Source organism: Onychomys torridus, chromosome 1, assembly GCF_903995425.1.
Source record: "Onychomys torridus chromosome 1, mOncTor1.1, whole genome shotgun sequence".
NCBI lineage: Eukaryota > Metazoa > Chordata > Mammalia > Rodentia > Cricetidae > Onychomys > Onychomys torridus.
In genome coordinates, this window is record NC_050443.1 from 97,689,553 (window position 1) to 97,761,641 (window position 72,089).

Below are 72,089 nucleotides of genomic sequence, written 5' to 3' on the forward strand. Positions count from 1 at the left end.
CTATGAAGAGACAAGAAGCTTAGAGAATGCCAAATAAACTATATCCCCCAAAAAAGTCCCCTTGCCATATAATAAATAAACAACTAAACATACAGAATAAAGAAAGAATATTAAGATCAGCAGAGGAAAAAGGCCAAGTGACTTATAAAGGCAGACCCATCAGAATAACACCAGACTTCTCAATGGAGACTTGGAAAGCCAGAAGGTCCTGGATAGATGTAATACAGATACTAAGAGACCATGGATACCAACCTAGACTAATATACCCAGCAAAACTTTCAGTCACTATAGATGGAGTGAATAAGACAGTCTGAGACAAAACCAGATTTAAACAATACCTATCCACAAATCCAGCCATGAAGAAATCACTAGAAGGAAAATTCCAACCTAAGGAAGTCAGATACACCCATGAAAACACAGGTAATAGATAACCACACAGCAATAAATCCCAAAGAAGGAAAATACTCACACACTACCACCAAAAGATAACAGAAATTAACAATCACTGGTCATTAATATCCCTTAATATCAATGGACTCAGTTCACCTATAAAAAGACACAGGATAACAGAATGGATATGAAATCAGGATCCATTGTTATGCTGCATACAAGAAACACACCTCATCTTCAAAGACAGACACTACCTCAGAGTAAAAGGCTGGGAAAAGACTTTCCAATCAAATGGACTTAAGAAGCAAGCTGGTGTAGCTATCCTAATATCTATAAAAATAGACTTCAATGAAAAGAGATCAGGAAAGACATTACATACTCATCACATGAAAGATCCACCAAGGTGGAGTTTTAATTCTAGACATTTATGCCCCAAATACAAGGGCACCCACATATGTAAGAAACATTACTAAAGCTTAAATCACACATCAAACCCCACACATTAATACTGGGAGACTTCAACAGCCCACTCTTACCACTGGACAGATCTGCTGGATCGAAACTTAACAGAGAAATAAGGGACCTAACAGATGTAATAACTCAAATGGACTTTATAGATATCTACAGAACATCCCACCTTAACAAAAAAAAAATATACCTTCTTCTTGGCACCCCATGGAACCTTTTCTAAAATTGACCACATACTTGGTCACAAAGCAAATCTCAACAGATACAAAAAAAAAAAAAAAATGGAATAACTCCTGTATTCTATCAGACCACCATGGCTTAAATTTAGATCTCAACAACAACAAAAATTACAGAAAGCTTACAATCTTGTAGAAACTGAATAATGCTCAACTGTATTGCCAGTAGGTCAAGGAAGAAATAAAAAAAAATTAAAGACTTTCTAGAATTCAATGAAAATAAATGTACTACATACCCAAACTTATGGGATACTATGAAAGCAATGCTAAGAGGAAAATTCATAGCACTAAATGCCCACATAAAGAAGTTGGAGAAATCTCACACTAGTGAATTATAAGCATACATAAAAGCTCTAGAACAAAAAGAAGCCAAGTCACCCAGGAGGAATAGACACCTGGAAATAATCAAATTGATAGCTGAAATCAATAAAATAGAAACAAAGAGAACAATACAAAGAATCAATGAAACAAAGAGTTGGTTCTTTGAGAAAATCAACAAGATAGACAATCCCTTATCCAAACTAACCAAAAGGCAGAGAGAGAGCATCCACATTAACAAAATCATAAATGAAAAAGGACACATAACAACAGAAAATGAGAAATCCAGAGAATCATCAGGTCATACTTCAAAAACCTGTAGTCCACAATATTGGAAAATCTGAGAAAAATGGACATTTTTCTGAATAGGTACCACATACCAAAGTTAAATCAAGACCAGATAAACAATTTAAATATATCAATAACCCCTAAGGAAATAGAAACAGTCATTAAAAGTATCCCAACCAAAAAAAAAAAACAAAACCCCAGGAACAGATGGATTCAACACAGAATTCTACCAGACTTTCAAAGAAGAGATATTGTTAAAATTGTCCCAGACAATAAAAAGAGAAGGAACATTACCAAACTCCTTTTATGAGGCTACAGTTATTCTGATTCCCAAACCACAGAAAGATGCAACAAAGAAAGAGAATTACAGACCAATCTTCCTCATGAACATTGATGCAAACATACTCAATAAAATATTGGCAAACCGAATCTAAGAACACATCAAAAAATTATCCACCATAATCAAGTAGGCTTCATCCTAGAGATGCAAGGATAGTTCTTCATAAGAAAATCTGTCAATGTAATACACTATATAAACAAATTGAAAGAATAAAAATACATAATCATCTCATTAGATACTGAAAAAAGCCTTTGACAAAATCCAACACCCCTTCATGATAAAGGTCTTGCAGAGATCAGCAATACAAGGAACATACCTAAACATAATAAAGGCAATTTACAGCAAGCAAACAGCCACACATCAAAGTGATTGCACTAAAATCAGGAACAAGACAAGGCTGTCCACTCTCCCCATAGTTATTCAATATAGTACTCAAAGTCCTACCTAGAGCAATAAGACAACAAAAGGAAATCAAGGGGATGCAAATTGGAAAGGAAGAAGTCAAACATTCACTATTTGCAGAGGATATGATAGTATACATAAGTGACCCCAAAAAATCTACCAGGGAACTCCTACAGCTGATAAAAACCTTAGGTAATATGGCAAGATACAAGATTAACTCAAATAAATCAGTAGCTTTCCTATATACAAATGATAAATGGGCTGAGAAAGAAATTAGAGAAACATCACCCTTTATAGTATCCACAAGTAATATAAGATACCTTGGGGTAACTCTAACTAAGCAAGTAAAAGGCCTGTATGACAAGAACTTTAAGTCTCTGAAGTAAGAAATTGAAGAAGAGATTAGAAAATGTAAAGATCTTCCATGCTCATGGATAGGTAGTATTAACACAGTAAAAATGGCAAGCTTACCAAAAGCAATCTACAGATGCAATGCAATCTCCATCAATATCCCAACATGATTCTTCACAGAACAATACTCAACCTCATATGGAAAAACAAAAAAACCCAGGATAGCAAAAACAATCCTGTACAATAAAGCCACCTTTGGAGGCATCACCATTCCTGACCTCAAGCTCTATTATAGAGCTATAGTAATAAAAACAGCTTAGTATTGGCATAAAAACTGACATGTAGACAAATGGAATCAAATTGAAGACCCTGACATTAACCCACACACCTATGAACACCTTCACTATTTTGACATCAAAATAATGAACAATACAATTAAAAAATGGGCTGCAGAGCTAAACAGAAAATTCTCAACAGAAGAATATCAAATGGCCTAAAGACATTCAAGGAATTGCTCAACATCTTTAGTCATCAGATAAATTCAAATCAAAATGACTCTGAGATACCATCTTACACCTGTCAGAATAGCTAAGTTCAAAAACACTAATAACAGCTTATGATGGAAAGGATGTGGAGCAAGGGGAACACACCCCTCCACTGTTGGTGAGAGTGCAAACTTGTACAGCCACTTTGGAAAACAGTATGGTGGTTTCTCAGAATTGGGAATCCATCTTCCTCAAGACCCAGCCATACCACTCTTGGGAATATACCCAAAGAATGCTCAATCATACCACAAGGACATGTTCAACTATGTTCATAGCAGCATTATGCACAATAGCCAGAACTTGAAAACAACCTAGATGCCCCTCAAATGATGAATGTATTAAGAAAATGTGGTACATATACACGATGGAGTACTACTCAGCCGTAAAAAACAATGACATCATGAAATTTACAGACAAATGGATGGAACTAGAAACTATCATCCTGAGTGAGGTAACCCAAACTCAGGACAAACATTGTATATACCCACTCATAAGTGGATACTAGATGTAAAGCAAAGAATAACCAGACTACAACCCACAGTTCCAGAGAAGCTAGCTAACAAGGAGGACACAAAGAGGGACACATGGATTACCCTGGGAAGGGGAAATAGATGAGATCTCCATGAGTAAACTAGGGATGAAGGGTGAACAATTGAGTGTAGGGGATGGGGGATGAGAACATAAGGGAACAGGATGGTCCAGCTGGGACAGGGATGGAGTGGGAAAGCAATGAAAGAGATATTATTATAGACAGAGACATCATGGGGATAAGGAGAAACCAGGTGCTAGGGAGTTCCCAGGAATTCACAAGGATGACCCAGCTTAGACTGCTAGCAATAGTGGAGAGGATGCCTGAACTAGCTTACTCCAATAATCAGATCAGTGAATACTCTGTCTTCATAGAGCCTTTCTATAGTAACTGGTGGAAGCGGATGCAGAGATCCACAGACAAACCCCAGGCCAAGCTCCAGGAGTCCAGTTGAAGAGAGAGATGAGGGATTCTATGAGCAAGGGGCATCAAGATCATGATGGGGAAACCTATAGAGACAACCAAACCAGACTAGTGGGAACTCATGAAATTCAGACCAACACCTGTGGAGCATCCATGGGCCTGGGTTAGCCCCCCTGCATAAGCAAGACAGTTGTGTAGCTTGATCTGCTTAAGGAGCCCCCTGGCAGTAGGATCAAGATCCATCCCTGGTGCATGAGCAGGCTTTTGGAGCCCAATACCTATGGTGGGACACCTAGCACAGCTTTGAGGCAGGGGGCGGGGCTTAGACCTGCCTCTACTGAATATACCAGGCTCTGCTCCCCATGGGAGGCCTTACCTTCTTGTAGGAGGAAATAGGGATGGGTTGAGGGGGGAGGCCGGAGGGGTGAGAGGAGGAAAAATGGGGATCTGTGATTGGTATATAAAATGAATAAAAAAATCCTTATTAAAAAAAAAGTAGCCATACTGGCAGAGATGGGGTTATGCATGGGCTCAACAATATGGATTTCTACTCACCCAAGCTTACCTGGCTAAAACTGCTACTGAATGCCAGATCTGCTGAAAGCAGAGACCAACACTAAGCCCTAGATATGGCACCATTCCCCAGGGTGACCAACCAGTGACCTGGTGGCCGGTTTACTACATGGGACCACTTCCTCCATGGAAAAGGACAACACTTTGTCCTTACTGTAGACCTGTGTTGATCTTGTCTGCTGGACCCGGGATCAGAATTTGAGAACCTAGAAGAATGGGGAAGACTATAGTCTAATGCTATAGACAGCCTTACTTCAGTTTCAGTGGAATTTTATACACAAAAATAACAAAGGAAGCAGTGATCCAAGGAAGGTTGTTTTAGTTCAGAAAAATACAATCTCAAAACATGTAAATAAAGTTCAGTAAGCACATGCTAAATATTAACAGAGTAGCCCTTTCCCAGAACTTTCTGGGGACAAACCAAATTAAACACAATTGCCCGGGCACTATAGATTATATCTGGGAAAGCCCAAAAGCAAGGCAGAAGGCCATATCCAGATTCAGGGTACACTGACCAGACCGGGTCCTCTAGCAGTGCTCTGACATACAACAAGAATAAACATGCCTTATAAGTTGAATGCAAATGTTTGTCACAGGAGACACAAAATCATGTCCAAGCACAACCCTGGGAACAAAATGCACCTGAGGTAAAAGGCCCTCTGCCTTATTTCCCTGGTGCATCTCTCAGAGTTCCCTAAGGCATTGTTCACCATGGGCCACTCTTTTGACCATGTTCTGACAATGACAGGAGTAAATTATGAATTTACTGTTCCTGCACATAATGCTTCTGCCACCATCCATGGACGTACAGAATGCCTTATCGACCATCATGGTATTCCACACAGTATTGCTTCCGACCAAGGAACTCATCTGACAGCTGGAGAAGTGTGACATGATCATAGAGTCCACTGTCTTACTATGTTCCCCACCATACTGAAACAGTTGGCCTGACAGAAAGAAGGAATGTCTTTCTGAAAACACAGGCACTGCCCCAATTAGGAGGCAGCAGCCAGGAAGGTAGAGCCAGGGTTCTCTAGAAGGTGGTATATGTTTTAAATCAGCATCTAATATATGGTACAGTTTCTCCCATAACCAGGATCCATGGATCCAGAATCAAGGGGTGAGAAAGGGAAAAGTTGCACTCATTATCACCGCTCATGATCCACTAGGAATTTTTTTTTTGCTTCCAGTTCCCATGACCTTCAGTTCTGCTAACCTAGAAGCTTTGGTTTCAGAGTGGGGATTGTTCCTGCCAAGAGCCTGAGGTGATATATTGTGTACCCTAATAAAGTTGCCTGAGGATCAGAGGACCGAGACAGCCAGTAAATTAGACATAGAGGTCAGGCAATGGTGGCACATACTTTTAATCCTATCACCTGGGCGGCAGAGATCCATTTGGATCTCTGTGAGTTCAAGGCCACACTGGGCTACATGAGATTGATCTAGTATAGGGGAGAAGCAGAGCCAGGCAGTGGAATCACACGTCTTTAACTCCAGGAAGTAATATGGCAGGGCAGAGAAAGCTATATAAGGCATGAGGAAACAAGAACTCACTCTGTTTAGGCTGAGGATTTCATAGAGGTAAGCTAGTGGCTGCTGCTCTGCTTAGAACAGCTCTCATCTTTCATCTTTCGCCCTGATATCTGGGTTTTTATTAAAAGACCATCCAAGACTCAAACAACAGTAGCCACAACAAACATTCCATTGAGCTATATGCTCAGGATTTCTCCTGGCCACTTTGGACTTCTAACGCCTTTAAGCCAACAGGCTAAGAAAGGAATAAGAGTGTCAGGAGAGGTGAGTGATCCAGATTATCAAGGGGAAGTTGGATTTCCTCTCCACAATGGAGGTAAGAAGGATTATGTCTTGAATGCAGGAGATCCTTTAAAGCGTCTCTTGGTGCTACCATGTCCTGTGGCTAAAGTCGATGGGAAACTACAACAATCTAATCCAGACAGGATGACAAAGGGCACAGACCCTTCAGGAATGAAGGTATGGGTCACTCCTCCAGGGAAAGAGCCAAGACCTGCTGAGGTGCTTGCTGAGGGTGGAGGTAGAAGGTGGGTAGTGGAAGAGGATAGTTACAAATACCAGCTAAGTCCCTGTGACCAGTTGCAGAAAATAAGATTATAATTGACATGAGCATTTCTGTTGTATTTTGTTAAGGATGTATTTATACAGATATTTGCATTTTATTTCCTCAATTTCTTTATCATGTGATATAATATCAGTTGTTAGAATATCATTTGGTTATCATATTTAAGTTTGAGATATTAAAAGAATGTCTCTCAGGAGATATTACCACATATTCTAAATTTAAAATGTGGTTGTGGTTGTACAAAGGACAGTCACATCATATTGGGAATGATATTTATAACCTGGTTAAATATATAATGCATTTGTGATTCAACATGGGGTAGTTATATCATGTTTGGGTCTAATTATGAACTGATTATTGTTTTCATTTGCAAATTAAATGTATGTGCTGAGTGAAAGGAGAGAACTTCATTTGAGAAAATGTCTCCATAAGTTAGGCTGTAGGGTATTTCTAAATTAGTGACTGGTAGGGGAAGCCCTAGCCTATTATGGGTAATGCCACCCTTGGGGTGGTGGTTCTGAGTTCTATAAGAAACAGGCTGAGCAAGCCACATTGAGCAAGCCAGTAAGCAGCACTCCTCTATGACCTCTAAATCAGCTCCTGATTCCAGATTCCTGCCCTGTTTTAATCCTGTCCTGACTTTCTTTGATGATGAACAGTGATATGGAAGTTCAAGCCAAATCATTTCCTTGCCAAAATGCTTTGATTATGGCATTTCATCACAGAAATAGTAATCCTCACAAAGACAGTATGATATAAGGATATATGATTGTGTGTCAAGTTGAAAAAGAGTGGACTTGTGATGGCTCTTCTTGCTTGTCAATTTGACTACATCTATAATTAACAAAAACTCAACTGACTGGGCACACCTGTGAGGTATTTTTTTCTTAATCAATTAAAGTGGGAAGATGAACCTCTAATCCAGATCTTTGAGGTGGGAAGAGCAACCTCTCAACAGGACCACACCTTCTGCTGGCAGTCTATATAAGGACACAGAAGAAGAAAACTCTCTCTCTCTCTTTGCCTGCTTGTTCTCACTCTCACTAGCAAATCCATTCCTCCACTGGCATTAGAGCCTACTTTATCAGGATTCCAGTGTATACTGAAGACCAGCTGAGGCTCCAGCTTTGTGGATTGAACGACTACTGGATTCTTGGAGATCCTTGGACTTTCCATTCATAGGCAGCCATTGTTGGACTAGGTGAATGACAACCTGTAAGTCACTCTACTATATTCCATCTCTCTTCTCTCTCTCTCTCTCTCTCTCTCTCTCTCTCTCTCTCTCTCTCTCTCTCTCCACACACACAAACACACACACACACACACACACACATAGATTGAGTCTATAAGTTCTGTTTGTAGTGGTGTGATCATGTGATAAATCTATTTCTAGCTTTTTGAGGAACCCACACTGATGTCAATAGTGGTTGTACCAGTTTGCACTTCTATCAGCAGTAAGTAAGTGTCCCCTTCCCCCTCAAACATGCCAGCATTTGTCTTCATTTTTGTAATATCAGTCATTCTGACTGGGGTAAGATGAAATCTCAAAGTACTTTATGTTTGCACTTTTCTGGTGGCTCTGAATGATAAACACTTCTTAAAATGTTTCTCATCCATTGTATTTCATCTTTTGAGACCTCTGGTTTCATGACAAAACATGTGTTTATGGTTGTTGTTGTTTTCCTGATGTTTAGTTTTTTGGATCTCCCTGTGGACGCTTACTCCCCAGCCAGTTTTCTCTCATGTGGCCTCAGCCCAGCTCAGTTCCCAAAGGAAAAGGAAAAAATTCCCAGCTACCATGTTGCCTTTAGAAGCCAGACTCCAGCACTCATGTGGCCACTCTTCCCCACCAGCCCTAGACATCCTCCACAGTGATGACCATTGCTATCCCCCGTCACTCCCTGAGAACTCACTCTGTGCCTGGCATCATTTACCTAGGTTTCTCCCAGCTTTCCTGATTTCTGCCTCATGGTTATGATTACAGGTCTAACTTTATACCATCTGTGCAATTCCTCAACCCACTTCAAAAAATAACTTCACGTTAGTTGATACAGTACTCCTGAAAGGACAAGTCTGGAATGATGTCATCTTCCTTTTAATGCACATCAAAATAACAATGAATGTGAGACCGCATGCCTAAAATAAAGTCAACTTGAGAGCTCACCATGTCCATACCCACAGTCTAACTCCATCCCAGTGCTCTGAGAGCAAAGCAACCTGAGGAAGGAGAAGAGAAAATGAAAAAAGGGAAAACCAACTTCAGAAGGAATGATTTGGGTTTGCTGATAGTTTGAGGGCCACAGTTCTTCATGGTGGGGAAAGCATGTAGCAGGAGCATATTGCAGCTGGTCCCAATGTGTGCAGTTGGGGAGCAGAGACAGATGAACCCTGGTGTTGATGCTGCCTCCTCTTTTTTTTTTTTTTGGTTTTTTTGGTTTTTTGAGACAGGGTTTCTCTATGTAGCTTTGCACCTTTCCTGGAACTCACTTGGTAGCCCAGGCTGGCCTCGAAATCACAGAGATCTGCCTGGCTCTGCCTCCTGAGTGCTGGGATTAAAGGCGCTGCCACCGCCGCCGCCGCCGCCGCCGCCGCCACCGCCACCACCACCACCACCACCACCACCTGGCTGCTGCTTCCTCTTTTATTGATGTGCTGGATCATACCTGGAGGTGTGTAGATAATTCCAAACCCTCTCTCTCTCTCTCTCTCTCTCTCTCTCTCTCTCTCTCCACACACACACACACACACACACACACACACACACACACACACAAATTCACATAAGCAATCACACATACACAGATATGTTCACTCATACACAGAACCAGACAGATATTCATAACAGTTGAGCATACAACCATACGAGGCAATTCATACATATGCAGAAGCAGTCACCTATGTAGCTATACACTTCAGCCAGTCACACTCAGTATAATATCAAAATGTTTTATTTTCTTCACAGTGCTGAGCTATATAACCAGGTTTACACTGAATTCTCTGACATAGATTCTATCTTAAGTTCTTTAGCTAACTCAACAAACAAGACAGACAAACATTTCTGTCTTAACAAAGCTTAAGTCCTAGGGGAAAGAGATAGAAGCAAAAACATGTTTAAAATTAACTTCTATAAAGTTAAAAGTGATTATGATTAAGGATCATAGAGTCTGGTAATAGAAAGGAGGGGAGGAAAGGAGAACCAGTCTGGAGCGGCTTGCAATCCTGAGTACCTAGGTGGTTAAGCTAAGCTTCCCTGAGAGGACTGAGGTGGTGACAATAAATCTGCCAAAGATCTGAAAGATCAGAGGAAGAGACTCGAGTAGAAATCTGGAGAAAAGCAGCCTAAGGAGAGAGTCCTTTGTGCAAAGGCTGGGCAGGGTGTGCCTTCAGGGATCAGGAAGGAAGCGGTGGTATGTATCACCGTGGAGAGAGTAAGGAGGGTATGAAGAGGGGGAATGCCAGAAACGAGTGTGATGCCATGTGATCCTGTGATTATCTGTTTTGTATTTTACTCTTTGCTCTTTGGGGCCCACCACCCAGCTCCCAAATAAACACAGAGACTTATTCTTACTTATGAATGCCTGGCCTTAGTGCGGCTTATTTCTAGCCAGCTTTACTTAACTTAAATGCCCTGTCTCTCTTTTGCCTTTGGGCTTTTATCTTTCTATATTCTATATACCTTTCTTTCCTTCTTACTTGCTGGTTGTGTGGCTGGGTGGCTGACCTCTGGTATCCTTCTCTCCTTCTCCTTTTCTAGATCACCCCCTCTTCTCTTTTTCTCCTTCTATTTATTCTCTCTGCCTGCAAGCCCCACCTATCCCTCTCCTGCCTCGCTATTGACCATTCAGCTCTTTATTAGACCAATTGGGTGTTTAGACAGGTAAAGTAACACAGCTTCACAGAGTTAAACAAATGCAACATAAAAGAATGCAACACTCCTTTGCATCATTAAACAAATATTCCACAGCATAAACAAATGTAACATATTTTAAAATAATATCCTACAACATGGCCCTTTTATGATGGCAAACCTTGGATGCCTATTTTATGTCAAGATTCACTGTTTGGTTTTCAATGGAAATGTGATGTGATCTGACTTCTGACTGGTGCTTAACAGTATCTAAAATTATCATTTATCAGTTATTATCTGTTCTTCTTCCAAATTTTAAGGAATGTGTTTTGGTCATGCCTGTGTCTTTTTCATAAATATTTTCTGACTAACTAATTGGGACAGATAGCCCTATGAGGACAGAGTTCCATGGCTTATCTACCTGGAAGCATCACAGCAAATACTTCTGCATGCCCTTTTGTTCCATTTCCTAGGAGGAAAAATAATTGTATGTATGTTTTCTTGACTGTATGCGATATTGACTGCTATTCCCTGGACTGTGCCCCTCTAATCTTCCCCATGCACAAGATCATCAGGCATTATCCCCAAACCCTGAACCCATAGAGGAGTTTGGATTTGATTCAAGATGTCCCTTCCAAATATCCTATTCCAAACTGTACTGGCTTCAGTTTATCAGATGATTACAGTGATTAATGGATTTTTATTGTTTAGATAAGTAAATAACTTGAACTTGAATAATTAAATTTAAAAGAAGAAACATTTTAACTTCAACCAAAATTCAAATATCTTACCTCACCAGAAGCAACTGAGTTAGGCTGTTTTGGTTTGTTTGCTTGTTTGTTTGTGTTATGCCCAGGATGTTATCCAAGGTACCACAAATGCTAGACACATCTTTCATACTTGAGTGCATGCCTAGCAGTATTGAAATGTACCACATAAGTGTTAGTCTCAACATCTTTGTGGCTGGGTTTCTGATACATGCCATTGAGGTCAATATTCTCATTTCCAGAGGTGTGGTAGGGTTACCCCTCTTTCTAGACAAAAATGCTGAAGTTCAGAGTGACTAATATCATGTGCCTATAGCTCAGGAGCAGGGGATTTGGATTCAAACAAGACAATCTAACATCAGATACTCAGAGCTTCATGGCATGTTTCTACTATAAAGTTGTGTGTAAGGAAGCTGACTACCAGAAATCTGATGGGAGCCTGAGAATGATGGGAGTGGTTTGCCCAGAAACAAGGAGGTATGAGCTGGTGCAGAAGAAAGCATAAACCTACCCTGCACGGGTGGTCCTAGAAGTCATGAATTATTAAATGAAAATCTCAGTACCAAGTGTGTGCTACCACTCCATGAACTGTTGGTCAGGTAGGCCTTAGAGGCTCTCAGTTGTATCGCTAATGTGGCCCTATCACTGAATACATCACATGCTGTGGTGCAAGTCACAGAGAAATCAAGCGAGAACTGAGATGGAAGCGTCTTCCTTGATGGCTAGTTTTCATAGTGCTAGGCGGTGCTTGTCAGATTGCAGGGAAGAAAAGACATCTTCATAAAATATCAACCTTTCAGGTAAACATGTCTACTGGTAAAATAGTGGCACAACATTAGAAGAAAAGCCAACTACCTTTTGGTTGGATTTGAGGCTCGGTCCATAAGAGGGAATGGTTGCCTGTTAGTGTAAACCTAATCAAAACACCACGGCTGGAGAGGTCTCTAGGAGGAAACAAACCTACCACAGTTGTTCTGCTAAACAGACATAACGTCAAGCTGTCTTGTAAATATTCACTTTTATAGCCATATATTTACTCCCTCCATGGCTCAAGGAACTTTGAAAAGAGGGCAGAAAAAAAGCCCTCTTTTAAGCTAGAGGATGGAGCAGGATTGCCATAAAGCAGTCTTCCAGACTGTGACGCACAACAGTGTGATTATCTTCAGATTTGATGACTCAACACTCCCTTGTGGACAGGGCTCACTCCCTGAGGGACTGGAGGTAGTCAAGGGTCGCTGAAGTAGGCAGAGTAATAGTCCTCAGTGGTGCAGCCCCTGTTAGACGATTTTCGCTCAAGTCAATAACTCCCCACCTACGCTTATGTAAGCAGCCCTAAGTAAACTCAAGGGGTCATAAAAACAGACATAAACGTACGAGGGAAATGTATTAGGGAGAAAGTGTTGTGGGAAGGGGATAAGAGGACAATGGTGAATATAGTCAAAGTGCATTTTGTATGTTACACACACACACACACACACACACACACACACACAAGTTTGAAAGAATAAATATATTATTTTTTAAAAACTAAAAGATATGAAGGCATATGGGGGAATGGGGCACATGAGGCTTTGAAATCATCGTTGATCAGGGAAGGTGGGTGATTCCACACCTGCCTCCCGTCTAGGAAAAGGCTCAGTCCAGCAGAGGTGAACAGTTTTGATGTCTCTGACAAGCCCCTAAGATGGGGCAACTGCACCTATAAAGGAGAAGAGGCAACAGGAAGAGCAGCCTGTCACTGTGGAGTCCCAACGGACACAGCAAACCTCAGGGGACCTCTAAGCAATGACCAGGAAGTAAATCTCAAATTCCTTCACAAGGCATCTTCCTCCTGTCTAAGCAAAGCCTACTATTTATCAAAATCCCAACATAGATCAGTATGAGAGGACAGCAGCTGGGGCTTAGGTTTCCACCCCAGACACAGGGGAAGAGCTCAGTATGAAAAAGACAGAGGCATTCTTGATGTTCTGAAGGCTCACGGTTGGCAGATGGTGAGCGACCCTGAGAAACAGTGACAAAAGGGATTACAAGACAATATAGAGGACTTCCCAGAAGAACACGTAGCTGCTAGTGGCTGCATGATTCTGAGGCAATTGGAATATCTGTTATGGAAGTCTAGAAGAAGGAAGTTGGACACCTTTAGGGCTGGCTGGTACCCACATACCACAGGATGGGAATGGAGGTCAGAGGACAGCTTGCAGGCATCGGGTCTTTTTGGGCAGGGCCTCTCTTGTTTCTGCTGCTATGCAGCATACTCGAGGCTGGCTTGTCCTGCAAGCTTCCAGGCGATTCTCCTGTCTCTGCCTCACATTGTCTTAGGAATGCTGGGATTGCATATGCATGCTATCACATCTCAGGCATGTGTGCTTTCCCCCGGCACTGAGCTATCCCCCAACTCCACCTTTGTGTTTCTGACCTTATAAATGAGTCAAACAGTAGTGATGGAGCTTCCAGCTATTTTCTTCACTGTGCTCAGTAAGAATCATTCCAACATGACTTCGCACCAACTTGGAGATGTTACTGTTAACCTAGCCAACAGATGGAGAAACTGAGCCTTGAATGGTTAGTGGTCCTCAAAGGCTTGAAAGCACGTCCAGGGGTTTTGGTCACTCTGAACTTCTCGTGGTCACTGGAAACAGGATGGCACAAGAATGAACTCCAGATAACTGAAAATTGCAGGAGACCTCTGAAGAGCAAAGTGGGGTAAATAGGGGTTCTTTTTATCTCCTCTGGATAAACAAGAAGGTGAGTTTGAAGACATAAACCCTTGTCCCCCAAGGCATATGAAAGACAGAGCTAATACCTATGTGACCATCTCTCTAAGTTCTCCATCTATGCCCTGCTTTCTCCCTGTTTGATCTCTCCTCAATGCCTACTGACATCTTATTTGCCTCTCCCTCACTCACAGGCAGTTGGCCACTTAACCAAGGCTAAGGGCTGCCTGGCACCAATGACAGACCAAATTGCTGATAGGCTCTAAGTCAAGACTGATGAAACAAAGAGCATGTTAGGAGGGTTATTCAGAGGATGTGGGTAAGGATTTACAGGAGCATGAGTAACTCAAGGATACATGAAGCCCTGAGCACATATCACGGATGCTCCTTGAGAGGCTTGCAGGAAACTGCAGCACTAGCAACTGTTATTGCTTATATAACAACCTGGACAGGCTTCTAGAAGGTTCCATCTTTTATGCTGAAGCCCTTTTATACTCTGCTGAGTGGATGTCTTACTTACACTCTTTGGTGGCAGAGACACGTGGCCTAGCTTCTGAGAAACTGGTTCAATCTTGTTTCTGCTCCCTGAAGGCACGCCCTGCCCAGCCTTTGCACAAAGGACTCTCTCGTTAGGCTGCTTTTCTCCAGATTTCTACTCAAGTCTCTTCCTCTGATCTTTCAGATCTTTGGCAGATTTATTGTCACCACCTCAGTCCTCTCAGGGAAGCTTAGCTTAACCACCTAGGTACTCAGGATTGCAAGCCGCTCCAGACTGGTTCTCCTTCCCTCCCCTCCTCTCTATTACCAGACTCTATGATCCTTAATCATAATCACTTTTAACTTTATAGAAGTTAATTTTAAACATGTTTTTGCTTCTATCTCTTTCCCCTAGGACTTAAGCTTTGTTAAGACAGAAATGTTTGTCTGTCTTGTTTGTTGAGTTAGCTAAAGAACTTAAGATAGAATCTATGTCAGAGAATTCAGTGTAAACCTGGTTATATAGCTCAGCACTGTGAAGAAAATAAAACATTTTGATATTATACTGAGTGTGACTGGCTGAATGTCTGGTTCTGTGTATGAGTGAACATATCTCAATTTGTGTGTGTGTGTGTGTGTGTGTGTGAAGAAAGAGAGAAAGAGAGAGAGAGAGAGAGAGAGAGAGAGAGAGAGAGAGAGAGATCTTTATTTCCAACTTGAGAGGGTTTGGAATTAGCTACATACCTCCAGGTATGATCCAGCACATCAATAAAAGAGGAGGCAGCATGAACACCAGCGTTCATCTGTCTCTGCTCCCTGACTGCACACATTGGGACCAGCTGCAATATGCTCCTGCTACATGCTTTCCCCACCATGAAGAACTGTGCCCCTCAAACCATCAGGAAACCCAAATCATTCCTTCTGAAGTTGGTTTTCCCTTTTTTCATTTTCTCTTCTCCTTCCTCAGGTTGCTTTGCTCTCAGAGCCCTGGGATGGAGTTAGACTGTGGGTATGGACATGGTGAGCTCTCAAGTTGACTTTATTTTAGACATGCGGTCTCACATTCATTGTTATTTTGATGTGCATTAAAAGGAAGATGACATCGTTCCAGACTTGTCCTTTCAGGAGTACTGTATCAACTAACGTGAAGTTATTTTTTGAAGTGGGTTGAGGAATTGCACAGATGGTATAAAGTTAGACCTGTAATCATAACCATGAGGCAGAAATCAGGAAAGCTGGGAGAAACCTAGGTAAATGATGCCAGGCACAGAGTGAGTTCTCAGGGAGTGACGGGGGATAGCAATGGTCATCACTGTGGAGGACGTCTAGGGCTGGTGGGGAAGAGTGGCCACATGAGTGCTGGAGTCTGGCTGCTAAAGCTAGGTGTCATTTTCTTCAGCAGTGAGGCATTGGTGAGTTGCTCCTGCTCCAGTACATACTGCCCTGTCCATGCTCATATAAGAAACCCTAATTAAATCGAGTGAGTCAAAACAAAGCCCCTACCCCCTCCAAAAAAAAAAAAAAGATGTGAAAGTAGTGGATTTGTAGGGAAGAAGGCAGTCAGCAGCTGTAGGGGCCACCGAGAGGGCAAGGGGTGAGTATGATCACAACATGGTGTATGTACTTATAAACTGTCAGAAAGGATGTAAGGATGTTGAAGTGTGTGTGTGTACATACATATAAACAAAAACAAAAGCGTGGATGTTGTAACTTTCTTTCTATTGCTGTGATGAACACTATGACCAAAAGAAGCTGAAGGAGGAGAAGATTCGTTTCATCGCACAATTTACAGTCCATCGTGCAGGGAAGCCAGTTCAGGAACGTATAGAAAGGAACCGGGCCGGGCGTGGTGGCACAGGCCTGTAATCCCAGCACTCAGGAGGCAGAGGCAGGTGGATCTCTGTGAGTTCGAGGCTAGCCTGGTCTACAAAGCAAGTTCCAGGACAGCCTCCAAAGCTACAGAGAAACCCTGTCTCGAAAACCACACAAGAAAGAAAGAAAGAAAGAAAGAAAGAAAGAAAGAAAGAAAGAAAGAAAGAAAGAAAGAAAGAAGGGAGGGAGGGAGGGAGGGAGGGAGGGAGGGAGGGAGGGAGGGAGGGAGGGAGGAAGGAAGGAAGGAAGGAAGGAAGAAAGGAAGGAAGGAAGGAAGGAAAGAAAGAAAGAAAGAAAGAAAGAAAGGAAGAAAGATCGGACCCAGAAGCTGAGACCGAAGCAGAGACCATAGAAGACCACTGCTCACTGGCTCAGTCCCATGACTTGCTCAGGAAATTGTGAAATTTGTTCGTGTGTGTGTGTGTGTGTGTGTGTGTGTGTGTGTGTGTGTGTGTGTGTAGTTATAAGGTGTATATTTATTTATATATTTATACATAGTATATGTTTGTATAAGTAATATATACAACCCAGAACTACCCACCCTATGGTAGCACCCCATACAGTGGGTTGGGCCCTCCTAAATCAATCATTAATCAAGAGAATGCTGCACAAACTTGCCTACAGGCCAATCTGATGGATGTATTTTTTTTTCAACTAAGGTCACCTCTTCCCAGATTAATCTAACTTGTGTCAAATTGGCAAAAAACTAACCAGCACAGATGACTTTCAGCAAGAATATGATGCTAGCAGACAAACTGGTCATCTGAATGTCAGGGAGTGTATCTGGCATGGGGACAGGATGACAAAGAGGCCCTTTGACTAGACTGGGGAAGCAGGAGATAGTGATGACCTTGTAGACAACAGCAAGCAAAGACCTGGTATTTTACTCAGGAAACTGCATGATCTGATTGAGTTAAGTCAGGCTCATTCTGAGAATGGACTTCAAGGGTCCATTGCAGAGGCAATATGAAACGAGGGAAAACCTCAAAAATGCTCCTATGGATAGTACACTGGCTAGTTTTATGCCAACTTGACCCAAACTAGATTAACTGAAAGGATGAAACCTCAAATGAGACCATGACTCCATAATATCCACCTATAAGGCGTTTTCTTAATTAGTGATTGATGGGAAAGGGCCCAGCTCATTGTGGGTGGTATCATCCCTTGGCTGGTGGTACTGAGTTTTATAAGAAAGCAGGCTGAGCAAGCCATGTGAGCAAGTCAGTAAACAGCATTCCTCTGTGGCCTCTGTCTCAGCTCCTGCTTCCAGGTTCCTGCCCTGTTTGAGTTCCTGTCCTGCTTTCTTTGATGATGGACAACAATGTGGACATGTAAGCCAAATAAGCCCTTTCCTCCCCAACTTCCATTTGGTGATGGTGTTTCCTCACAGTAATGGTGGTAACCCTAGAGCAGATGGAAAATGGTGGTTTGGAACACTGAAGAGAGTGAGACAGATTGCAGTCACAGCTGGAGGGCAGAACTAATATGTTCACCAGATCTAGGCATAAAGGGTTGGAAGCCTGAGATTTCATGCAGGGAAAGTGGGAACAATAGGGTGACCATCTTCGGGTAAAGGCCGTAGAGGCATTGGATGGTTTACAGCTAGAAGGCCTGGCACTGTCTGAATCCACTCTTCAAAACCTGTTAGATATCCAAGTAGAGACATCAAACAGAAGAACGTCCAGGAGAGAGATCTAGCCAAGAGACACACTTGTGGGGTCATTGGCAAGAGGCCTGGATCCAAGCTGTGATGCTGAGTGAGCAAGTGTCACTGACAGAACAGGAAAAGAGGCCCTCGGTGGAAGCCGAACAAATGAGAAGATGAAAGGCCGTGAGACAGTGTCTAGAGCCTCTGAAACTCCATTCTCTCCCCCTGGTCAGAGAAAAAGCTTGCTGTCAATTGTAGGAATAAACCCCATTTTGATCCCTTGGGTTAATGAGCCAGTCCAGGTGAACCCCGTCCACAGATTCAAAGACTGTGCTGCACATGAACTTGACTAGGAGGAGTAGCATTGCCCCAGAGTTATGCACCATTAATGATTAGCTGAACCCTCAGAGGCTACTTGGTTTTGATCTGGGAATCATCCGCTTCAGTGCTGTCTTCTTCTCCAGGGCTACAGGAGCTCTGGAACTACCTCCCAAGAGGGAAGTAGACCAAGCTACCTCCAGAGAGAGTTCCAGAAGAGGCTTGGCAGGTGAGTGTTCATGCAAGATACAGAAGGGGTGGGGGCATACATCATGATGACACTCACCAGTCATAAGGAATAATAGCTAGCAAGGAGAGTGAAAACTCCCAATGGAAGTCATCTTAAAACTCCTAGGAGCCACAAAGGAAATGTCACAGGGTCTTACTGGGGGGGACCACATTGGATAGAGGAAGGGGGACTTCAGCCAATTAAAAGTGGAGGACTAGAGAGCTGGCCAGAGGTGTAGACAGAAGCTGTGAGTAACTGGAGTTGAAGGATTATATACTTATTTGAAGAGGTGAGGCCAGAAGATAAGAAGGAGTCAGCCACTGAAAGGGAGACAACAGCAAGCATGAAGGCACTAGGCATTGCTGGCCAGGGCTGGGAAGGAAATTCTCATCTCTTCTTTGAAGAAAGTAGGAAAGAGCATGTAAGTGCCATAGACAAGTGTACTAATGGCCTCTGCCTAGACCAAGGGGCTGGGAATCCAGCCAAGAGGATAGATTGTTGGCTGGATTATCTGACTCAAAGGTCATTAGGCTTAAAATTCTGCAGTCTCATCCAAGAGCACATGACAGAATTCAAAGACCAGTGTATATAGCCTTGGAACATCTTTCCCTGGAGCTACTAAAGCTGAAAGCAGTAATATCAACACTATAATTCTGTCAGTTGCTGTTTACCTTAGATCCTCCACTGTTCATGCAGTTTTTCAGATATGTCACTCCAAACTAACTCCAATGAACAAGTGTATTAGTCAACAGTTGATGCACTAGCAAGTATCCCAAGCATTTCATAGCTTTCAAACATACATATTCCCTTCTAAATACAGATCTAGTATGTGCCTACAAAACTTAGTTGAGAAATAACTGAAGGTTGGAAGTGGCCACACTGGGCTTAGCTTAGTTCCTTATGTCATCATTCTAGGACCCAGGAAGAAGGTTGGTGCTCATCTGAGGCATATAGTTCTCATGAAAAGCCCCAGAAATGGTGGTAGGGAGATGGCACAGTGGGTAAGAACACATACAGCAATATCATGAGAACATGAGCTCAGAAGCCCAGTATGTATGTAAAAAAACTGCATGTGTCTGTGTGAGCTTGGTGCTGGGGTGGGGGGAGGACAAAAAGATCACTGGGGCTCTCTGGCCAGCAAACCTACTCAAAAAATAGCAGGTTCTAGAGCCACTTAGATGCCCTGTCACAGGGGAATAAGACGTAGAGAAAGTTACTCATTGTCGTCCTCTGGCCTCCACATGCACTCACATTCATACAGTGCACGAGCATGCACACATACTCACACACACACACACACACACACACACACACACACACACACACACACACAGTGTGGGTAGGAATGCAAATCTGACCAACCCATACTCACCCTATTAACCAGAGCATATCTCACTAGCCAGTCAAAGTCAACAAGAGAGGAATATGGGTTCTCCCTCTACACTGCACTGAGAAGTCATGTGGCAATGAGTAGAGTGATATAATCCTACTACAGGAAGAAAACAGATTAATGGGGGCCACCAAACAATTCCCCACTCATACTTTAAGCTAAAATGGTATGTCACCTGGCATTAGAAATTCACAGAACTGCTTCAGGAGCTGGAGGGGGTGCTTTAGGAGAATGGTGCACAGGAGACTGAACCAGGGACTCAGTGTCAATTAGATCTGCTCACAAATGCAACCAATCAACCCCAGAGGATGGAAACAACTCTCTTCACTAGCTGATGGTGAGTATCACAATCTAGTAGGAAAGAGCTCACCTACATCACCCCCTTTCTTCACAGCTCTGATCATGCATTGGCTGTGGAAAATTCCAAGATATTGTGCCCTCTGGGGTACTGAAATGTTCAGCCGTACATTCCATATTAATATCAAGAAACGAATGTCCATACAATGGGGCCACCAGGAAGTACCTGCCAAGTCCAACTTCGCTAGTGATGTGATAGATCACTGGGCCAACATGGAGAAGGTAACTGGAGAGAGAATGGCACAATTTGATTGACTTCATTCATTTATTTATCGATTCATTTGGTTGAGATTTACAGGATGCTTGTTATGTCTCAGACACTATAAGGAGCTGTGAGCAGGATGTTCATCTTCCTTGAAGTGGCATAGTGTGACTTGGGAGAAAGAAAGGCAGAAGGGATTCTGTCAGAGAAGCACTGTATGCAGTTGTCAGTGGTAATTGCAGAGACTCACAGATGGTCAATGTGCTTAGAATTAGTGGTTGTCAAATGCTCCATAAATAGGATATTACTATCACCTCCTCAGAGGTTCAGGAAATGTTATGAAACATAAGAGGTGGGGTGCGGAATGTAATTTCTGGGTATGAGATGGCCGTTGCACTCTTGAACTCACAGTAACTAGTAATTAATTACCTGGACTAGATTTCATGGAATGGGGAGGAGCTCAAGAGGTCCCACCTCTGCCAGAGGATTTATATGCAGTTAAAGGTTAATGAGGGACCAAGAGACATTTTGTTCATTAGTGTTGCCACTAGTCTTGTGCCCATGCTCCTATAACAAACATTTCCCCATGCTCCTAGAAGTAATTCTAATAAAACTTACTGGACACACACACACGCACACACACACACACACACACACACACACACACACACCATAAAAGTCTAAGAAGAACCAGTTAGGAGGAAGAAAGATATCAAGAGAAGTGAGAAGAGATGAAAGGGAACAGAAGAATATAGGAGGGTGGAGATAATTGAAATGTATGTGCACATGTATGCAAATGTAATAAAGCTTTTGATTGTATATAATAATACATGTTCCTACAAATAATTTAAAGGTCAGAGGCAATGGGACACTGTAGAGAACCCAGTAATCCCAAACAAACTCTATTGTGATTCCCAGCATGAACTAAAGAGCAGTGGGCTGGCGCGTGGGTGAGCTTGTTGCGGACTGAGCAAGTAGTGCCCATGAGGCTCAGTGTAAACACTTGGCCTCCAGCTGGTGATAATGGCTGGGGGGTGATGGAGACTTGAAATGGTGCCACTAGAGGAAACAGCTCACTGGAAACGTAACTCTGTGGTCTCTGCTTCTCTCTTTGCTTCCTATCTGTCACGAAGTGAGTAGCCTCAGCCACACACTCCTACTGTCATGATGCCCTGCCTCACCACATGCTCAGAGTCAATGGATCCAAGGAATATTTATTGAAGCCTCTGAACCCAGGAGCTAAGAGAAATATTAAGATGTATATCGTAGTGAGGGCCAGTCTGATTAACACAGATCATAGGAAGGCATCAACAACAACTCAAGATTGAACCAGATTCTGAGAAAGCTAGGCCACATGCCTCTGTCACTAAAGAGTGCAAGTAAGATGTCCATTCATCAGAGTATAAAAGGGCTTCAAGCATAAGAGATGGAGAGGAGGTGGAAACTTCCAAGTTTCCCATCCATCTATGAGTTTATTTGCTACCAGCTCACCACTGCCTTCACCCAAAATCCATTTCTAGAGAATGGACCAGATCATCTAGGCTAAGGCAAGAGAAAGGCTGGACTTGACCAGCAGGGGCATCAAACAGGACTATCTAAAGGGAGCTGTGACAAACAGCTGAGGTCCTGGCACTGTGACACTACCTTAGCATGGAGATTGCAGCATTCTGTGTTGAAGATGGAACAAGGTACAAGGTTGTTGTGGGAATCTTCTTGGGTGACTACAGCAGTATGTAGTTCATCCCAGACAGACAGTGCAATGACAGACCAAAGAGCTGATAGGCTCTAAGTCAAGATTGATGAAACAAAGAGCATGTTAGGAGGGTTATTCAGAGGATGTGGGTAAGGATTTACAGGAGCATGAGTAACTCAAGGATACACGAAGCCCTGAGCACATATCACACATGCTCCTTGAGAGGCTTTCAGGCAACTGCAGCACTAGCAACTGTTACTGCTTATATAACAACCTGGATGGGCTTCTAGAAGATTCACAGGCCTTTGTGCATCTCATGGGCTTAGGCTTCATTCTTAAATGCTATATTCTGTAGATCTCTGAAGTGTTTGAAGATGACCTGTTTATCTAAAATATATTTCTTTCTATTTGACTTTGAAAACATACCTAACCTGACAAGTTCCATTGTAATAGGTGACTAAATACTACCTGCACTTCTTTATGTCCTAATTAGTTGTTAATAATAGCTTTCAGGGACTAGCAATTTACATTATATTGTTAAATAAGCTGTATATGTACAATACCTTGGACAAGATTAGAAATATATGTACAGTATTTCCTAACAAAATTAATCTTAAATTTGTATCAATATACAAAAATTCAATTCAATACAAAATATCTTAAATTAGTAGTTGCTTTCTAAAAGTAGATTTCTACCTTTTTAATCTTATCATATCCATATTCTATCTTTTTTCAGAGTAGATTCAATAATCTACCTTTTATCTTATATCTATATCATCTTTTGTTCTTTTTTTTCAAACAAGAATCCTAAATCTAATCTCCTTTGTTTAACCTTTTTCTTTCTTTTTTTTTTTTACCATTATCAATTAACAAATTGTAATCAATCTTCCAAAGCATTGACAATTATCCATAACCCATTGAATGAACAAAAACCACCCACCTCACCTCTTGGGAATGTGGGCATCTTGTTTTTAAAATTACTTCTGCTGTCTGAGGGCAATGGCATCTTTAGGGGATACTGAAAAGAAAAAAATTGGGTTAATTGTCAAGTCCTGGGAGAGGTAGCTGTACCAATTGTTGTCCAGTCTCTGCATAATGGGAAAATGCAGGACTTGTCTTAAGTCCCAGCTAGAGTAGTCTCTGAGGCTGGATCATCTCAACTAGCCACCTCAAGAAATTGTCCTGAGCAGTTTGTAGTCCAAAGCTGATCTTTGAGTGGTGTTTGTCAGCTTAGTGATATTATCATCATCCTAATAGAATCATCATTGTGGGGTCCCATCATCTTTTTGGAGACTTCAAAGTCACTGTTAGGCATGGTCATGGTTCACTGCAGAAAACTGATAAGTACTAAAACCCAAAATCATGTACAGAAAGCTAGATGAAGCCTTTTTTTCTAGAATTAGTTAGTACTCTATATAACCATTAATATCATGACAAAATTTTAATATATGTATATATTAATCTTATAAATTTTGACATAAATTTTATACCTTAAGAAAAATTTTAAAGAGTCAAAATAAAACCAAAGAATTATGTGATTAGTGGCAATAGAATAGTCCCTTAATTTTTGTTTTTCTTCTGTCCCATTATCAGTTGGCTCTTCTGACATGATACAGAGATTTTGCATTTTCTTTTAACAAGCATGCTTGGGTTTAGCGAAGGAGAGAGCCATGCTCCAACTCCAAAGCCAGCCTTAATTTTTAATTGAACTGGGCCTACATAAAGACCATTTGTGTTGTGTGTCTGTAGAGAACAGCAGAAACAAACATTTAGGAAGACTTATGAAATTTTATCCTGTTAGATATGTGATACATCAATAGGCCAATTTACTCTTTCTCTTGAGACTTTTTTTTCAGGATGATTTGTCCTTTTTCTTCAGATGTCTCATTTGTCCAGTGTTCTTTGGATTCCTTAATCTTCATTCTCCTGAAAAACAAAAACAAAACCCTTCCCCCACCCTTACTTTGGGGAGGTTCCAAATCTACTAATCTTTATCAATTCTGATTTATGGTTTCTCCTTAAATTTTTGTTCTCTTTTCTATAGCTGTTCTATCACCCTGTGCAGTATGGTTTTTTACAACAGGCATTAGGTTCCTTAATTGCTCTGGGAAGGAGCTTCTTCTATGATGGTAGGAAGGACTGAACCAAATTTGTCTTGAGGGCCTGCAAGAGGCCTTCCAGGGAGTTTCCCAATGGCAAAGGCAAAGGATTACCTTATCTGTCTCTTGTAGATCTACATTCATTAGTCCAATGTCTGCCTTTGCCATACCTTGTACACAGTCCAGAAGGGAGGGGCATTCTGTTGGGATTATTCCTTGAGAAAACATTATTTCTAGGAATTCCCTGTTTACAGTTCTTTTTTAGGTGACCTTGTTTACCACATTTGAAACATCTGACATTACCATTTTTCTTCCAACTTCTGGAAATCACCTCTCCTATCCAAATATCATCATGGTTATGAGATTCAATATTCATTGGATTCATTCTTCCAAAGGTGCTGAGCTTGCCTTTAACAGCCTAATTACCCTTTTGCATTGTGCATTAGCATTTTCAAAAGCCAGAGACTCAATTATTTTCTGTCTAGCTTCTGAATTTGGTATCATTCTATTTACTGCTGAAGTCAATCTTCATAAGAAATCAGTGAAAGTTTCTTTTGGGCCCTGCATAACTTTTGTAAATGACTCAATTTTCTTTCCCACATCTTCAATTCTGTCCCAAGCATTCAAGGCTGCCATTTAGCATAAAGCCATAGTGTGGTCATCATATAGAGATACCTTTATACATTAGCATAATCTCCCTCTCCAAAAAGTTGATCTTGGGAGATTTCCATACCTCTAGCCCTTCTTTGTTGTTCAATGGTCTTAGCTTATCCTTCCACCAGGTCCTCCATTGTAACTGGGGACCAACTTCTTAGACAGCTGTAACCAAGTCTCTCCAGTCTTGAGGGATAATTCTATTACAAGTTGACCATGAGTTTAACATCTGCTTCACAAAAGGCAAATGCATACCATATGACACTATAGCTTTTTTGAATCTCCTCAAATCTAACATTTGCATAAGAGTCCAGTCAACTCTTACACAGCCTTGAGCATTTGGCAGTTCTTGTAAGGTTACTGGATAGATTAAGGTTGGCTGTTTGAAAGCCTTAGGCTGTTTCTCTGTAACCATATAATGCAATGCTGAGATTGGTTCACCTTTAAATTCTTCTTTCTGGGTCTTGATATCTCTATGATCTGTTTTAACAAGTTTTTGTAAAACTAATTTTGGCAATCTTATTAACCAACTTTTTAATGATAAAACAAAAATGATCAAACAAATAATATTATAGTTGACATTACATCTATCTCATCAACATTAATTATCCTCTCATTTAATTGTTCCATTTTCAGATTGTTTAATGTATAGTTGAGACTAAATGCCTTTCATTGTAAAAATGTTTCCCATTTTTAATGTGGGAAAAAATTATCTTTTAACTAATCCCAATTGACTCACCAAGTCTGCTGACAGTGTTGATTCAGATGACAACATTGTGGCAGCAGCCCAAGGAGGGGTCCCATAGAAAGCCATGACCCACTGGGAGAGGGGAGAAGCCAAAGAGCCAACAGTCTGCATGGGGGGGGGCATGCAAAAGCAGATAATCCTGGCGTGTTTGGAGCCTGAGCCTGGGGAATACGCTGCAGATAGGCTGCAACAAAAACTTAGCCAGCAGGTTAGGGACTCTAGCCTACACAGGGTGGAGATTCCAACTGCTTGTAGCTCAGGCCTGATCTGGGGCCTGGAAGGCCACAAGCAAGTGGCTTTTTCATGAATTTGTGCCCCACAAGTTGGACTCTAGATGTTGTACAAATCTAGGTGGTATTTTAATTTAAAAAAAAAAAAAACAGTCAGATATCAGGGTGAAAGTTGAAAGATCAGAGAAGCAGAATAGCCAGCCACTAGCTCTTGACTCTATGAAATCATCAGCCTCAAGAGAGTGAGTTACTGTTTCCTCTCGCCTTATATACCTTTCTCTGCCCTGCCATATTACTTCCTGGGATGAAAGGTGTGTGTGTTTTCCCAAGCAAAGGCATGAGATCTCAAGTGCTGGGATTAAAGATGTATGCCACCACTGCCTGGCTTTGTGTCTAATCTAGTGGCTGGCTCTGTCCTCTGATCCTCAGGCAAGTTTATTAGGGTACACAATATATCACCACACTTCATTGTTTTATTAGTTTCATGAGCCCCTCAGCCTCACCTGTCCATCCACAAGAGACTGTTTCAACACAGAGGAAGGAACTGTGTGTCAAGAGTGATGACTAACAACAACAAAACGTATCCTTTTTCTGTGCGTGTACGAATAGACACACATATGTACATGTTTATATGCGCTAGTGCAAACTGAGGCCAGAGGTCACCCTTAGATGCCCTTCCTCAGTTCCATCACTTTGGTTTCTGAGACAGAGTGCAGTGACATTTTGTTTGTGATCTAACAAATAAAGCTGGCCTGAAGATCAGAGGGCAGAGCTAGCAACTAGTTAGCCATAGAGGCCAGACAGTGGTGCTCATACCTTTGATCCCAGCACTTGAGAGCTCACTCTTTTAACCTCAGCACTAGGGAAGTGGAGACAGGAAGTGATATGGCTGGGTGGAGAGAGAAGTGTACAGTGGGAAGAGACAGGAGCTCGGCCCCCTCTTGGTTCAAGGATTTGGATTTGGTAGAGGTAAGAAGTGGCTGTGGCCTGCTCCTTTGTCTGTCTGATCTTTCAGTTTTTACCCCTCTATCTGACTCCAGTTTTTTATTATTAAGGCTAATTAGAATTTGCACTACACCTGGTATCCAACTTTGGGGGCATAAGTTCACCAAAAAGTCACTTGCCTATGACTTTGCAGCTACCAGCACAGGCCAGAGCTGCATGTGGCCAGAGTCACTACACTCTCACCTAGGTTTCTCTTTCTTTTGGGATGTTTCTGTTGCGGCTTCTCTGTAGCAAACTCCACACACAGGCGTTTGGGCTCCAAATGCCACAGGAGTTAGCTGCTTTCACACATTCCCCCATGCAGACAGCTGGCTCTTTGGCTTCTTTTCTCCTGGCAGGTTGGGGGCTTTCACTGGACTCCCTCCTCAGGTTTCTGCCAAACTAGGTAGCTGCCTTGAAAACCTGCTCTGATTTCTACTGTTCTACCCAGAAGCAATCAGCCTTACATCTGAATCATCATCCTGCAGATTTGGTGAGACAATTGGGAATTCTTAAAGGAGGGAATTGGTTTACAAAATAGAGAGTTTTCCCACAGTAAAAGTGTGAAACATTATTACAATGAAGAGAGCTAAGTGTCTGTATGATTACATGATGCACAGTTTGAAAATGGAACAATTAGATGAGAGGATATTTAATGTTGAGGATAATGTTGATAGGGTTTACCTAATGTCAATTATAAATATTATATGTTTGATCATTTTTTGTTTTATCATTTAAAAAGCTGGTTAATATGAGTGCCAAGATTAAAGTTTTAGAAAAGCTTATTAAAATAGATCATAGAGATATTCAGATTCAGACAGAGGAATTTAAATGAGAACTAATCTCAGCATTGCATTATATGGTTACAGAGAAACAGCCTAAGGCTTTCAAACAGCCAACCTTAATCTATCCAGTAACCTTACAAGAACTGCCAAATGCTCAAGGCTGTGTAAGAGTTGACTGGACTCTTATGCAAATGTTAGATTTGAGGAGATTCAAAAAAGCTATAGTGTCATATGGTATGCATTTGCCTTTTGTGAAGCAGATGTTAAACTCATGGTCAACTTGTAATAGAATTATCCCTCAAGACTGGAGAGACTTGGTTACAGCTGTCTAAGAAGTTGGTCCCCAGTTACAATGGAGGACCTGGTGGAAGGATAAGCTAAGACCATTGAACAACAAAGAAGGGCTAGAGGTATGGAAATCTCCCAAGATCAACTTTTTGGAGAGGGAGATTATGCTAATGTATAAAGGTATCTCTATATGATGACCACACTATGGCTTTATGCTAAATGGCAGCCTTGAATGCTTGGGACAGAATTGAAGATGTGGGAAAGAAAATTGAGTCATTTACAAAAGTTATGCAGGGCCCAAAAGAAACTTTCACTGATTTCTTATGAAGATTGACTTCAGCAGTAAATAGAATGATACCAAATTCAGAAGCTAGACAGATCCCCATGCAAGTTTATTAGGGTACACAACATATCACTACAGAAATGTGGCAATATTTTGTTTGTGATCTAGCAAATAAAGCTTGCCTGAAGATCAGAGTGTGGAGCTAAGCCACTGGTTAGCCATATAAGCCAGGCAGTGTTGGCACACACTCAGCACTTGGGAGGCAAAGGCAGTGGGATCTCTGTAAGGTCAAAGCCAGCCTGGGCTACACAAGATTGATCTGGTCTAAAAGAGAAACAGAGCCAGGCAGTGGTGGCATATTCCTTTGATCCCAGCACTTGAGATCTCACACCTTTAATCTCAGAACTAGGGAGGTGGAGACAGGAAGTGATATGACTGGGTGGAGAGAGTAATTAAGATGGGAGGAGATAGGAGCTCAGTCCCTTTTTTGTCTGAGGATTCGGTAGAGGAAAGAAGTGGCTGTGGCCTGCTCCTTTTTCTGTCTGATCTTTAAGCATTTACCCCTCTATCTGACTCCAGGTTTTTATTATTAAGACCAATTAGGATTTGTGCTACAATGGGGTCTTTCACTGACCAGGAGCTCATCAAGTACATTGGACTGACTGGACAGCAAGCCTCAGGCATCTACCTGACTCTACCTCCCCAGTGCATGAATTACAACTGTGCCATCACCATGACTGACTTTTGGTTAATGTATGCTCTGGGGGTGAAACTCAGGTCCTAAAGTTTCTGTGGCAAGCACTTTATTGATTCATTGGTCTCCTCAGATAGCTTCTTGTGTGTGTGTGGGGGGGGGAGTTGTTATTGTTGTTGTTTTTTGTTTTTGTTTTTGTTTTTTTACTTATTCCTCCTTGGAATACTGTGGAAAGGTCTTACTACTACAGTTCTCCATGACAGAATCCATGACAGAAATAGTTAAATAAACCAGAAAAATGTAAAGTAATAATAATCAAGGAAGAAATAATGAAACTTATAACAGTAAAAAGGTCCAGGGAAAGATTCAACCCCAAGGATGTCTCCCAACTCACTTCCTCTTCCCAGGACCCACTTCTTGCTTTCTCCATCTCCCAATGCCATATATGAATCCATCAAGCCACTAGTTCATCGATTATGTCAGAGCCCACACTATCCAGTCATCTCTGGAAACACATCTCTTAAGCATCTTCAAGCCAATCCTGCTAGAAATCTAAATTATCTATCATGGTAATATAGAATATGTTTTAACTGTTATTTTTTGAAGGATGCATATTAAAAGCCTCTATTTTAATATATTATTGATAGATATAACCCTCAATTTTTATTTATTTATTTATTTTTTGGTTTTGTCAAGACAGGGTTTCTCTGTGTAGCTTTGCGCCTTTCCTGGAACTCACTCTGTAAACCAGACTGGCCTCGAACTCACAGAGATCTGCTTACCTCTGCCTCCCGAGTGCTGGGATTAAAGTCGTGGGCCACCAACGCCTGACCCTAACCCTCATTTAAAACAAATTTTTGAAGGTTTTTAAACACTTTTTATTAGTGTGTGGATGTCCTTGGATCAACAAGCCTATCCCTAGGCTTGCAATTTGTTTTATTTGCTGTGTCCCCATGGGTCTTCGATCACTAGGCCATCTCTTTTTTTCAGGCTGGCAAGAGACTTCCACGTCCAGCCCTGTGGTGGGTGAGTGGTAGTGGGCAAGAAGTAAAGTGGAACTTCAGAGAACTGAGTGACATCAGCCGACAGGCCGCCAATGTCCTCTCGGGGGCCTGTGGCCTGCAGCGTGGGGACCGTGTGGCAGTGGTACTTCCCCAAGTCCCAGAGTGGTGGCTCGTGACCCTGGGCTGCTTTCGGACTGGTTAGTAACTGCCCACACAGGCTGGGCACTTCCTCTTGTAAAGGAAACGTAGGGCAGAGAACTTCAGCCACCTCTCTCCACAGAACTCCCCACAGAACATGCTGTCCTTATCCCTATTGGTCCTCACATCCCACATGCCCTTCCCTGTTGGCCCCATGACTGTTCACAGCCCTTCTCTGGGGAAGAAGACAATTCCCTTCCTAGCTCTCTTTAAGCCATTTGTCTTTTCCAGGCCTTGTTTTCATGCCTGGAACCATCCAGATGAAATCCACAGACATACTCTACAGGCTGCAGTCATCCAAGGCCAGGGCCATTGTGGCTGGGGATGAAGTGGCCCAAGAAGTGGACACTGTGGCCCCTGAGTGCCCTTTTCTGAAAATCAAGTTGCTGGTGTCTGAAAAAAAGAGAGAAGGATGGCTCAACTTCAAGGCGTTGCTGAAGTGAGTATCTCTTGCTTTAGCCAGGTTTCCATCCAAAGTGGAAATCAAGGATAAGGAGAGTGAGACAGAAAAGAAAGAAAGGCAAATGTTCAACATGGACTCCTTCCAAAGGTAGGTGGGGCTCGGTATGCATAAACCTTCTGAGAAGCACACAGAATACCTCCAGGATTTTCTAACAAAGGAATAACAAATACTTTCATCTTCATTTGTTAATGGTTGTAAGGGGCGTTATCTACCACACACTTCTGGGCCTTTACACTTGCAGGCCCAGAGTCCCATGCCATAGTAGCATTAAAAAAAGGGAAAAAGCCTGGGAGACTGAGGGTCTGAGAACATGGCTCACCAGGTAAGAACACTTGCTGTACAAGTGTGAGGACCTGAGTTTAAATCCCAATCGCCCATGTAAAATGCCAGCAGGGCTTCACATGCCTTAAACTCTAGCATTAGGAGGTAAAGACAAGCAGAGCCCAAGAGTTCACAGGCCGGCCTAGCCTAGTCAAAAAGCTAAGATTCTGGTTCATTGAGAGACTCTGTCTCAAGGAAATATCACGAAAAGCAGTAAAGAGAGACACCTGACACCCTGCCTAGGTCTCTGAATGTTCACACACAGGTATGGGCTTATCACATACTCACATGAATACAACACATACACACCACACACATATACTACATGGCAATATACATAATATATACATGCATACACACATGACATAGACACACATGCATATATACAGACAGTCAGACACACATAAACACACACCACATAGACACATATAAATTCATACATACACAGCACCTACAAACACACACACACACACACACACACACACACACACACACACACACACACACGCGTGCGCGCACGCGTATCCTGGCATTAAGGTGAATCACTTGCACATGCTAGAAGTAATACCATGCTATTGATCTGAATGGGTCTGAAAGACATCCAGAACTATTCACCACAGCCATTGATGAAACATGAGGCAGCATCTAAGAGATGCCTGGTACACTGACTTCCAGGCTCTTCTTCCCACATTCTATATCCCCAGGATCCATTTCCTTCCAGAATAGTGGCCCTTCCAGAATTGCACAGCAAGACTGGCTGGATAAATGGGGTTCTTGCCTCCTGTTTTGAGAGGCATGTGCCTTAGGAAACATCTAGGGAGAACATAATATTTTGTTGTTTTTATTTTCTACTGCCATGATCTTTAAAATAATTCCCATAAAAATAAACAATAAAATACCAGCTTTGAGAGATTCAAATTCAAGACTATAAGAGATCTGTGGGCTATTCCAGAGAATAAAAATGGGTTTCAAGAAACCATGTGGGATGCTGGAGAGATTGGCTGCTCTTCCAGAGGACCTCAGTTTGACTCCCAGCACCTACATGGCAACTTACAACTGTCAATAACTCTAGTTCCAGGGGATCCAATGCCCTTGTCTGACCTCCACAGGAAACATATGCACATTGTGCATATACATACATGCAGACAAAACACTCATGCACACAAAATAAAAATTTTTTTTTTCATCACTTGGAAAACAAACTGCTCAACTTCTGTGTTCTTGGTATTGTTCTGGGGCCAACCACAACTGAATTAACATTCCGTCCTGAATAAGTATTTCTCTCTTTCTTTGTTGTAGAGTTAACTTTCTCACTAAACTCTGAGGTAGGTTTTTTTTGTTGTTCCTGTTCCCATTTCATAGATATGGAAAGTGAGACTCACAGAAGTTAAGTAACTTGTACAAACTTACATAGTTAATAAAATGCTAACCCTGACTCTCTCAGGAATGCATGAATTTTACCACTCAATAGCTGCCCTTCAGAAACAGATCATCTGACTTGCCCTCATCTACTTGAGGGCTAGTGAGGGAAAATGAGTCACAGAATCATCAGTTTCCAGGCTAGATCTGAGACATTGACTTTCTGGTCCTTGTAGGGATGCATCCACCACTCATCACTGTGTGGAAACTGGAAGCCATGAATCAGCTGCCATCTACTTCACTAGTGGGACCAGTGGCCCTCCCAAGATGGTAGAACACTCCCATTCCAGCCTGGGCATCAAGGCCAAGATGGATGCTGGGTAAGCTGAGCCTTTTCCCTCTATAGATTCATGACAACTGTCCTGAAGTCAGGTCTGATTTGCCCTGGAGACTTCCAGAAAGACAACTTGAGAAGGGAGGCTAAAAGGGCAAGGCTTCGCGTACTGAGAACTCTTCAGTGTGACCTCTCTATTTTAGACAACACAAGGTCTCAAGAGACCCCTTCTTTGTTTCAAGCCACACTAATAGACTGAAAAATAGTAGTGGGCGTAGATGCCCTATTCCCAGACACTCTCTGCCTTGTCTTTGGGTTCCTGGCAATTTGCTTTGAAAACACCTAAATTTCAGGAGGACATCATTTTGTCAATAGCTACTTTGCAAATTCATTTATGTGAGAAGTGTCATTAGAGGAATAGGGTGAACAGAGTTATCGGAGTTTCTAGAACACAGGTCTCAAGCTAGCACTGATTTCATTACTAGGTAACTATGATCTGTGGAATTAGAAGGTATCATACCAGGGTCTTCATGAGCTAATAACTGAAGATCTCTGTGCTCTTTTTCCATAGATCCTTCTTACAATAGTAATTTTATTACTAGAATGGGAATTTTTTTTTCAAGACAGGGTTTCTCTGTGTAGCTTTGCACCTTTTCCTGGAACTCACTTGGTAGCCCAGGCTAGCCTCGAATTCACAAAGATCCGCCTGGCTCTGCCTCCCTAGTGCTGGGATTAAAGGCGTGTGCCACCACCACCCGGCGGGAAATATTTTAATGTTAAAAAACTTTTTTAAAGCATAAATGCTCTACCTCTGAAGCTCATTGGCTAGCCAGTCTAGCCAATCAGTAAGCCCAAGGGTCAGTGACAGACCCTATCTAAAAACTAAGGTGGAGATTAATAGATAAATGCATCTGCACAGTCCATACATGTGTATGCTTGCACACACACACACACACACACACACACACACACACACACACACAAATGGTTGTTTACTTTGATGCCTTCTGTTAGTAAGCTTTTCCTGGATGGTTTCACTTGTCAGTCACTGTGCTAGTTCTGGGAATAAAGTGAGAGCCCAACCCAGTTATCCGCTAAATTGTGTCTTCTGGGGTCACACTTTCTAAAGCACTGCCACCTTTCCACACACATGCTGCATGCCCACACCTCACCCTTCCCCACACAGCTCCTCAAGCACCATGCCCATCAGTGTGCACTCAGCTCTGTGTGCCTATGTTCTGTGTTCTCAGCACCTGGACAGGCCTGGATGTCTCTGACACGATATGGACCATCTCAGACACAGGTTGGATAGTGAACATTTTAACCTCATTTCTGGAACCTTGGTCATTGGGAGCATGCACATTTATCCGTCTTTTGCCAAAGTTTGACCCACAGACTGTTCTAAAGGTAAGAGAGGACCGTCCACATTGGTTGGTCAGAGTAAGCTCAGGGTTTGCACACTCCAGGTCATAGCAGTTGGTTTCAATTCATAAAACTTCTGCTAAATCCCAGCCACATGGATGAGCAGTGGACAGCAGGAAGAAAGATGGAAGTTTGCACCCATCTAACAAAGCTCATGGTCTAGGGAGAGAGGTGGACCCAGGCATTGATGAATGGCATATGTCCAAGAGATGGGACTAGGTGGTTCTTCTCTCAACTAAGAGGCACTTCTTTTGCTGTGAGACCTTAGATAAAGGGATGAGAGGTGATACTATCTCCCTCACACACATGTTAGACAATGGTTAAAATGTATGAAAGGCCACACCATTCTAGTGTACAGTCTGAAAAGCAATCACTTGGGGCAGACACTGCCTCAGTCACCTCCCAGAAATACAACAGACTGGGGGGCTCAAACAGCAGATGTTTCCCATGCTTCTGAAGGATGGACTTGAAGATGATCAAGGTGCTGGAGGGGTCACCTGATTAGTGAGGAACCTCATGCTGTAGAAGATCAATCACCTTCTTGCTGTAGCCTTAGGGGAGGAAGAAGTGGGGAGGTGAGAAGGGAGGGAGGGAGGGGAGGAGTGAGAAGGAGAGAGAGAATCTCATCCTTATGACCATAACTAGTGTGGCACCAGCACACCCTTTTCAGTATTTGGCATCATTATCTCCAAATCCAATCACATGAGGTTTAGAGATCCAGCCTATGGATCCACTCAGCATATGGAATGGATGGTTCATTGTAGACACCTATGTAATCATCACCAGATGGAGGCCTCAGATGTTCCCAGAGCTGCAGAAGGTGACCACACCTCCCTAGCCATGCTCTCACCTCCTAAGTTAAAAACTCTTGACTTCTACCAGCTTAAATTTCACCTCTTCTCTCTCTCTCTCTCTCTCTCTCTCTCTCTCTCTCTCTCTCTCTCTCATAAATTCAGGTGTAGGATGGATTATCTTTTGTGTCTGGTTTATTTCACTCAGCAAATTTCTCTGTGAGGTTAATCCATATTTTTGCATTTGTCTGATTTGTTCTTTTAAATTGTTCTATAGTATTCCATGTGTCACCCTTTCTTTCCCATCATAGTAAAGGTGGGTGTTTGGTTTGTGTTCAGTTTGGGGAATTTACCTGGGAGGAATTCTAAAAAGCAAATAAGATTACTTTCCCTGTAAAATCTGAGGTAGTTATTAAATATATCTACATGCTATAGCTGCTTTTTACTGCATAGTAACAAGTAATGAATGCTCTTTTTGATTGCAAAAATATACTACAGAATTAGACAGTGTCATCAGTTACACATACAGGAAACTATTGTGTGATTCATGTTCTTTTTTTCTAGATGTTTGCTTAGATCACTATTCAGTTCTGCACAAAACAAATATGGTGAGGAAAACAGCATTGCATACCATGTGGCAAACACTGACTCCTCCAGTTGCTTGTGAGCCACCTAACCCTGCAGGACTCAGGAACATCAGTAGGATCACAGCATATGCTGCATGAGGTCATTGGGGGAACTTCAGGCGGAATCACAAGGCATAGTTAGCACTCAGTTCCGGGCCTTTCTTGGCACTGCTTTGGAAATATTGAGACATGATTTCAGCCACTTTTGACCACTCTGGTCTTTCACAATTATTTTCATGGAAATAGCCGATAACAAACCAAGTTCCAGAAGATCAAAGCACTGATCCAAGATCATAGAATTCATTTGCTGCAGCATCTGGTGGAAGAGTTATAGCTCTGAGGGGAAAGGCTTCTCCAGTGCAAGTGTTGCAGCTCTGAAGAGAAAGGTATCCTGGCTGTCAGGAGACAAGACATACCGCAAAGTCACACCACACAACAAACTTCACACAAGAGACTTATTGGTAGGGAAAACCCCAGGAGGGTGGCTGCCTCTGCTTTAGTGAGAAGCAGCAGAGAACTGAGTAGAAGACAGGCTTTATACAGCTTCTTGGAGAGTGAAAATTTCTAGAGTGGCCTGGGATTGGAGAGATTATGTGGCCTGATTTTAGGGCAAGCTCAGGGTTTGGTAGCCTGATCTTGAAGCTCAGAGATTAGAGGGATTCTGTGGCCTGACCTGGGACAGGTTCAGGGATTGATGTTTTTCCTACCTTGGCCCTTGTCTTAGTTAGGGTTTCTGTTGTAACAAAACACCACGACCAAAAAGCAAGTTGGGGAAGAATGGGTTTAACTGGCTAAATACTTCAGCATTGCTGTTTATCCCTGAAGGAAGTCAGGACCCGAACTCAAACAGGGCAGGAACCTGGAGGCAGGAGTTGATGCAGAGGCCATGGAGGAGTGCTGCTTACTGGCTTGCTTCCCCTGACTTGCTCAGTCTGCTTTTTTGTAGAACCAAGAGCCCAGGGATGGAACCACCCACCATGGGCTGGGCCCTATCCCATTGATCACTAATTGAGAAAATGCCTTACACGTGGATCTCATGGAAGCATTTCCTCAGCTGAGGCTCCTTCCTCTCCAGTGAATCTAGCTGTGTCAAGTTGACACATGAAACCTGCCAGTAGAGCCTTGGTCTCTGACTTGGGGGTCAAGTCAGGGTCAGGGTGTTTTTCCTTGTTCCCAGTCTCTAGGCCAAGTCAAGGTCAAGGTACTCTTTCCTTGACCCTTTTACCCTACATTTGATCTATCCCCCTTGATAGCAAAGGCCTTACACCCCCTTTGGTGAGGTGGGGTTGGGGTTACAAGGATGAGTCTTAAACTGAGTGGGAAGAGGCAGCCAGGCTTTGACAAAAGTATTCCAAATGAACCTTGGACCTCTTTCTGTCTGCGTTCATTCCTCTGTTGTGTCATGAGCATGTGTGAAAGTCGTGATACTTGTTAAGTCTGAAGCAAACACACTAGGATTTCAGTCTGTATCACTACACCTTGAGGATACACCTTGAGTTATGACTGTCATGGAGATCTGTGCCTTGCTGAGGTTGGCATCTGGTCTAATGAGCAGTGTCTCACTCAGATGGCTCTCTCCCCACAGGTGCTGTCCAGCTATCCCATCAACAGCATGGTGGGTGCCCCCCTCATTTACCGGATGTTGCTACAACAAGATCTTACCAGGTGATGGACATTTGGGGGGCTGATAGGAGCCTCTAGAATCATCCCTATATCTATTTATCTGGGAAAAAATAGCCTATATAAATACCCAGGGCCACCATCATAGCACCCAGAACTCAGTCCCAAGCCTGGGTAGACTTCATTTCCAACAAAACTAAGGGAAAATAAACTCTCTTCTTCAGTTACAAGTTCCCACACCTGCACAGCTGCTTCAGTGGAGGGGAGAGCCTTCTCCCAGAGACTCTGGAGAACTGGAAAGCCAAGACAGGACTGGACATCCGAGAGTTCTATGGCCAGACAGAAACGGTATCTACTCCCTAGGGGACCATGGGCTGAGTCTTCTGCCAGACTTCAAATTCCGTTTGATAATATGTTTATTTTGAAGTAGTATATCACTCTTTTAGTTGAGAAATACTTATTGAGCATCTACTACAGGAACAAAATGACAATGTTCCTGATTTCACAGGCATCGCATTCTAGTGGGGAAGGAAAGCAGAAAATCAAGAAATAGATGTCATGGTAGGTAATGCAAAGAGCTATGAAACAAGGCGAAGAAGAGTCAAGAGCTAAAAACTTCATCACTTCTGTGTTTCTGTAGCATAATAACTGAGGCTAGGTTATGAAGAAAAGTAGATACTTTGGCTTATAGTTTTGAAGCCTGGGAAATCTAAGACTGGATATTGGCATCTGCTCATACCTCCAGTATCCCCATGCTGCTTCAATTCAGGCTGAAAAGTGGATGGGAAAACAGACATGGGCCAAAGAAACTAAAACACAAGATAGCCTTGCTTGGTAGAAACCTACACAGCCACCACTCAGTGCCATCAGAAGGCGCTGATTCCTCTTCTGACCTTAGAAGCTCCACCTTCAAACACCACCACAACCATTGCAACAAAATCACAGCAACTGTTCCTTCAGACAAGACGATCATGGAAGTCCTCATGACAGAGTCACACATTAGCAGAAAACTGCAACTCTCCAATGCGCCAGGCACAACACTCAGCTGCTCAGACAGATGATAAGGACAGGGAGAAGCCAGGAAAGTCCCCATCGTCCCTGCCAGTCTTGGAGTTAACAAGCAGCATGTGTACAATATGTATCTGCACTGCTCTGTGCTACTCATCAGAACAGCCTCAAGATTCTGCCTCCCAGCTCAATTATTGGCTCCTTTTCTGAGTGCCTCCCTCTCTCTTGACCCTCAGTGTTTCTCTCCTCTTCTCTCTGACCTCTCACCTATCTTTCTTCTCTGGCTAATGGACCCCTGGTAGTGTCGCCCCACCCCCCCCCCCACCCATGCAGGCTGCAATGTGAAGCAGTCAAGAACTTGAGAATCAAGTGAGGACTACAGGGCATGGAGCACACACCTAGTAAGGGCTTCCATCCATCCAGAGGAGAACATCTTCAGAAGAGGTTTCTCAGTCCCACAGCCTCTCCGAGGACAAGGTTTATTTCAGGATTCAAGCAAACTGTCCCTAAGATCTTGCAGGCCTCTCAGACTGCAGATGACTTTGTATTTTAAAAAAATTATTGTCACATAAGAATTGAACTTAAAATTCCTCCTTCTTCCCTTTCTCTTTTTCCCTTCTTCTTCCTCCTTCCCCCTTCTTCCTCTTTCTCTTCTTTTTCTTCTTCTCGTGTAACTGAGAACCAAGCCCATGACCTTGCACAGCTAGGCAATTGTCCTACCACCAAGCTACACCCCACCCTACTGTGTGATGTTTCTATGTCTGTGTGCCACACATATTGATTGCTCAGAGTTTTTAGCATATCCACATACTCAAACATTTAGTTTTCCTCTGTGTTGGGAACATTGCTTCTTCTCCAACTTTGAGATGTGTGATCTGTTGCTGCTGACATTAGTCACTCGACTGGGTTAAAAAAAAAATGTGAGAACTCATTTCTCTCAGTTAGCTGGATTTGTAGAGGGTAATCGTTCATTTCTCATCCCTGGGGAGTAACCAGATTGTCTTCTGAACAAATAGTTTGGAGGAGCCACTAAGATTGGGGTTCCAGGAAAAGGGAGAAAGCTGGGGGTTGGGCGTGGAGGAGGCAGGCATGTGAATGGCTGGGGGCAGTAGTGAGAACTGCTCACAGAACCCTTCCTTCCCCGGACTGTGCAGCTCTTCCTGAGCCTTGCTCTTCCATCTGCTGCTCTCCACAGGGACTCACCTGCAGAGTTTCCAGGATGATGACTGTCAAACCAGGCTTCTTGGGAACAGCTGTCCCCCATTATGATGTGCAGGTTTGCTAAGGGCAATAAGGAGGGAGGGAAAACATTAATTTGTGGTAATGTATTTGTTTATTATGTTTTCATTGAGTGGAACTAATATTAGGTATGCTAGCCCAGCTGAATGAATGCCCCAGATCTCCAGCTTCCAACTAAAAAAAAGCCCAGGTCTAGATGGATTCACAGGAGAATTCCAACAGCCTTTCAAACAGAAACTATAGCAAATACTTTTTTAATTACTCTAAAAAATACAAACAGAAGGAACACTTTCAAAATCCTGTGAAGCCATAATAAGTGGGCACCTAAACCAGGTAAATATTCTAAAACAAAGCAAATAAAACTATCAACCAATATGCCTGATGAACATAGATGCAAAAATTCTCAGTAAAATACTTGTAAACTGAATACAGGCACATATAAGAAAGATCATCCACAATGATCACATTGTCTTTATTTTCAACATGCATGCATGGTTCAACATACCTAAATCAATAAATATAATAAATCATATAAGTTGGCTTAAAGACAAAAGTCACATGATTGTCTCCATAATGCGTTAAAAAGCCTTTGACAAAATCCAATCCAACTTCACAGTAAAAGTTCTATAGCGAACAGGACTGGATGTAACAAACCTCAATGTAATAAAAGTTATATATGAGAAACCCACAGCCAAAATCAGCCTAAATGAAGAAAGTTTGAAGAAATCAGATTAAATTCAGGAATGAGACCAGGCCGTTGACTCTCCCTATTCCCTTTCTATAAAGTACTGGAAGCATTAGTTGGATTAATAAGGCAAGAGAAGGAAATTAATAGGAAAAGAAGAAGTCAGATTATCCATATTTGCACATGATATGAAATTATACATAAGAGATATCAAAAATTCCACCAGAAAACTTCTAAAAATGTTTTACACTTTCAGCAAAGTGTCAGGATCCAAAATCAACTTACAAAGATCAGTAATTTGTCCATATACCAACAGCAAAAATGCTGAGAAAGAGATCACGGGTACACTCTCATTCACAATGCCCTCAAGGATATATCTAGGAATAAACCTAACCAAGGAGGGAAAAGTCTTCCAAGGTGAAAACTTTAATTCTCTGAAGAAAGAAATTGAGGAAGACACTAGAAGTTGGAAAGATCTCCTATGTTTATGGACTGGTGGAACTAATGTCGTGAAAATGACCGTTCTGCTGAAAGCAATTTGCAGATTCAGTGCAATTCCAATTAACACCCCCCCCCATACTCTTCACAGAAACAGAAAAAAAATCCTAAAACTCATATGGAAGTAAAAGAGAGCCCAGATAGTGAAAGCTATCCCGAGCAAAAAGAACAGTCCTGGGGGAATTACCATACCAAATGTCAGGTTCTACTGCAGAGCTACAGCGATAAAGAGCACAATGTCAGCATGAAAACAGACATTAACAGAACAGAACAGATCCAAACCTAAGTGCATGGAATTGTAGCCATCTTCTCGTTGACAAAGATGTCCAAAATACACATTGGATGGAGGACAGCAATCATTGACAAATGGTTCTGGGGAAACTGGGTGTCCACATTGAAAAGAATTCAATTAGACTCCAAAAATGAAAGAACTAAATGTGAAACCCAAACTGCTGAACCTGCGAGGAGAAACCATCGGTCTATGAGGAATTGATGCAAGAAATCACCCTCTGAACAAGACTCCACTTGCTCAGCAATTAACAACGGACAAATCTGATCTCACAAAACCAAAAGGCTTCTGCACAGCCAAAGAAACAACCAACCACGTGGAGGGGGTGCTCTTAAGGTGGAAGAGACTCTGCCAGTCATACATGGACAGAGGAATAGTACTCAGAATATTCCAAGAACTCCAAAAACAAAAGGTCAAGAGAACAGATGAGCCGATTCAAAAATGAACGGTTATGGATTTGAACAGAGTTCTTAAGATAAACCATAAAAATGGCTAAGAAACATTTAAAGGTATTCATCATCCTTAGCCATTAGGGAAATACAAAGCTAAAACTACTTTGAGATGTCATCTCACCCCAGTCAGAATGGCTAAGACCAAGCCAAGAACTCACAACAAATGCTGCCGAGGGCATGAGGAGAGAGGAGACGTCATTCACTGTTAGTGGTGTTGCAAAGTGGCAAACCCACTCTGGAAATCAATGTGGAAAAATCACAGAAAACTCAAGGTAGATCAGCCATACGTCCTAGCTACACCCCTTCTTGACATACGCCCAAAGGACTTGACATCCTACTCCAAAGACACTGTTCAGCCACGTTTATTACTGCTCAGTTCATCACAGCCAAGAACCTAAATGTTCTTCTACTGATGAATAGATAGTGAAATGTAATATATATATACACGATGGGATACAATTCAGCTGTAAAGAAAAATGAAATCACGAATTTTGCAAGTGAGTAGATAGAAAATATACTGAGTGAGGTAACCCAGACCCAGAAAGACAAATGCTGTGTGTTCTTTCTTATTTCCGGAGCCCAGCTCCAAATCTTTATATATATATAACATGGAGTAACCACAGAAACCAGGAAGGTAGAAAGAGATCATGTGGAGGGTGGGGTGGAAGAAACTCTAGAGAGGGAGAGAGAAAAACATGGGTGGTATGAAGGGAAAATGAGAAAAATAGCTGAAGAGACTGGGAAGGAGCGTGAAAGGTAATACAGAGGGAGGGGTAAAGAAAACAAGTAACACTAAGGATGCTTGAAAAGGCCCAAGGGAGACATGTTATTTTATGTTTACTTAAAAACAAATATAATGAATATGTAGGGTGTGTGTGTGTGTATATGTATGTGTGTAGTATGTCTGTGTGTGTGTGTGTGTGTGTGTATGTGTGTGTGTTTACATACACAGTTTAAATGAAGTTAGACTACATGAGTGCTAATGCTTCCCTCAAAAGCCAGAAACTAACAAAACCCAAAACCCTAATGCCAGGCATGGGAGCCCTCCCTTGGAGTTGTTGGTGAGGGGTGGTGTTTCTGAGAGATTCCCAAAACAACACAGGCCATTGCCATTGCCCTCAGTTGCCCTCCAGGACCCGAAGATAAGATACCACATACTTTGGGCACAAGACTTGGAGAAGCTGAGCTGGAACTGACCTGAAAATCTCCTTCCTCTCTCACAGTATTGGAAGGTGCTATCCAAGTTGACCAGGGAGAAGCCTAATGACAAGTACTGGCCCAGCAAGATATCCCCAGTGGTGCAATAGTGGCAGTGTTATCTTAGAGATAACCAACCAATAGATAAAACCAATAGTGTAACCAATAGACTTACAGCCTGCTCAATAGGAGACAACTCATGCCTGGTACTACAAACCTAGGGCTGAAGAGAACGTGGATCCTAGAGAACCCACTACTGCCATTTCCCTAAACTAACATAATTTCTAACTACATCCTGGCTACTTATTCTTATACCCACAGATAAGACTAACTTATCCCCCTGCCATACACACTTACTCTGCAGTAGTTGGAGACCACCACAGAACCACAAGTTATCCAAATGCAGAGAACAGCTGACCGTGGGGTAACCAACCCCAGTTGCTACAACTTTAATGAAAACCCACACCTAAGGCTCAGGGAACATCTTGGAAGAAGGGTCAGGAAAACTAAAAGCCAGGGGAGCAGGGTTCATGTTGTGAGATAGTTATCTTCTAGAGATGACAGCAGATACTGCAAATATGAAATCTTAGTACTACAGTTGCCAAGACAATAATGACCTCACCCAACTGGGTGAGATTTCACAAGGCTCCACACCTACGTGAGAAAGTAAAAGCCATCGGTGGCTACCAAGAGTGAGAGAGCCAGTTTTCTCCAAGGACAAGCTTCCTAATAGGTTATTCAAGCCCAAATAGTCCACCCCTTAGCACAAGTATATTTGAGTAACACTAAATGGACTCAGCATGGTGTGTGTGTGTGTGTGTGTGTGTGTGTGTGTGTGTGTGTGTATGTATGTATGTATGTATGTAACAGTAGTTAAAGAATAAAGTATCATGAATTTGAGAGGAGTGAGGAGGGACAGGTAAGGAGTTGGGGAGAGGGGTGGAAATAATGTTAATAAAGTATTAGTATATGAAATTCTCAAAAATAACAAGTTTAAACTTGAAAATAACATTGATATATTAAAATAATGTTTTAAAAGGAGGAGGAGGGCCACTGTGATGGCTCAGTGTGTAAAAGTTTGATTCACTGAGAAATAGCTTTAGTTTTTGAAAAGGAAGAGGAGAGAAAGGGAGTGGGAAAGGGAGGGAAAAAAGAAGGATGGGAATGAGAAAAGCAGGAACCACTTTGTTTATCTAGCAAATTGGCTGGATAGTTACATTGTTAAATGTGATTTTGAAAGAAAAACTGAAGTGACTTGACCTAATGTTTTGTAACTTGGGTTTATAGTCTAGTGATCAGGCACCCTTCCTTCTAGGTCAGTAGGTACCCACTGCAGAAAAGAGCCCAATGACCGATAAGACAATGCAGCTTCGCCCCTCTCTGTTGTTTATCAACAGGTGACACTCATTTTTATTAGCATTATAGTGACTGTATTGTAACTAATGTGTTTTCTCTTTTTATTGATTTGGGCTAAATCTAAGAACTAGAATGTGTGTTTATATGTCTATGGTTACACATAGATTTCTGTTTATTGGAAGTGTGAAAACTTCTGTCTAATTCAGAATCGTGTGATGATTTGTCAGTAATTCACTATGGTAACTATACAGAAATGCTTGTCAGTGTTCTGTTTCGTTCACAAAGCATTTCTGTTGTACAGAAGCCATTGTCTAAGCATAGTGCCTTATAGTTGAAGGTCAGTTGGCAAGGTAGCAGAACAGTATTTGCTTTTAGTCTCTGAGTCTACAAGTGAGGAGGTTCTCCATGATAATGGGAGGCACATGTTTCTCCTGAACCCTTAGAGCCAGAGGCACCTGCCCAGGTTCCTCTGGTCCAGCATACTGAGAGGTTTTACTAGCACAAACCCAGGCAAGTGGACCAGGAATCCAAGCTTAAACCTCTTGGCTTCTCTTGACTTCTGGTTCATGTTGAGAGCAGAATGGCCTCCACTTGACCACTCTGCCATCACACCACTGTTTGTGCAGCTCCTTTTCTGTGGGTTATCCACCCAGTCTTCCTCTTCCTTCAGATCATCGATGAACATGGAAATGTCCTGCCCCCTGGCAGGGAGGGAGACATAGCCATCAGAGTGAAGCCCACCCGGCCTGTAGGCATCTTCTCTGGGTACTTGGTAAGGACCGATGTTCTCCCTCTGTTCCTTGTCAGGGTGAGATAAAACAAATAGGTTGAGAGGTGCCTAATGTTATAAAGCCCCCAAGAGGTATCGGTGAAACTCACAGAGTTATCAGGGTTCAAGAGCAGGCACTTTTCCAATAATGACACCTAATTCTGTGTAAGCCAGAAATAATACGAAATTAGAACAAAAAAAGAATGGGCACTTTATGAAGAGAGATGTCAGGCCATTTACTCTTGCTAATCTCAGCCACTTACTAAAAACTCACCTTTCCCCACAAACCTTAGCAACAACCAAACCTTCTATAATGTACCAGTATTCTTATTGCCTTTGAGCATTCCCCCTGCTCTCTCCACAAAGCATGGACCCAAGCTCTATGGCATTGTGGAGCTTTAGAGCTATGCTAGATACTCCATGGAGAGAATCTCAATAGTACTGACAGCACCCAGGGTTCAGACCCTTCCAAGGCACTCACAGATAATACCTGAGTAGGGCCAGCTCTCTTTCCATGTAGTGATGGTGAAGCCAGAGATTATAAGCTCAGTCAAATCTACAACTGTTGGGAAGTGCTAAAAGGCAACCTCAAACACACACCTTCTGGATATGTGGCAAATGCTTGTACCCAAGATAATAAATGAGCAAGTCCAATGATAATGCTCTTCCTATCATTTATTGTGGTCTCAACCTATGGATCACAACCCCTTTTGGGGTCAAATGACCCTTTCATAGGAGTCATCTAAGTCCATCAGTAACCACAGTTATTTATAATCCAATTATAACAGTAGCAAAATTACAGTTATGGAGTAGCAATGAAAATAATTTTATTGTTGGGGGTCACCACAACCTGAAGAACTATATTAAAGGGTCACAGCATTAGGAAGGTTGAGAACCTCTGGTTTATTGAGCGTATATTACAAAGACAAGTGCTCTTCAAACTCCTGATATACCATAAGCACATTTAATGCTTTAAGACACCATTTAAAAATTTTAGAGCCAGCTTGTTTAAATTCAAATGCTACTCCAGTATTTGCTGGATGATCAGGAGCAAGTTATCCACCCCTGTCTCACAACCTCATTGGTGAGTTGGCATCATGTTGTATCACATTAGGAATGTAAAGGCATTGGTATTTATGAAGCCCCTAAAACTGCACCACATACAAGTATAATAAATAAAGAAAGCCTGACTGGTCCAAATCATCACCTCCACAGGGGAAACTGAGGCTCTGCAACCAGGACACAGCTACATTGCACTATTTCCAAACACTGCCTGCACACTTTCCCCATAGGTTCTCACATACTAGCAAGGGAATATGTCTCCATCTAATACACGTGAAATAGAAGCAGTGGCATTGGCAGATAGATATATTTAAGGCCCTGGTGGTAATGGCAGCAGAAGCAGCATGGTGACTACAAGAAATCTCTGGTCAAGAAGTGTGGTTCCTTGCCTCAGTTCTACAACCTAGAAGAGCAGATTGGCTTCAGACAAGCCCCTTGAATTTCCCTTGACATTCCCAGTGATGGAGCTGGGTGAGGAATTCTAACCTCCTATCTGGTCATCAACTTAAAACCCATGCTCCCATTCTAGAGTAACAGAAAAAATGTCCAGAAAAACGCTAGCCCTCAAGCCTACTCACTGCTCGTATGTTAGTGGCTCAGCTAAATAGAAGGGTCCAGCCATGGCAGAAGTGTGAACCCTGACTGAGACTTTGGAATCCTGCTGGCCAGTCTCTAGACCTTCCAAGTATAATGAGGGGAGGAGGGATACCAAATGGACTCAATATAACCTTAGGTGGTATTATGGAGTGAACAGATATTAAACTGTCTGCAGAAGGAAAAATTGAATATGCAGGGGGAAACACCCTAGACTATACATGAATCACTGAATATGTCAATATTATCTATAAGACTAGATTCAGGGTAGTAGGTGAGAGAACTTCAGTGGAATGACTACCCAGGTTGGCTGGGGAATCCAAGGTCAGTAGATTTGTGACAGGTCCACCATACAATGTGGAGCTGCTCAAGTGGTACACTGAAGGAACTGTTCATACAAGTCCTGCTGGGACAGGGGTCTTAGATTTTGCAGACATAGTAGCTCTCTGTTTCTGTGTTCACTAGGAAAATCCCAAGAAGACAGAGGCCAATATTCGAGGAGACTTTTGGCTTCTGGGAGACCGGGGAATCAAGGACTCAGAAGGGTATTTCCACTTCTTGGGGCGGACAGACGATATCATTAATTCCAGCGGGTGAGCATTATTTCTGGACCAGGAAGGGTGTTCAGGGGTTTTGTTCTGCCTTATTCTCAGTCCTAGAGGTTGGGTTCCCTGTCTTCTCTGAAGGACATACTTTTGCAGGTACCGGATTGGACCATCTGAAGTAGAGAATGCATTGATGGAGCACCCTGCTGTGGTTGAGACAGCTGTGATCAGCAGCCCAGACTCTACCAGAGGAGAGGTGACATGTAGTTGTGAAATGCAGGGACAGTGTTGTAAGGAGGTTAAGAACACAGATTCACAGGCTAGACAGCTTGGGTTCAAATATTGACTGTACTGCCAATCAGCTGTATGACCTCCACCACGCTGCTGAACCATTCTTTTCCTCAGTTTCCACATTTGTGAGATGAGGGATTGTTGTGAGCATTAAATGTGCTATATATTTGCAAAGTGCTGGGGAACAAGACTTAGCACCCTAGCACACCAGCACCAAGAAAGATCTATTCTTGACAAGAGTCAAAGAGGGAGGACTTGGTCTAGAAGATGCAGCCCTTGAACTACAGCATAACTAAGAAGGAGGACCCTAAAACATCAGGGTGACAGGACTGTGCAGAGCTTAGTGTGTGTGTGGAGAGGGCTTAAGGTGGATCAGTGTCCCAGTGCACTTCTGCATGGCACAAGCTTGGGGATGTCCTGTGTCTGGCAGATATGGGCCACATGATCTATAAAATAATGAGAGCCACTAGGGGAGCAAAAGAGGACCTTCCACTGAGCTTTGAGTTATAGATGGTTTTATTTTACTTACCGTGAATTAAACATGGAAATTTTGTCCCATCCTACAGATGGATAAACTGAACTTTAAAGAGATCAAACAAACCATTCAGAGTCCCCATTCTTTGTTTTCCTATCTCTCTTCTCTGCATCTACTTTCCCCTCAGCAGCCTTTGCTATCATTGGGGTCTGAGGTGAACCTGGGGTCTCTTATCCTCACTTCCCACTCAAAAAATGAATCACTTGATAACAAGTTGGAATGTTGGCTCTTCTTACCCACTTCCCATGGTTTCCTTTTCTTTGGCCCAGACATTTGGATAGATGCGGGCATATAGTTGTGGCTGTGGTGGGCATCTTGATACTGATTTTGCTTCATCCTAAGAGATGAGTAAGTATTCTGATCTCTCTTGTGTCTTATCCTTGCTGTAGGTGGTAAAGGCATTTGTGGTCCTTGCCCCTGAGTTCCTGTCCCATGACCCAGACCAGCTTGCCAAGTTGCTGCAGCAGCATGTGAAGTCAGTGACAGCACCATACAAGTACCCCAGAAAGGTAAGGCCTTTACCACCCCATGTCCCCTGTGCTTACAGAACACCTGTTATAGTTCTCTTCTTTGGCATGAGAACAAGGCCTCTAATTTAAAAGTCCTCCCTGCAGTGACCCAAAACAACCCAACAACTATCTTAGCGCATGAAAAGTGGCCACAGCCTTTAACTCACTCTGAATTAAAAGCCAAATGCTTTTATGAAAGGTCACTGAATAGTGGGGCTCTGCAAAATTATTTAGAACTATACAGCTTTCCGTTGCAAAGACAGAAATTTAACTTAAAATTCGTTGCTTGTATAATTGAAAAGTCCATGAGTGGGCACAATCTTCTTCATGGTTAGTCCTAGGCATATGTATGATGTGCTCAGAGATTTCAATTTAATTTCTTCACTCTCCTTCTGTATTGGCCTCATTTATTGAAATGTTCTCTCTCTGAGGTGTCATCCTCTTCAAGTATACATTCTTAGCAGCTTAGAAAACTACAGTAGAGAAATTGCATGCATGTCTCCCATGAAGGTCTTGGAGTTGTTTCTTGCTGGACTAATTTAGGTACCCATAATTAAACCATTCTATGTAACCAGGACAGTGGGATAACCTGATTGGTCAGTTCTGAGTCGTGTGGTCATCCTTGCAGAAAGCAGAGGAAGGGTAGGAGAGGGTTCTTCCCTATACCCAAAATGTGATCTAAGTGAGGAAAAGGGGGTTCTCCTAAGAAGATGGAAATGACAGCATGGAAGGACTTTTTCACTCTGGGCACTAAGACAAGTGCTCTGCCGTGGCAGGGAAACCATGACTGCTCAGGCTCTCATCCCTGCGACCACATGCCTGAGTAACACTTCAAGGAGTAAGTAGGTAGTGTTGGTTCATGGTTTCAGTTGTGGTCCCTAGTCAGCAGGCTCCATTAGTTTTAGGTGTGTGGCAAGGATGAAAAGTCTGGTGAAGGGGCACAGTAGAGGGAAGCTGTTCACCTCATGGCAGTCAAGAAGCACACCAGTAGAGGAAGGGACTAGGGACAAGATAACCCATAGTATTCCATTCTATGGAATCCTTAATAAAATAAATAAATAAATTGAAATAAATAAAAGAGAGTTAGCTTAAAAAAATACCGAGTTTGATGTGGAAGTTTAAGTGTCTGCCTTTGGGTCATGCCATGTTCATCTTGCTGCTTCTCCTCTCTTCAAGACTACATATAAAAACCAGTGTTCTACACCTCCCTTCTCTGTTCTAGCCATCTTCTTCCTGCCCTGGTTTCAAGACACCTTCCAAGGCTTCTGATGGCAAACAAAGTCAACTTAGAACATCTCCATTCTCCATATCATATTCCTGGGCCCTCCATCCTTAAGAGATAGTGCTCACAGTATCTCCTCTAAAAAAAACCAAAATTCAGTGCACTGTAGTCACCAATGAACCATGTTGATCTGATTTTTCATAACAGGTGGAGTTTGTCTTGGACCTGCCCAAAACTATCACGGGAAAAATTGATCGGAAAAAGCTTCGAGCCAAGGAATGGAAAACAGCATGACAAACCCAGGCCCAGAGAGACTCCCAAGGCCCTCCCTGGGCTTCTGTCTTCCCTATTCCTTTCCTGTAACTTCTCAGTCTTCCTGTGAGACATACGATTACTCACACAGAGGCATATGTGATTTCTGTCTTTGCTTAGTTATTAAAACAGAACAATGACATATTGGATATTAAAGGAAGCAAGAGGGAATGAGAGATTTGCAGAAAGAAGTGAGAATAAGTCTAATAAAACAACAAGGAAAAGAAATTACAAATAAAAGTGGGCAGGAAGGGAGGAAGGAGGAAGTAGAATGAAGGGGGAGGAAGAGAAGAGAAGGAACTGGGGGGGATTAGAAAACGAGAAGAATGTGGGCAGAACAGTAAAGTTGATTCAATTCTTAGGGACATCGTGTCCAAAGGGGGAGCAAATACCACAGAGCGTTTGTCATGTACAAAGCACTGTCCTAGGCATGTTACAGGCCATCCTGATTCATATGTGTAGCATCTGCAGGCTCAACTTCTTACACATCAAAACATGCCACTCCCTGTGGTTCACATTTCTTCTTGTTTCTACACTTCCTAGAATTAATATTAAAATCACTTCAAAATCAAAACTATAATTTGGGCAAGACAGAAGGAGGGGTTTTGTAACAGTTTATGGACTGGAGAACCCAAAGAGGATAAGCACCCACACACATACACACAGACACATACACACACACAAATAATAAAGTAAAAGTAATAAAAACTAAAAAGACTAAAGGATGACATTAGACAATGCCTAAGTTTAGCTGCCTTTTTAGATACAAATTACCCCACTCTTGAAAAGCTTGCACATGTATTTGGATGTTCTTCAATGTCTCTGCTATCCCTCTTCTCTCTAAAGCCTTTTTTTGATTCGTTTGCTCTCTGCTAATTTTTCATATTAAATTATGATTGAAGGAATAGATTTCAAATGGTCACACTAAGGACTTACTTTATCTAATGAAAACTCTGAGTAGAGAAAAATCTCTGTCCAGCCAAACTCTCTCATGGTGGAGGGCACTGGGTAGTTATTACTTGAGTGACATTATCTGATCTAAATAATAGTTATCTGTGTCCCACACTGATTTTCTGTTGATTCCGACTGGTCCTTCTTAAACATGGCCTACTATCCTTATCCCATAGTGAGAATGATTGCATGTATGAATGCATGTTCATGTGTGTTTGGGAAGTGTGTGTGTGTGTGTGTGTGTGTGTGTGTGTGTGTGTGCGTGTGCAAGTGTTCATGTATGTGAACACCAAAGGAAAATCTTAATTGTCACTCTCAGGAATACCATCCATCTTTTTTGAGAAAGAATTTGTCACTGGCCTAGAGATTACTAGTTCAGCTAGACTAGCTGGCCAGTGGGCCCCAGGGTCTCCTGTCTCCACCTCCCTAGCACTAGGGTTACAAGCACATGCTACTCCTTTACTTTCTGTGCTGGCTCTCCTAACAAAACTCTTGACCATGATTTTTACTGCATTCCATTACAGTGTCCAACCCATGAGCCCTGCCTTGGGTGTAGTGCATAGTGGAAGCCCTTTTCTTTTAAGAGGAATCTGTGCTGTCCCTCAGTATAGACTCTGACTCTCTTCACTCCACTCCATCCTTCCTTCATGTGTCTTAGACAAAGTATTCCTAGTGGCTTGTACCTTTAACAGGGGCTGGTGTACAATGACTGTGAAGAAGTCACTAGCTCTTGTCTTTTTCAGCACACGATGGAGCATGGCCTCCTGATCCTCTGTTCTTTTCGTTGTTGTTATTGTTATTGTTGTTCCCTACTTGTGGTGCCCTGACAGCACCTTTTTAAAAGCAGGTACATCAACCACCACCACCCCCAACATGCACAAGCACACAACCTATCAAAATTGTACATTAGGGCATAATAAATCAACCTCAAATAGTGCAGTTTAAAACAACCATCTCATTATAAATTCTGTGTGCTAAGAATTTGAAAGAAGAATGGAAATAGTGGATTTTTTTTTAATGGCAGTGCTCCACTACATCTAGGCCCTTTAGTTGAAGGACTTGGGAGTTGAAAGAATTTGATGTTGTCCCCTGCCCCTCTGATTCATATGTTGACTATCTTATCCTGGATAAAGGAGGTCATGAAGGTGGATCCCTCATGGTAGGATTAGTAGCTTTATAAGAAAAGGGGGGAGGGGTGTCACTCTCTCCTGATCTTGTGAGGACACATCAAGAAAGCAGATGTCTGCATGGAACTAGAGCCTTGACAGGGAACCAAATAAGTCACCTCCTTCATCTTGAATTTTGTAGACTCCATAATTGTAAAAAATAAGTGTCCAGTATTTAAGTTGTCCAATATCATGTCTAGTCACCTGTCATCTAGAGGAATTTCACTCACATGGAACCATGTAGGCTGGAATAACAAAGGGAGGCCTTTCATGTGGCCAGAATTTCCTCACAGTGTGGTAGTATCCCTTGTCATGCCTACATAGGTAGTAAAGAAAAATATCATGGTAGGATTATTGCCTAATTGATGAATTGCAAGCATGAGTGCCTCAGTTCAATTCCCAGACACCTCATAAAATAAACACTTGACATGCTAATAATCCTAGCACTGCAAGAGATGGAGACAGGCAGATCTCTAGGCCAGCCAGCCTAACTTACTTGACAAGTCCCTGGCCACTGCGATGCCTTGTCTCTCTTTAAAATGGTGGTCAGCATCTGAGGAACAATGGTAGAGGTTCTCTTCTGGCCTCCACATGCACACCTACACAATATTAAATCACCTTTTAAGACCTACCCTCAAAGGCCACATAAGCAGCCAGTCACTGATATTGTCCCCGATTCTAGAAGAAGGCACAGAAATTGTACCTCTTCGTGGGAGACAAATAATTTAAAGGGACGTTATAAAATCGTAATCCTTTCCTAGCATAGCCATGTTCTGAGTCAATAATTTCTAATTCTGTGCTTAGAGGAGCCTTACTCCACTCCTCAACAGCACAGTCTTGGGGGTGCACAGCCAGCTTACATCACTGAGGTAGTGACATCTTTAATGTCTGAACTACAGGCAAAAGACGGTTTATTATGACCGGGTTACAATCTCTTGATTATGATGTCCTTGCCTAAGTTACATAAGGAACATCTCCCGATTTTGTCAAGTGATTGCTTTATCCCAATTTTTCTCTGAGACATTCCATCATTCAGTATACTTTTACGTTTGCACTTTGATGATAGCAACACAGATCGAGGCTGTTAATTTGCTTTTCCATTAACGATGTGTTTAGTAAAGTAAGAATGGAGGTCTGCAAATAGACTGTGAGAGCAGCAGTGTAAACAACTGCTAAGAGAGGTCACAGAGTCTATGGGAAAGCAGAGCCAGGAGCCTGGCCCCCACTGTCAAATGTCTGTGCTTGGGAGCCTGTTATTTTAGCGGTCATCTATGTCTCTCTCCTGATGTTACTGCAAGGGACAATATAACCTACAGGCAAAAGATGAAAGCACCTGCACAAGCAGCCCTGACCTTCAGGGTGATAATATGCTCTCATATCCCCCCCCACACACACACGCAAAGGTTGGGGCTTCCTCCTCTGGGTAGAAGAGACAATAAACTCTACTGTGGGGGAAGCATGTAACATTTTAACAACTCCCCAATATGCTGGACAAATTCACATCTGCAAAATCTTCCTGTTGGTATGCTCACAACCAATGGTAACTCCAATTCCTTCATTTGATACTTTCTTCTGACCTTGTCAGGTATCAAGTGTGTATATGGTGCACAGATATTCATGCAGGCAAAACATTCATGCACATAAAATAGAACAAATAAATCTTTTTAAAATCAGTGAAACAAAATCTTTTTTTCCCCCAGGAACGCTTGGTGTCAAGCAGTAATGATTGGCAAGCCCCTAGAGGAGCTTCAAGTATAAAGCATTTGTATATGTGTTGATGATGTGATGTTTCCCACACCATAAGTGTGATAAAGGTGCATTTAGTTTCTTTCCTACAACAAAGACTCTGAATTAATCAACTTATAAAGAGAAAAGCTTGGTTTGGACATACAGTTTCAGAGTTTTCAGCTGTGGTGGACTGGACTCATTGTTTCGGTCCGGTGGTGAGGCAGCGTCTCTACCTCATGGCAAGCATATTACAGAGCCAGAAGAAAGGGAATAAGGAAGGGTCAGAACCTCATACCCCTAATGTGAATATGTCCCCAATGACCAAAGATGCCCCAATAGGCCCCCTCTAGGTCCCACCTCCTCTCAAGAGTGCATTCCTCAAGCTTTCAACATGAGGGATTCATAGGACAGCCAATACCCATGCTCAGTATTTTGCCCATGGATTTGCTCCCAGCACATGTTGAGAGAACTAACGCATAAGATCCTCCAGAGAAGGGGGAAATCACCTCATTAGAGACTATGTGGCTTAAGAACTGTGGCCAATTTGTATGGTGAAAGAGGAGGTCATTGCATCACATGCTAAGGAATTTGGACTTGTTCTAAAGAGCAATGCTATTAAAGTAGTTAATGCAGAGCTAAAACAAAGTCAACCATGCATTTTTAAATGATTACCCTGGCAGCTGAGTGGAAAATGTGCTAGAAGAAAATGTGTAAAAGGAAATTTGGTGAATTAATGATTAAAGAAGGGAGATAGTGTTGGAGGGAGGAGGACACCGAAGGGTGAGTTCTGGGATTTTAACCTGACAAACTAGGGTCTATGGTTTCGGCACTCACTGAGAAGGGTTGGATTAGAGAGGTAGGAACAGTGTTCACTCAGTGGCCATGCTCATTTGGGTTAACAGTGTTAGTTGCTAAATAGTAACACCTAGTATACTGAATATCAAAATGTAACACTGAATAATTAGTCAGAAACTTAAGCTTGAGTGCAGAGAGAAATCAGGACTTTGAATGCAGGTAGGTAATTAACAACCCAGGAGGCTGTTGACATGGGTGAAGAGTGTATATGAATAGTGGGGCAGCAGGTTACCGAGGGCAGGCTCTTGAAGAGACATAATCCTTAAGGGTTAGGAAGAGGAAGGGGATCTCATGAACACAAAGGAGAAAGAAGACCAGTCCAGCATCAGAAAGAGGGAGGGCAACAATCCTAACACAGTGACCTGCACCACTGAACTGCCACAGCAAGAACTGAAGAGGGCCCATTGCTTTTGGTGGCAGACGATGTGGACACTTGTCTCCCCCTTCCCAGCAACATTCAGTGGAGCCTGTGGATCAGAACCTGGATACTGTGGGCTCAGCCACGACACACGCAGAGATAGAAGTAGCTAATGCCGTCTACACTTCCAATAGACACGAATGAGAAGAAGAGAGAAAGTTAAAGATTCAGGGCCAGAACCTATGAAGGAAGGAGGGGCTTGAGCCATGCGGCAAACTCTCACGTATTCTACCCAACAGTCAGTCCCCTCCCCAGCTACCCACCCCCATCCATTGCTGTATAAGCCTGTTTAGAATAGATGTGAGTGCCGGGCAATGGCGGCGCACGCCTTTAATCCCAGCACTCTGGAGGCAGAAGCAGGTGGATCTCTGTGAGATCGAAGCTAGCCTGAGCTACAGAGTAAGTTCCAGGAAAAAAATAAATAAATAAAAATAAAAATAAACAAAGAATCGCTGTGAGCCCAGCACTAGGGCAAGAGTTAAGAGTGGACCAATATCATCTTCCTCCAGTCTGTCAGAAAGCTCTACTTTGCTGTCTTTAGGTTTCCTGATCATCTCTGATAGAGTCTACTGTTATTCAGCAACTATCAATGCCCTCTCCACCCCAGAGAAGATTGCAGATTTCTGCTCCAAGTTGCCTGTTCATGCAGCGTTACCATAGCAACAAATAACTAGTGAAAATATGATCTCCCTCTGAGTAAAACTAGTCTCAAGTACTTGGCAGCAAACTATGACCTAATAGGATTTACCAATGCTAACAACTTGTGTTTTCACAGTATTTAGTTTCATTGTTTGTGGCACTTAAAACTTGTTTTAAAGTTGGAGTTGAGATAGAAGGTTTCATGTTGAATTAATGTTGCCTTCCTTTTAAAAAATGTTAAGGGTTTTGAGCACCCTACACACACACACACACCATGTACCAAGCTCTGTGCCCCAACTCTAACACTGAAAAGGGAAGTAAATAGTGTAGAACAATTACACCAAGAAGTAAAACACAGGTGAGCCATCTGAGCCAAAGTTTAAGAAATATCGGGGTCAAATATCAAGCTCATTGATCTTGGAATGTTGAAGTCAAAAGTTCCCATATGGGCAGGGCATGTGGTGTCACCTTATCTAAAAGGAAGCAGATGAAGCCCTCTGGGAAAGTCACTCACTTTCAGAGCTGGAGGTACTGAGCGTCCAGTTCTTTTAACCACGAAGATTACGCCGCTGCCGCCGATCAGTTTCCTCATCTGTGAAAAGTCCTGTGCGGGTTCCGGTAAGCAAGTGGGAGAGAGTAAATGTGTGTGGAATGCAGGTGCAGGGGTAAGGTGAGGAAGAACATGAAGTCCCTCACCCATCCAGGGGTAGTCAGGCCCTGTTGGGCCTACAGGTGACCTGTACCATGGTCAGAAAGTGGCGGCCTACTTCATTTTTGGCTTCCTTTGCTCAGCCCACTACAAGAGCCTATCTGCTGCAAAGGAGCTGGAGGGGAAGACATGGGAGCTATGGGCAGGAGAAAGCTTTGCAGACACTAAGACCTGGCCTTTTGTTGGAATCTGGTCTTTTTGTTTGCATCCTACCAACTCTTTTCATGTTCTAGCTCCATACAAGACCTGGGTACTACTGATGAAGAAGTTCCTAAAATAAGGAAAGCTGAGCCCTCTGGGTCTGTAGATGAAGAAGGGCTTGGCCCACTGTTGACTTGACAGGGTCAGATCTTTCAGCAAGCTGAGCAGTGAAATGGATATAAGAGTATGACACCTGAAATCTGAACCATGGAAGGATTCCCAGAGGGCAATGCACAGCTCTCAAAGCAATGTGGTTGTTTTATCATTCATTTGCCTTGGCGAATATATAATACTGAGGAATGTTCCAGATGCTAGCATAATATATTAAGCTGTTTGGAAGTAGTCTGGTGGAAGATCCACCTCAACTCCCCTCCCCTGTCTCTTTCCCTAAACCTGCCCCTTCAAAGCCCACCAAACTCAGCTCCTCCTCCAGAGAGGCTCAAGACCACTCCCACAGGGTATATAAGTGGCATCCCAGGAAACAGATACATGGTTCTTCCAGTCCCTCATCCTGTCTTCTCTCTGAGAGGTCAGGGAATCACCTGGGAACGCTTTACCCATTAAACCTGGGCTTTTCCTTATTCAGTCTGATTTGGATATCTGTCGGTAGAGAGGCCTATCAGGGTGCAAAAAGACTTATCATAAGCCATTACCCGTTGTCCCCTAAAACTAATAAGTCAGCGTTTGGCATCTCTTTCTGACAGTGTCAACAGGAAAGTGAATCTGGAGGGGTCCAGGTGGTGGTATTCAGAGTTGGTTTTCTTCCTCCTTAGTGGGACATGCTACCCGTGATCTCCTTACTGGAGCTCCCCCTGGCCTCTAAGAGAGTTCATTCTTTCTTTATTCTCTGGCAGACTGGGTGGAACAGGGTCCTGGGAAATCCCATGCATTGATTGACAAGTTCTGGGACGCTCTAGGGTCAGCCTGGGAACAGTGACAGTAAATAGCATGAAGGCAGAATTTTCTAGAAATCGGTCTTTCCCTCAATGCTGCAGTCTTTTACATAAGCCTACTGATTTCCAAGTTCTCCATTTCTCCCTTCATCACACAAAGATTTCAGTTATGCAGGGCAGGAGTGTGTCTGGATTGCCACCCTTACCAATGTTACCAGGTTCTCAGGCTCAAAGGCATTGGTTAACAACTAATCTGACCACCAGGCAGCGCTCAAGTCCACACTTTCGTTTATTCAGCTACCAACACGTGGGTTTTGGTTCTTGATACTGTCCTGTGTTGTGAGGATACTGTTTAACAAACAAGGCATGTGATATGGCTCAGTAAGTAAGCCTATGGTGATCCCCAGAATCCACATAAAAGCTGGCTGAGGTGCACATCTATAATCCCAACACTCTTGTAACAAGACAGAAACAGTCGGGAGAATAGCCCTGAAGCTTACCAGCTAGCTAGCCTAGGGTATACTGCTTGACAGAAACAAGAAAGACCCTACCAGAATGAGGTGGAAAGCAAGACTCCAGCCTGAAGAGTTGTCCTCTGACCCCCATCCCCATGAGCAAGTAGTGGCATGCACCTAGCCAGACGAGGGGGAAGTGCACTAATAATTCCAAAATTTTATATAAAATAAAGTTCATTTTCCCCCATGGAATTTAAACTGGAGTTGTTAGAGGTGCCAGAAAGAACAGACAATAGAAAATTAAGGAAGAATTAATAAACACTGGCAACGTCCTGTGTTTCAAGCAATGAGCTGGAGAATGTTTATGATAATGACTTGTTTCACATCTTAACAAGCTGGTTTTTTGTTTCTGACACTCAAAACCAATTCTACCACCATTCCTACCCTTTGGGGGAGGGGGGGTGTCTCTGAGGAGGCCACTCATTTTGAGTGTCAGAAATGGGCTCCATTCACTGATGTGTTTATACTGGACTACAGAAAAGAGGGCTTCTTTTATCCTGTACGAGTGATGTCTTAACCAAGAAAAGAAATCTGAACACAGATACAGGCAAACACAAGGAAACACCATGTGGACATGAAGATGGCCATCCATCGACTAATGAGAGGGGCCTGGGACTGAGTCTGGCCTCCCAGCTTCAGGAGGAGTCACTCATGCCAACACTGCCGGGTGTGGCCAAACTTCAGAGCTCTGAGACAATATGCCCTGTGCTTTAAGTCTCTTAGCCTGTGTCTTTTCAGGATAGCAAACTTAAAGCAGGATATGAGGGCTAGGAGAGCAACCAAAGACAGTGAAAAATGTAATATAAAACCAGAGTTTGTAACCATAGCCATACTACATTTGTAGGCCTTTGAGGGGTTTGGGTTTAGTTTTTTGTTTGTTTTTTAGTTTTAGTTTGAAACTTTTCAGTGTTATTGAAGTATAACTGATAAGTTGATATATTGTATATATGCAGGGTATATGCACGATATTTTAATATAGATATACATCGTGGACTACCACAATCAAGCTAATTAGCCTCTGTGTGTGTGTGTGTGTGTGTGTGTGTGTGTGTGTGTATGTGTGTAGACACTTCAGATCTGCTCTCTTTTCTTGAGTGTGTCAGTTGGGCTAAATAAACTGACTGCAAAAATGTGGGTTTATTTCTAGGATCTCCAGTCTGTTCCACTCACATACGCATCGATTTTCAAGTCAGGATCAGGTTTGTTTGGTCACTAAAGTTCTGGAGTGTATTTTGAAATTGGGTACTACAATGCTTTTGGCTTTGCTATTTTTGCTCAAAGTTGCTTAGTTAGTCAGGGTCACATGAGTTGCTTAGAGTTTTGATAAGTATTATATTGAATCTGCAGATCACTGCATATACTATGAAAACTTTTTTTTCTTTCTTTCTTTCTTTTTTTTTTTTGTTTTTTGTTTTTTGTTTTTTCGAGACAGGGTTTCTCTGTGTAGCTTTGTGCCTTTCCTGGAACTCACTTGGTAGCCCAGGCTGGCCTCGAACTCACAGAGATCCGCCTGCCTCTGCCTCGTGAGTGCTGGGATTGATTAAAGGCGTGTGCCACCACCACCCAGCTTCTTTTTTTATTATTAAGAAATTTTCTATTCATTTTACATACCAACCACAGATTCCCCTGTCCTCCCTCCTCTTACCCGCCCCAGCATTCCCCTCAATCCATCTTCTATTCTTTAACAATAATTTTTGGATTCATGAACCCAGGATATATTTTTATTTACCTGTATCTTCTTCCATTTACTCCATCCATATTGTACCGTGTATGTACATTGGCCTACTACCTCTGTAGTTAAATTGATTTTTCATTCTACTTTATTCTTAAGTTACTACGAATGGTGTTATATTCTTTTTTCCTCCTTTTTTCCCTTTGCTTTGTTTATATATTTTTGATAGTGCATATAAATACCATTTTTATAGTTTAAGTTTGTACTCTGTGGATTCATGAAATCATTAGTTCTAGAGCCATGGTGGTGAGTCTCCATGGTTTTCTATTGAAACCCCACCATTGCCAGTGTTCATTTACCTGGTCTCTTCTTGGGGGCCTCTGTGTGTTTCTGCCTGGTTTGGGCTAGGACTTCAGCACTATTGAATAGAGACATGAAGCATTCATGAAGTCTTTTCTTCATCACTCTAGTGTGTTTTATTCTCTGCAATGCCTTTCAGTTATAAAAACGATGAACCATAATTGTATTGTGAATACAGTAAAATTCACAGCACCAGGATGGTGTATTGATTGTAGTTGTCTACATAATCCTTCAAATTATGTGTAAATTCTCTCAGTTCATAAATTAATTTCTGCACAAATCAAATTATAGTTTCATACTTTAAAATTTCTGCCTATAAGATTATCTCTAAAAATGTTTATATTCATTTCATGGTAAATGGCACAGCCATGTCTGATGGGAACAGCAGAGCTCATGAAGCAAGCACAGCTGCTTGACAAAGATCCAACAAAACAGAGCCGCATGATGGCCGCCATGCCACCTTTGGTTTTCATCTCCACCTGTTGCATACTTGGGGAACTTTTAATATTTGTACAATTTCTCTGTATACATGCACCTAGAGTTCAGACTGACATCAACCTGCACTGGAGAGAAAGTAGAGCTGGGATTTAGAGCTATTCCAGGATCCTCTGAGGAACGGAGGTTGGTAAGCCTCCCTGAAGAGTAAGCATGCATATCTTCTGCTTGGCCATAGTGTGGCAGAATTGCTGTCAGACCACAGCTTAGGAGGAGAGAATTGGGTCCTTTGAGTCTGTTCTGCAACTGAAGTTGGTAAATGGGCCCCCAGAGTTATATCCAGGCAGGTCTTAGCTATGTTTTATGCAGAGAGGATTACTATTAGAATAGAGACATGCTTTGGGACCTGTTCAGGAGCTACAGAGGAGATAAGATTAACAAACCTGCCCCGGGGACTAGCATGGGCACCCTTCCCTCTGCATCTGTATGCAATAATGACTTACCTCACACAATAGGTGGTATGAGCTGGGGCTGAGTTAGAGTGTTGCTTCAGGATCTGCAATTGAGACCAAGTAGGGCACACCTGCCTAACGCGCTAATGCGTGTGACTCACTTCTGGTCTCTTGGCAAAGCTTTTGATATTAGGGCCAAGGCCGCAGAAGGATTCAGCCAAGGCTACAGGAGGATGGGGCAATTTCCATCCAGGTCTAGAACCTGAGCCACAGTTTAACACTGGGTCAAAGTGTGTTCGCTGAAACCACCCTTCTAGATCACGGAGCTTTGGGGTGTCACAAACTCCGAGACTTCCACAGAAGAGCTTTTGTCTGCAGATTACCCATGGGGACATGGAGGAGGGCTACCCAATGAACCACCGGCTGAGACCTAGTCTTCTGTCTATGCCCATTGTCTCCTTGTGTCGTTTTCCTCTTTCTGCTTTTACAACTCTTCATTTTTAAAACTGTTCATTTCATGTCTTGTCCTTCTTCCCTCTCCCTAGCTCCCTTACTCCCCACCCCTTTTATTCCCTCTCCTCCCCCTTCCTCTCTCCATGTGTGTTTTGGGGGTGGACTTGGAAACCAGAAGAGGGCATCAGATCCCCAGGAGCTGGAGTCACAGGTAGTGAGAGGCACTTGACAACCTAGGAACTAAATCTGGTCTCTGCAAAGGTAGTATACCAGGTCATCTCTCTATTTTTATTAACAATAAATGTGATTATTTGCCTAGGTGGTTTTCTGTTTACATTTCCCCTATTTATATTTCTTTCTGATATTCTAAGAGCCCATAAATCTACATTTTTTTTACCAAAATCTGAGATAGTTTGGGCCATTATTTCTTTTCTGTTTGCTTCCTTCTGGCCCTTAACTAATGCTTCCAAGGTCCACTGATGTTTCACTCACAGTTTCAAAGTTCTCTCTATTATTATTCTGAGTGGCCATCTCTTCTGATCTCATTTCAGGTTCACTGACTTCCTTTGATCATCTTGAATCTGCCAGAAAGTCCTGTCCATTAATTTTTAATTTAAAGCAACAAGAGTTTTTTCAGTTAATGATTCCCAATTAAAAATTCTATTTCTCTGCTAAAAGTTCTTTTTGTTTCTCTTTAGCATTCTTTTTCTTCCAGTCCTTAAGAAGCTCTACAGCACTTATTAGAACTATTATCTACTACTCCCAGTCTGGGTCATCAGTTTTACCCACTGATGCCCTGTTTTTCTTGAGACTGGGTCATGTTTCTTAAGTTATTTTTTTTAATATGTCATTTCCACCCTTCCTTCTCCCCCACTAACTCCTCCATGCCCCCCTCAAATCCATGACCTCTACTATAATTACTGTTACATACACAGGCAGATAAATGTATATGAGCCCATTTAGTGGTGCCTATGTGTGTTTAGGAATGACCACTTGGACTGAATAACCCATCAGGGGCTCCTCTCTGATTCTCCCTCTCTCCACAGCCCTTCATTCTCTACAGCTCTTTATCTAGGGATAGGACCTTGTAGGATTTCTCCCACCAACACTGGCATGTCAACAAATGTTGTCATTATTGAAGATGTTGTCTTGTTGAAGCAACCTTTGTGATTTTCTGGGTGTGATGACCCTGTCATATATGAAAGACCCTGCTGTTAAGCAGCAGCGCTCTGCCAATGGCAGAGAGCTCTGGATGTTGCGGTGGTGCAAGAATCACGAGCCATGGTTACCTTTCTAGAGCTTTATTGGGAGAGAGAGAGAGAGAGAGAGAGAGAGAGAGAGAGAGAGAGACCTGCAGAGGGGAGAAAATACAGAAGGAGAGGCAATACGAAAAGAGAGCCCAGAGAGGGCACACCCGCTTTTTAGGCTGGGACGCCATTGCAGGCTGGTGATGTAATTAAGGACATAATCCTTACATCCCAGACTTTTGTTTATTATTTTTTAAAAAGCAGGTAAATGGGAATAGGGGCATCATTTCTCTCAAAAGCTGCTTCCAGCTGACTATTGGATGTCAGTTGGCTCTTGGAGGAATGGGGAAGGGGAGTCTTCTGAGGTAGACAGGTGTTGTGGGATACTGTCTGCCATCCCTTGTTTTGGAGATAAGTATCTCTCTTGGCTGTGGCTGGGAACCTTCTGCCTGACAAGATGCTGGTGATACAGAAAAAAATCTTAGAAAAGGATCATTATTATTTTATGTTGGCACTTATCTGAGTTAGATCTGGCCTGGATTTTGAAACACATTAAGCTTTATCAGAGACAGATTATTTTAAAGCACCTGTTTCCTTTACTAGTTTGGCATCCAGGAGACAGGTGATCAACTGTTAAAAGCATCTCATAGTAATAGATGTTTACATTAAAGTCTTTTTGCAGTGTCCAGATGCTTTTGGGTCTGGAGGTGTTAATACCTTTTAGCTGTTACAGTTTCTTACTTGATGATCTCTGGACTCTGGCTCTGTGGTGGCCCTGTACCATTAGCTGAACAGTAAGAACAGGGAACTGGGAAGAGAAAAGCTTGTGGTGTATGAGAATTTATTTTTTTTGGAATTAGGGACAAGGCAAAGATCAGGGCCCTGTTTGTATGCACATGAGAAACATAGGCAGTGGATCTGGAGTGAGACAATGAGCTCTTATCTGTAGCAGGAATCTTAACAGGTCTTATTAATAAAATCAAACCTGAGGACAGTTATCGGGGTGAATGCTGGAAGATCAGAGAAGCAGAACAAGCCACAGCTACCTCACCTTGCTAGTTCCTCAGGTGATCCTGGTTCCTCAGGCTGGAAGCCTCTGAGTCCTCATCCAGAATGGGTCTCATCTGAACTGTGCTGCCCAAATCCTAAAAGCATAACCAGCCAAAATGCTTCTAGTTTCTGGTCTTCATGCCTTATATATCTTTCCCTTTCTGCCGTCACTCCCTAGGATTAAATGCTCGATTTCTGGGATTAAAAGCGTGCGCCACCACCACCCAGCTTCTGCTATGACTTGCTCTGACCCCAAGGCAACTTTATTCATATATAAATAAAATCACATTTCAGTACAAATAAAGTATCACTATATTTCCCCTTTTCTATTTTAATAAAAAGGAAAAAAGTTATAACTAATATAAGAAAAATTACATACAAAAGTACAATAACTATATACCATATATACAAGCAATAAATACCTAAACAATGTCTAGTCCATTTGCATTTGACAAATTTAGAGAAAATAATTCCGTTATCTATCCTATTTTGGTAAGTCCAAAATGTACCTGATTCACTTTCTATCTTAACTTATATTACTAACAGAACTGTCTTATAACATCTTTCAAATTTATACACTTACACTAATTAATGAGTTTCTTTTCTGAAATTCTTAACAAGGAGAACTATAACTATAACTAACTGATCTTCAACTCCCTCAGAGGCCCAAGAAGGAAAAAATACTACCTAATAAAAAATAAAAACAGGAAGTGCAAGCAAGCAGCTTCCAGGAAAAAAAAATGTGAGTTGACAGAAACAGCCAGCTGCCTGGACAGTCACCTGAGGTTTCTCCGCAGTGTTGGGGCATCATCTTCAGCCTATAGGCTTAGCATATCTGACAGACTCATTTGTGAACTCGGATGTACACAAGGTCAACAGTTTGACCTCACATTTGGTGAGAGCAGTCCATGTACCAGAAACACCTGAATTCCATTAGTGTCATGTCATGATTCAGGATTTTAAATTCCGTAAATTGTTGATTTTTTTTTAATTCAGCTGTCCATTTTTCTTGGCTGTGTATATGTGGCTTCATCTCAGCATCCTGTTCTTCTCTACATCCCTCTATTAAATGCCACTCTACTATTGAGAGGGATGAGCTTAGTTATTCTTCAAGAATAACTGTTTCATCTGCTGTTCCACTGCACCTCAGAAGTCATTGGCCCACTACCTGTTCAGCTGCCTTAGAAGAAATGGGCACAGTACCTTTTCCAGATTGCAAAGGCCACTCACTTCAGGGATGGTGCCATATTGTCCTGGATTCAGAAGATGCCTTTTGTTAAAGCCACAACCACACTTGTTTTGGCAAGAATCGGTAGTCCTTTGTTTCATGTCCTGTCTGTCCTGTTTGTCAGCAGTTGATTCAAGGATACTTTGTTGTCCAGTGGCTAACTTTTGCCACAATGAAAGTTAACTCCATACGCAGTTTCTTCAATGCCCATAATTTCTCTGAAGTAGATTGGTACTGCCAGGAGCCAACATGTCTCATAGTCAAAACAAAAAAAGAAAAAATTTCTAAGTTATTAAAACATTTTAAATGCCATATTCTGTAGATCTCTGAAGGGTTTGAAAATGACCTGTCTATCTAAAATATATCTGTTTGATCTTGGAAACACACCTAATATGACTACAAGTTCGGTTGTAATGTCTAACTACTAACTTTCATTTCTATATATCTTAATAGTTGGTAATAATAACATTCAAGGATCAGCAAATTGCATTACATTGTTAAATGAATGAGCAAGATTAGAAATATACGTATGGCATATTCTAACAATCTCAACATATATATATGTTTGTGTGTGTGTGTGTATACACACATATAATTTGTATATAATATAAAAAAATCCAATCCAATGTAAAATATTTAAAACTAGTAATTGTCTTTTTCTTTTCTCTCTTTTTTTAAAAACAAGTACCTTAAATCTAATCTCCTTTGCCTAGCCCTTTTCCTAACCCTTAACAACAAATTGTAACCAACCTTCCTAAACAATGAAAACTATCCCAGACCCCAAACCCATTAAAAGACAAAAAAAAACCATCTGCCCCACACAACCTCTTTGGGAATGTGGGCATTGTATTCTTAAAATTCTTCCTGCTGGGTATGGGTGAAGGTATCTTTATTCTGAAAAGAAAAATTTTGGGTTAATTGTCAAATTCTAGGAAAGGTAGCTATATCCTTTGTTGTCCAGTTTGAGCATAATGCCAAAGTTTAGGGTTTATCTCAAGTCCTTATTCAAGTAGTCTTTGAAACTGGATCATCTCAGCTAGCCTTCTCAAAATTGCTCTGAGCACTTTGTAGTCCAAAGCTGATCTGTAGATGATATTTGTCAGCTTAGTGATATTATTATTATCCACATGAAATTGTCATTGGAAATCTTTTTAAGTAACTCTGAAAGTGCAATTAAATCTGGTGAGGTTGGTAAGGCTGTCCTCTGTACCCGACGATAGAGAAAGGAGAAGTGGCATCCTAAAACTCCCAGGACCGAGTCAGTGGTTTTGGTGTCCAGAAGGAAAGTAACAGATCACTTCCCTGCTGCGTTCTGGGTTCCCTGGCATGTCTGTAGCCAAGCCTAGGTCTGCTGGAGGTCTTAGCTTGATGTATCCGTGTGTCTTGGTGCCCAGGGGCAGTCAGCTGCCTGGTTGTCTTTATAGGCGGCACTTTTAACAAGGCTGTTGATGGCCTGGTAGGGCATTCTCTAGCCCATAGCTTTTTTCCTCACTTAAAACAGGGACCCAACAGCTTTTGGGAGTCAGCGAGTGCCAGCACTTTGCAGTTTTGTTTTTGGGCTTTTATCTTTTCCCTGGCTCACCTTAAATGCCACAGATGACTCTTTTGCCTGTGGGATCAGGAGCCTTGCTCTCCAGATGCTTAAGTTTTAGTTGGGGAAGTCTGGGGAACAAGAGATGGATTTTACTCCATGTCCTTATTTTTTTCTGATGATTGGTGGTTTAAGGGCAGCTTTTGGAAGATCTACCAGGAGGCAGACTATAAACCTATGCTTTTGGAAGACTTGCCTGAGGTTATAAGCTGATTTTTGGCTCAAGAGCCATTCTGACTATTGTAAACTTATTTGCATGGATCTTAGCCGCTACCAGACCCATTTGTGCTTCTCAAGGCATTTGAGAATGAGTGGGTGAAGTTAAGGTGAGTTAGGACGAGAGTCCATAGAAGCCACCCAATCCCTCCCATTTGATCCCGCCCACTGCTGGCGGAAGTCAGACAGAAAAGGTTGCACATGACAGAGGCAGAAATGAGGAGGGAGAAGGGTTCAGAGCTTTATCAGAAATCTTGGGGATAAAGTAATTCTTTTATTTGCCCATTCACTGGCAGAAGTTTCTGCGAAGCTGTTATGTGGCCAGATTTATCAGTACCAGCCCTTATCTGCCAATGTAAGTGGTAAATGTATCCACCCCTTTGTCCCATGGCTGTAGTTGAGAGAAAAATAAAAAATTAAAATAACAAACTGGGATCAGACTCCAATCTCGGGTATCCCTGAGAGTGAAGAGAGATCTACGAATCAACTCAAGTTAGCCATCCTCTTCGTCAAGGGATGCTAAGGGCTTCAGATTAGCTGCAGACCTGAGATAGCATCCACCCCCTCGTTAGAGCAAAAATGTGCCTGCTGTTGCCAGCGCAGCCCGAGAACAACCCCTGGCATGTCTGTCGCAAAGAATATAGCTCAGACTACAACCCCAAGAACAGCAGACTCACTGTGGTGAAGAATCATGGTGGTAGCAGTAGTGGTAGCTATGTGTGGGTCCAGTGGAGGTGAGGGACACATGCACGCTTGAGGTCTTGCAGTCTCAATGGATAGGGGAGGAGGCGGCAAGCAGCAGCAGGTCCTTGGTGATCTATCTGAGTCATGGCACCAATGTTGGTTAGGCATGGTGGCCATACCAACGGCAGAGAGCTCCAGATGTTGTGGTTGGCGGAAGAATCACAAGCCATGGTTACCTTTCTAGAGCCTTATTGAGAGAGAGAGGGAGAGATGGGGAGAGAGGGAGAGGGAGAGATGGGGAGAGAGAGAGAGGGAGAGAGAGAGGGAGAGATGGGGAGAGAGAAAGACCATGTGGAGGGGGAGAGAATATGGGGGGAGAGGCGATACGGAAAGAGAGGGTGCAGAGAGGGCATGCCCCCTTTTTAGGCTGGGATGCTGTTGCAGGCTGGTGGCGTAATTAAGGACATAATCCTTATACCTGTCTCACAGCAGACATCCTGGTCCTCGGACTCCTCCAGTCTTTCTGTTCTGTCTCCAGCAGTCTTCACTGAGCCTTAGGTGTGAGTGCTATGCTGCAGACAGATCAGCTGGGGTTAGACACATTCTCTGCATTTTGACTGGGTGTGGATTTCTGTAATGGTCCTCATTTGCTTCACAAAGAAGCTTCTTTGATGAAGGGTAAGAACTACTTATCTTTGGGAATAAAGATAAGCACTTCAAATGCAGTTATAAGTTAAACTGGTTTAGGAAATTGGCAGAAGTGGGTTCTCCTCTAAGGCCTATGACCTTATCATCCCACAGGCAGTTTGCTATGTTTACAGTACTAGGCATAAATTCACTCCTACCGAGTAGGCTCAGTAGTAGAGTGCTAGCCCAGCATGTGCAAGACCTTGGGTTCAGTCTTTAGCATGGCAGAGAGACAGCAAGACAGAGACAGAGAGACAGAGACAGAGACAGAGAGAGATGATATATTGTGTAACCTAATAAACTTGCCTGGGGATCAGAAGATAGAGCCAGCCACCAGATTAGACATAGAGGACAGACAGTGGTGGCACACACCCGTAATTCCAGTACTGGGAAGCACACACCTTTAATGCTAGGAAGTGATGTCTGGGCAGAGAAAGGTATATAAGGCATGAAGAAACAGGAACTAAAGCAGTTCAGCTGAGACCCTTTTGACTGAGGACTCAGAGGCTTTCAGTCAGAGGATCCATGGAGTTGGTGAGGTAATAGGTGTTGGCTGTGGCTTGTTCTGAATCTCTGATCTTTGAGCTTTCACCTCACTCTCTTTTTTTTTTTTAATTATAAGACCATCTTAAATTTGAACAACAGAGAGGGGGAAGGAAGGAAGAAGAAAGAAAAAGAAGAAGAAGAAGAAGAAGAAGAAGAAGAAGAAGAAGAAGAAGAAGAAGAAGAGTTAAAAGTCATGCAGAACCATCAAGATAACTCAGTGGGTAAGGTTGCTTTTCATGCAAGCTTGATTGCCTGAGTTTGATTACCTGAGTTCATTTGATTCTGTATAAAAATTCAAGATTTGGTGCCACACATCCATAATTCAAATACTGTTAAGGCAAGATGGAAGACAATTACAAGAGAATTTCCTGGAAGCTTGAGGGCCAGTTATTCTAAAGTATACAGACTAGCAGAAAAACAAGATATTCTGACTCAACACAACAGAATGAGAGAACTGACTCCTGATGTCTTCTGGCATGCACACACCCTCATTCACACATTTCATACACACACACACACACACACACACACACACACACACACGCATGCACGCACGCACACACACACACACACACACATATACAGAGAGAGAGGGAGAGAGAGAGAATACATTTTAAAATTTAAATAATGAAAATTTAAAGTTTATAGGTCTCTAATACCAAAGGTATTAATGTGAAAAATCCTTGTTGAATTTTATGTCAACTCTGACTGTGTTGCATGAGCGCACCTAAATTTTTTAAAAAAAAACCTGATCATTTCTTCTTTCTTCTTATTCCTCCCTTAATAATTAATAATCACAACACTCAACACATGCCAGGCACTCTTCTAAGTAATGCATACATAATTTTTAATTATCACAACAATCATATGACATCAATTCTGCTGTTCTCATCTTCAGATGAAGAAACAGAAGCAGTTGTATGGTAAGTACAGTGGATCCATACAGAACACTGACCTCAGCCATGTGCATCTGGTCTGAAGTTTCTTTGTAAAATGAGAGCTTCCATTTGAAAAGTGCTTCCTGTGTGCTGGGGGTTGGGAAGTATCTTTCAAATCTTATTCCACATGAGATCTGAGGTGAATGAGGAAGCCATTGATGCCTTCTTATGGGCACAACAAAGACCAAACTACAGGAAGACTTTGTATCATTCCAGAGACAGTTTTTTGGTTTTTTGTTTGTTTGTTTTTTTTGTTTTTTTGTTTTTTTTTTCTTCCAGATCTGGTGGATAAGATTGACCAGGAATGTAAAGGCAAGGAAAGTTCTTTCCATCCAACCAATACCCAGTTCCTTGGGAGAAGAACAGCTTCCCTAGGTGGAAAAAAAAATGAAATTGGAAATGGAGGCTCATCAGACATAGTCGAAGCAGAAAATTATTGAGAGAACTGAGCAGGAAAACTTAGCTTAGATAAAATAACATTCAAGTCTTGTCCTGCCTTATATAATGTCCTCTGTGACTCTGGGAATATTCTAGAATGGCTTCAACTTCTATGTCATTGTGTACAGATCATGATCTGCTGTGTATATCATTGTGGAAGACAAAGTCTGAGATTTTTTTTTTTTCCTGTCTGACATGGGGCATTAAAATTTCTGGAGAGAAGTAACCTTGTCTGGCATATTCAAAGCCATGTCTGTACCTAAAAGATGCTCAGGACATCTGTGATGAGTAAATCATTGGTTCTTTATAGGGTTATGGGACTGTTCTGTATAAAGGTCCAGGATGGAGATTCCATGATACAAGATCATCTAGAAAGAGCAACTGATAGTGTCTCTGTCACTTTATGCTGTCATGCCGCCGTGCAGCTCTCAGAGCGGAATCGTAAGAGAGTGCAGATCAGTCAATATCTCCTTATGTGCCCAGGTCCAGACGTGGTTGTGTTCACTGTAGAACTCTGCTGTCTAGCACCTTAGTTCAGTAGCATCAGGCCAACTGCAGTCAGGGCTGAGGAAGAAGAGGAGTATACACAAAATCTTCAGAACTGTGCTTTCTCTCCTTCGGACCCACTTGTCATGGAGGCAGAGGGACAGAAACCTTCACAGTGCCACTAGGCTGCTAACTAGTGAAAGTTAGACTCGTAGTCAGACTGCCTGCCCCAAGGACCCATCCTCTTGGCCATGCATTAGTGCGGTCACTCAGTAGACACATGCTGGGTCCAGAATCCAGCATCTCTTGAGTTCCACTGCCACCCCTCCCGCTTCACTCTCAGTGACTTTGGCACTTTGGCACTTTGGGTATTTACTGTGTAGCTTGCTGTGGCCAGTCACCTCACTCTGGCTTCTTATGTACCCTTCTCCCCCAATGTAAAGCCTACCTTGTGCTAAAAATTCACCATAAATTAATCATCTAGGAAGCATATGGCCTGTCAGGCTTACCCTCTGCTCTGTCTTCTTCAGTAGTAACTTTAAGCCAAGGCATTTTTTTTATCCCAGATTCTACAGAGTTTAGAAGGGTAAGAGTGCTGAGAAAGCCAGGCCAGAACCCTGGAGGTCCTCCACTCTCCAACACTAATCCCCAAACTGGAGTAATAGAAAAAGACTCCTACAAGCACCGTGTGTGATCGCCTTCATTAAACAAGTAATGCAACATCATTATCCAGCCCGTGTCTGAATTTCCGGGTCAGGTTCTCTACAGACATAGTTACATAATCCTTTCAACAAGCTCACAGAACTAACCTTACATTAACCTCCCCAACGTCATGAATTGATGAGCTGCCACAATTCAAGGACGTAATGACTTGCCCAGGGTTTCTACTCACAAGTGGCAGACCCAGGACCTAAGTCCAAACCTTTGGAACTCCAAAGACCCTGCCTTCTGCCCAGACATAAAATGGTTTCTCTTAATTAGAATCCCAAATGAAACAGCCAATAGAGTCTACCCTTGTATGTTATGAGCCTCTCAAGAATTATCTCATTAACACTGGCCTTCAAACAAATCCTTAGAATTTATCATTTTCATAAGTGAGTAATGGAGGGAGAGAGTAATCCAGAAAGAGATGAGTGTTGTAGGGAGAACTGAGGAACACACCAATGTGATTGCTATGGCTCTGGATGATGGATCTTAGCTGTGAAACTGTGTGGCCCTTGAGCTGTCATACAGATGAAAAAGAAGGGTGCAGACTGAGAAAGGGGAGCAGGTTAGCTGCAGAGAATTTATGAAGACTCTACCTTCCCTATCCCTTCCCACCTTGAGTAGCCCACAAACACTGGGAAGTGTCTACACAATCCTTTCTCTTAGCTGATGGCGCCTTCTAGAAAGCTGCACTGCTTTCTGCCCTGGCTGAGCGTCTCCTCCCACACAGCATCATCCAGTTCCTGAAGTTGTCTGCTAAACATTCTCTTCATCCAGGGCCAAGTTCAACAACTGTGTTCCAAGTCCTGGGAAGGGCTACACACAGAGAGCAGACTCTACAAGCTCCTTTCCTAACTAAATCCGGCCCACTTGTGTCCTCCACTG

General features: G+C 42.4%; 1 protein-coding gene across 2 annotated transcripts; it reads left to right on the top strand.

Annotated features, from left to right (window-relative positions):
• Window positions 1–20,625: 20,625 nt before the first annotated feature.
• Window positions 20,626–49,923, top strand: Acsm2b (acyl-CoA synthetase medium chain family member 2B). Of its 2 annotated transcripts, none has more exons than XM_036190541.1 (13): window positions 20,626–20,802; window positions 30,231–30,441; window positions 30,674–30,881; window positions 32,822–32,965; window positions 34,170–34,326; window positions 37,344–37,423; window positions 37,603–37,726; window positions 39,582–39,662; window positions 44,773–44,874; window positions 46,993–47,120; window positions 47,214–47,328; window positions 48,288–48,407; window positions 49,837–49,923. In XM_036190541.1, exons 1-13 carry the CDS (start codon window positions 20,626–20,628, stop codon window positions 49,921–49,923), a joined length of 1,734 nt encoding a protein of 577 aa, XP_036046434.1. The 2 variants fall into 2 exon arrangements, with proteins under 2 accessions (XP_036046434.1, XP_036046444.1); XM_036190551.1 differs by having other exon boundaries at window positions 47,229–47,328.
• Window positions 49,924–72,089: the final 22,166 nt, after the last annotated feature.

Coding starts and splice junctions, on each gene's coding strand:
- Acsm2b (XM_036190541.1), top strand. CDS start 20,626: ATGCATTGGCTGTGGAAAATTCCAAGATATTGTGCCCTCTGGGGTACT. Junction 32,966..34,169: donor AAGGCCAAGATGGATGCTGG/GTAAGCTGAGCC, acceptor CTGTGTTCTCAG/CACCTGGACAGGCCTGGATG. Junction 37,727..39,581: donor TCTATGGCCAGACAGAAACG/GTATCTACTCCC, acceptor TGCTCTCCACAG/GGACTCACCTGCAGAGTTTC.